The following is a 72,089-nucleotide window of genomic DNA, read 5'->3' on the forward strand; positions in this document are numbered from 1 at the left end:
CACCTTTTAAATCAATCTTGGTTTGGGCTCTGTTTGGGATCCTGAAATTGGAGGCTGTTGCGGTTTCCCCAGTGCTCTCATGCTCTCTGGCTATTTGGGAGTAGCCGTGTTGCGAAAACACTTGATTGATAATGAAGTTGAAAAGCCCCAATAACACATTGCAGTACCATTATTCATTAACAAGAAAATGTTGCTGGCAAAACCATACTAACACAGAAATGGTGTTCCCATCTCAATTAAGGGTGTCAAAGGATTGGGTTTGGTTTGGTTTGGTTTGGACTCAAGTGAAACCAGACCCAAACCTGACTTGAGATGTAGTATCGAGTTCGGACCCAAGTCTAATTGGACCCATCATAAGAAAAACTATACTCGGATCCTATAATGATTACATGAACCAAACCCAAATCATACCCAGTAAAATAATATTTTATTATTATTTTTACATTGAAATTTTGTGGATCTTAAGACTCGTGTCAGGCCCGGGTCTGGTGTGAAATTTCACAAACCATACCCGGCTCTATATATTAATCAGACCCTTCGGATGAGCCCAGATTCTAATGAGGCCGTCTTATTTATCACCAAACCCGGGCCCTATGGGGTTTGGTACTGGTTGGGTCTGGGTCAAACCTGACCCATTGATACCCCTAATCCCAATGCAAGGCTCCAAATAGATTAATAGATCATAAGTTGTTAAATTTACACTGTCACCTTCGTAAAAGTGTATCTATGTTTTTCTTCTTCTTTACACTCAACGTACTTCATTTTTTTTACCTTTATAACATATTGAGTTTCGTCATTGGATGAATGTCCAAGATTAATATATCATATGAAAGTTTTTATTTCATTGTTTGAGATTAAAATGTTAAAAAATAATTGAGCTTTAGTTAGTTTTGTAAAGGTAAATTGATCATTTAATAATTGAAAAATGGGAAAAAAACTTGGTGGATCTGGATGTAAATGAGCCGAATTGGGTTCGAGGCCTAATTGGATTCGGACTGGTATTCAAATTTTGATGAAAGAATCCATTACCAAATCCTAATATAGTAAGCGATATAATTAATTGGATATGCATTTTGTATGTATTCGCATTTAGATGTGATCCGAATTCAAGTTTGAACTTGGATTGTGATTAATGGATTCCAATTATAAACCATTGACATCCTTATTAGGGCCGAAAGTTTGGTTGGTCATTTGAAATCTATTTTTCTACAAAAGGAGAAAAGGAATTAAAAAAGATGAAACCAAATTGAACTCTGGCCTTGTGCCTAGTAGCTAGGGGTGGGCAACTGGCCGGGCAGCCCGATGGGCCAAGCCAACCCGACACACCATAGGCCAGGTTTGTGTCAAGGTTTTAGGCTCAGGTTCGGTAGCTATCAGGCCAAAACCCAGCCCGCTATATATGTGGGCCGGGCCCGGGTCAGCTCAGTGGGCCTGAGTTATCTATTAATTTTTTAATAATATAAAAAATAAAAATTAACTAATTTCATAGTAACTAGGTAAGCATTACCATTTACCCAACTAGTTACATTAATTTTATAGAAACTAAAAAAATAAATAGTTGGGTACATGACAACTTGTTAATTACTACTTAACTAATTAGCTTCACTAATTTTATAAGAATTAATTTACTAATTTTATTAAAAATAACCTACAAATGGGTTTGAGCGGGGCCAGGCCAAACCCGGAGCTTTTCACATTGGCTCATTGGGTCAATAGGCCGGGTCATGGGCTGCTCTTCAAACCCGAGCCCGTTAAGAATCGGGCCAAAACCCGGCCCATTAGCAAATGTGAAGGGCCATCTCCAGGTTGGGCCGCACTTCCTGAGCTTTAAACGGGCCTGGGCTGGGCCGGCCTGACCCGATGCCCACCCCTACTAGTGACAAAAAGTTTTAAACTGCAAATATCTGCAACCAAAATCTAGTGAGAAATTGAAAATTTTCCAGTTCTCACATTTTCTTGGCAATATATTGGCAAAAAAAACTTAAAAAAATAACTTTCATAAAAGGAAACATTAAAATGAAGTTTCGAAAATAAAAGAATATAATTAGGGAATCTCATCCAATATTTGACCGAATTTGATTTTGTTTAATTGCATTTGGTAAGCCCAAATCATATCAGACTATAATCAGATGCAGATATGGTTGTGATTTTTTACTACCAAATCCTACAAATATCTGAATTTGTTGGACATCCGAATCCATTTGCATGTAAAAAAGTGGACATGATAATGAGTTGTTCACCATCTGAATCTGAATTCCAATCTGTGTAGCCAACATCCTATTAGGCCAATATGGTATTGGCCACATACGATCTGGATCCGAACCATTTACATCCCTAAATATAATTTCTCAGGACGTTTACGTTTTGTAAATGCATTATTTTTTAATATAAAATCAGGATAACCCTGGCCCCAGCGTTCTTGTTTAAAAAAAAAAAGTGGCAGACAGATGCTAAAAAGGCTGGAAAAAATCTGACGGTTGGGATGCATGGAGGTAACCATGATCCAACAATGAATCCAAAATTCAGAGTGGGTCTATTCTGAATCCTGACCCTAGGCTAAACCCAATACTAACCCAGATCCGCAAGTATTTATTCTAAATTCAACCCGTATCCAAATATGTTTCATAACACCTGCATCCCATAATATGGGTCGGAGCTTCTGCCGATCTGCATCCAACTAATGGTTGCATATGCGACCCATCTAAGTCCACTTGGTATGATGCACTAAACAACATCCGATTAATAACTGGATTCATATCAGTATAAAGTTTATAGCAAATCTTGATCCAAATCCAAATCTGACAGAGATAATGAAATTCTGCTGAAGTATAAAAGGTATACTTGAGGAGCTGTTCAAGCTAGTAGGATCCGGATTCAATATTAGCTTTTCTCATCCGAATCCAAATCAGACTCTGTATCCAGTTAGATTGCACTCGGTAATGCTCGCATTCAAATGGAATCTGCCCCATTTACATCTCTAGCTGAAAACGGGTCGGGTTAGTATCTATAACAAAAAGATTCTCACTTCTCTAAAATGGATATTGATATGGACATGATACCGGTTTGGATCATATATCCCATTGAACCTTATAATTTTTGCATGAAGTGGCAATCTCAAGACCAAACTTGAACTTACATTTTTGTGGACAAACAATGACATTATATTCAAGTATAAAGGTTAAATACATATTCCAAATTGATTGGCAAGTTAGGTCAATTATTATATCACAAGACACTAGCCAAGACTCGATACAAGAGTTAAAAGTCATAAATTCTATGAAAAATAAGACACAAGGACATGAATTTTTAAATTAACGATTTATACATTTCAACATATAAAAATATATTTATTATTAAAACACAATTAAAAACTACTGAAAATTATTAACAGATTATATTAGAGTCCATTTGTTTCATGTAGGGCATGTTTGCTACAATCTCAGGCTGTCACAAAGACGTGAACACGAGGAAGCTTGACGTAGGTTCGACTAGCAAGTTTGAATAATTTTTGGAAAAAATAGGACACGAGGATATGATTTTTTTTTAATCAGTAAAAAAACTAAAATTTGAAAATTTAATGTTAAAAGTGTATTTTTATTGAAATAAAACATTAAAACATTAAAAAAAAATAATATTAAAATATTACATGTATGTGTGAGTGTTTGTGTCTGAGCATGTCAGTTAGTGTCACCGAGGACATGTGACACATGTCACAGGTGCAAAAGTAAAAGCAGAGAAAGTAGTTGTGATTGTGAATCACAACCTTGTGATCGAATCAAGGAAAAAACAATCATAACGGGCAAACACAATCACAACTTTTACTCTTTTTTTCATGTTTGACTAACCTTGAGAAAGTATGGCGATTGTGATTTACAATCAAAGAATCTAAGAATCGCAGCATTGCAAACATGCCGTTAGTTTTTATAGGAAATTGCTGAATTGTCATTTCTTTTCCTCCTTTTCAGTTGTGGATAAAATAAACATCCAAACAGCATGGTGAAAAATGCCATGTTGGCACATGGAGCTCCAACTTTTCCCACTACCTTCTTTTCGTAAGTAAATCCCTTGCCCCTCCATATGAAAAACTTTAATGAGAAGGCTAAGCAGCTATAACTTTTTAGAAATCTATGTCCTTTCTCGTGAAAGACCTTTTCCTTTCATAGGAATGAAACAAACAGGCCTGTAGGATCGTCAGGTGCCACATGTTGTGTTCCCTTATACATAGAATCACGTGTTCCTTGGACATATGCCATTTTTTTTTAAAGGCAAGCTAGGTTAGGCAGACCCCACCAGTTACTATTCAACCTATCACTGGGTTTTGAGCCAGCAACGTCCCACCACAAGGAGACGTGCACTGACAGCTCCTACCAACCCCGCGGCGTTGGTGACATATGTCAATTATTGTATTGTGTATTCATTACTTGATCCTTTTGGGCATATGTCAATTTCTAATTTGCATACTACCGAATACTTATAAGTTGGGATGCAAATGGGTCGGGTCCAGGATGAAGGTTTTGCAATTTTTGGCCATTCCAAATCTGATTCTGATCCAAATCTCCATGTATTCAGCTGTTCCTGATTTGAACGATTTGCGTCCCTAATTATAAGTCAATGCATCTATCATGTGTTTGAACAATTTTCATATTTAACAAATAGATTAAGCGATTAATCCCTCAAATAAGAGGAACCAAGCTGGTTGTTAAAGAGGCATGAGGAGAAGTGGACCCTTGGGGTTCCAAGTACTAATCAAGGTAGGTCCGATATGCTGATTGGATTGGAGCGACCAGATCCATGCAATATATGAAACCCAGTCTGATTTGGAAGTTTATTAATCGGACCAAGCCTAACCCAATATTCAATTAAGATCCATAAATGTTTACATGTAAACATTAAAAAATGGAGATTGTTAACGATTATTAGAGCCCGAGAATACTAAGGTAGGTCCGATTTACTAATTGAGTCAGACCCATGAATCCAAGTAGTGTGTGAATCCCTATCTGATTTGGAAGTTTATAAAATCAGATCCAAGTCTGACCTGAGACCAAATCAAGATCCAGAATTTTGACATATTGATGTTTAAAAACAAGATTTTAGAACTAGGCTCATAGGTTGTAGCATCTAGCGTGACTTTGACTAGTGCAAACAAGCTGATTCCATCAAAAGGACCCATGGTCTGGTCTGCATCAACTCATTGGAATCACTGGAAGCTTCTAAAGTATCAAGAGATTAAGAAAGCGATGCCTATAATTTGGGGGGCTAAACAACAAGCTCAGTTTGGGCCCAATTGATTTGGAGCAATCACTTAATTCACAGCATGCATTTAGATAAATGTTGTCCGGATCGGTATGGGCCCTGAATTGATTTTCACAAAATAATACTAAAATAATATTCCGTTTCTGAACTGAATTTAATTGAATCGGCCAACTTTTAACCAGAAAATGACACGTGTCACAAAATAGTAAAAAAATACTAAAAATATTTTAAATTTTTTTAAATATTAAAAAGTAAACCGAATCGGCTTAATTTTGTATGGATTTCTGACCGATATGATAAGAATATGCCGATAGCAACGATGCTGACAACATTGATCCAGATGTCCAAACTAACTTGTAGGGACATGAGCATTGAAAGGGGACCGACATCTTTTCTTTTGTCTGCTCACAGGTTTGGTGCTAAATGAGCGTGCTAAATGGGTTTTCAATATTTTTTTTCAATTATTTATAAATGATTTTATAGGGATTAACCCTCAAAGTGTTTGATTCCGACACATGGGTGATTTTTTATAAGGTTAGAAAAATCAACGGTCTAAAATCTTTGTAAATTTTCGAAGCTCCAAATATCATTTTTTTCATTGAAAATACGTGATCCAAGTATGGATTCCTCGTAAATCGACCATGCCCAACACATTTATGGGGTCAGAACTGCAAAAAAATATGAGAAGGGCAGAAAAACCTATATATATATATATATATATATATATGTCAGAGTGGAACACCCGTGAGCGTTCATCGCACAATTGATGGACGCTCAGCACTTTCCCCCAAAAAAGCTGAAAACAGCATCAATTTGTGCAAAAAGGACCCTTTAGCGCAGTTCTCGACCACCAATATGCTCCTTTTTTAAAAAAAAGTCGGTCGCATCCCTAAGGGCTTTATCGCGGTTTTAACTGTCGCTAAAGCCCCAAAAAGTGAAAAACAGCATTTTGGTGAATTTTTTGGGCCATTTCATGTGTGTTAATGGACGGTCATCCTAGTTCCACCCGTAGCTGCGCACCTAAGGGTTAGACAGCGACCATTTTTCTATATATATTAAGGTAAATTGGCATATATGCCTCCAACGTATGGCAATTTTCTATTTAGCGACTGAGGTTCTAACTATTTGAAGAAATTGCTTACAGGATTGCTTGAGGCATTTTTTATTCCCATAAACCTAGTTAATTCTTAAAAGTGTCAGGTTTAACCTTTTCTTTGGGCAAATAAGTTGATGGGTTTTGAGAAAATGAAGATGGGGGTTCTTTCGGTTTTCTGAGAAATTGGTACAAGAAGTTGGGATAGTTTGTTAATACTGACGGTAGTCTGGTACCATTAATCATGGAAAGTCCCTTGATTTTGCACCAAATTATACATGCATTTTTTTTGGGGAAAAATTATACATGCAATTAAATAAGAGGAGACCAAGGATGCAGGAAATGTGTGACCCATCATTAAAAACTTCATTTACGATGCTGTTCCCCTATGATTTGCTGGTTAAGGTTCTGCAAAGGGAAACATGTTTTTCCTTTTGAAAAGTTAATCAATAAATAGCTATAACCCATAGTGACAAAAGTTTAAAAAGACAAAATATCGATGACCAAAAAACTCACAAGAAATAGTTTTTTTTTGAAAAAAGTTCATGTTTTTGGCAAAATGTTGGCAATAATAAACAAATAAAAAATTTAAGAACATTTTTATGAAGAAAAAATATTTAAATTTAAAATTCAAACAATTTTTTTCATGATAAATAGCTGTTGAAAACATAAATATCGTGTTTAAAATGCAATATTTATGTTTATACAAAAACATTTCTGATATTTTGAAAATAATACTAGAAATTACCGTTTAAAACGTTTAGGTAATTTCTCACGATATTTCCGTGATCATTTAAAAAATATCACGTATTTGTCACACTGCTATAGCCAACCTCTAATCCATTCTGGTCCTGTAAGGATGGGTGCTGATCCTTAATGCCTGACCCAGCGATTTGAAGCCCAGCCCGAATATTGTCAGGTTCAGGCCGGGCTCCATCAATACTTTATTTTGGCCATGCCTGTGCCTGGGCCATTTACCAGTTGGGCTTGGTCGGGCCAGGCTCCCCATTGATAATTTATGTTGGCCCTACCAGCCCGTCACGTTTACTAGTTGGTCTGGGTTAGGGGCCGGTTCTTGTGGGGATTGAACTGCACATGGCAGCCCAAACCCAGCCTGTTGCAGGCCCTGTAGCCGACAGCCCATCGGTACTAGGACCGTTGGCCACCATTAGGTCTAGATAATTATAATAATTATAAGGGAAATGTTATTAATGCTCCTTGCAAGACTTTAAAGCTATATAAATTTTAAACACTTTAAAAAGGGCCGTTGGCATCTCTCTCTCTCAAATTCATTGGTCAAGATTAGGTAACTTCATAAAGATAGGAACGGTACAGATTCAGTACCCCTAATCAAGGTACCAAAACAGACATCACCAGTGTTTTTTTTTGGGTCAGGGCTTGAAGACCTGGTCGTGCTGGCTCAGCCTGCTTGAAGACCTGGTCATGCTGGCTCAGCCTGCTATACCTACCATAGTAGTCAGTCCAGAGGCTTAAAACTCCGAGGTTAGGACCCTCACCTCCAGCGCCTATGCTGGACGTCAGGTCGCGCAAGAGAGGACACTCCAGGAATCTAAACTCGACCGCCCATCTGACGGCCTAGGACCCACCACACTACGCCAACCCCCCCTCGGGGTGACATCAGTGATTGTTGGGCATCATATACCAAATACAGATTGCGGGTTGGGCCTCACAGTCACAGATACCAAATACAGATTGCCATTTTCAAGGGTCCAATAGGAAGTGGACACCAAAATATGGCAGCCCTACCATCCATTAGGAGGTAAGGAGCCCTACGACCATAAGCTACAGCCTCATTTGACTGCCAACTAGGATTCGGGAAGTCGAAGTTTATAGACACAGGATCTCAAGCTTAGTCTATAGATGGTAAATTAAAAACGAGCTGCTTGTAACTACGCCCAGCAATGATCTTGTTTGAGCTTGCAAGTCGACAATCATAATTTCCCTTGTATTTGGTCCACATACATATGCGTGTTGAGAGAGAGAGAGAGAGAGAGAGAGAGAGAGAGAGAGAGAGAGAGAGAGAGACTTTTTATAGAGACCAGACAGCCAGCTTGCTTTGCACAAAATTGAGCTTGAGCTCACGTTGCTCCACAACCAAGCTAAGCACCTTCAGCTTGTTACCAGCCTTCTACGTAACTCAACTTTTTACCTAATTTCACATGCTCACTCTTCAGTTTGGATGTACACCATTCACTGAATATTATCAGAACAGCTAATGCTACAAGGTACTCACCCGATTTATTAAAAAAGGAGGAGAAAAGAAAAGCACGTGTACGACTCAGAAGTTGGAACAGAAAAATGAGTATCAAATTTCTAACCCAAGCTTTATTAACCAAGTCCTAGATGTTAATAGCTTCCCTGAGGATAACAAAAATGAGTATCAAATTTCTAACCCAAGCTTAGTTCTTACAATCGGCGGAGTGGTCAAAATAAAGATTAACTAGAAAACCGACAAGTACAAAAATTTACTATAACAATAATAATTAAAAAAACAAAAAAAAAAACAATCAGCTTGGGGAAAAATGAGACATTACTCATCCTAATTAATTGGCTGGACCGAAGGGGCTGTACAGTCGATAGTTGCTAGATGCCTAGTGAGATTTCCCTATAACAGCACAACAAATGAAAATTAGCTGCTCAAGGGTGCCTGGGAATCTGAACAGAGTAGAACACTCACAGAAGCCTAATTTATAACTGAGGTAAATCAGCAAGACTAGACGCAAGGTCATCGCGTGATTGATTTCTAGAGGTAGGCTCCATCTGCGTCATGCGTAAAAGGGCCTGAACAATCTCAGACATTGGTGGCCTAAACTCTGGCTCAGGCTGCAAAAGCAAATCCATCTGATCACTAACACGCTGCACCAAAAGCTGGAAGAAGATCTATTGCCTTATCAACAGAAATATAGAGCATCCAAAATTTAAGTGATTTACAGATCCATTCATAACAAATTAACAACTATAATCACAGCTCAGAGAGAGAGAGAGAGATATAGACCTTGTAAAGATGGGGGGCCCGGTTGACTCACCCAGGTTTACCTCATAGGTGACCAGGCTCATTAAAAATAAATTAATATGAATCAGATTGAGGTTTGGAGTCTAGGTTTCATCACATTACCCCACTTTGATATATCGTGTAAGTTAGCCTATGAGTTATTCTAAGGCTCTTAAGCACGTGGTGGAAAAAAAAGGAATTTCTAAGACCATGGATGCTTCCAAAATTTTCACAATTCTCAAGAGAGAGAGAGAGAGACAACAAGAATCCAAAATTTCACCTATACATCTTTATGGAAAAGGAAAAAGAGCTTAGAAAGGTGGGAGCTGCAAAAAACCACCACTCACCTGAAGACATAATGAGATGATGTCTGCAAATCGCGACAATGACTTGACTGAGTAAACCCCTTCAAGAGCAGGGTCAACCATACTTGATAGCGCATCAATATCATGAAGCTGAGGAGTTGCCCATCTCACTAAGGATTGCTCTGCTCGAGGGCGTGTCCTAGTCATACATACACCAATAAGATCAACCAAAATGGCATGGATTATTGACATGATGAAATAATAAAGATACTTTTTTTTTCTAGCTGCCCATTGTACTTTTGATTGCAGGATGTGTCATCCAAGATCTTCTGGTTGAGATAGAGCTCCAGATCATATTTACCAACAGACATGGCATGGCCTTAAAGCCCGTACTAGCAATATTTATATATTACTTATGTGCATGTGTGGCATTTGTATGTATGTAAAACTAACCTGTCCAATGGCCTTCGTACTGTAAGAAGTTCCAACATCACCACTCCAAAACTATAAACATCACTCTGAACATTATAGACACCAGACAGGGTGTATTCTGGTGCTCCATAACTAAATGATCCTAACATGTGTGATGAAACCTGTAACAAACGAAGAACATGAGACTCTTCCTTCTAGAAATCATCAATTGACAACTCATATATTATGAAGTTTGTTACCTGGCTTGCACAAGAAGCTGAAAATAAGGAAGCCAACCCACAATCAGAAAGGCGTGCACAAAAATCATCATCAAGAAGAACATTAGCAGACTTGAGATTCCTATGAACCACTGGTGGTTGACAAACTTCGTGCAGATACCTTCATCACAAAAACAAGTTTATTCAATGACTGGAGATGATGCCACTTATTATTAAAAACAAACAAATTACCAACTGTAAAGGCAGCAAGTAACATCTACTGATAATGCTACATGCATATAAGAGAGAGAGTATACTTTAGAGCTTGAGCAACACCAAGAGCCAGCTTTATTCGAGAATTCCATGATAATATTTTATCGTTTCTGCCTCTTAAATGGAGGGCATCACACAGGGTCCCATTACTGCAGTACTCATAAACCATAATTCGTTGCCCATGCTCCACAGAGTATCCAACAAGATTGGTGATACTTGCATGATGTAGTTTAGAGACAGTAGACACCAGCTTTAGAAATGTGTCATCCATATGCAACAAGGTAGATGATGTGTTCAACTTCTTAACAGCTAACAGCTGGATAACACATTAACATGTAATGAAAACAAAAATCAACAAAAATATGATATGAGTGAGTGAGAGAGAGAGAGAAGCAACAAATCGAACTTTCAAGTTTTCAAGAGAATATGCAATCCATGCCCCAGAAAGGACAAATTTAAGCAATGATAATACAACTTGATTGCGAGAATCAGAATGGAAACAGCAATTTCCAAACTAACAATGACAACCTTTTCAAGTGTTAAGATTTCCTTGTTGGTCGTATTTCTGTTCTTGGAAGTTCCTTTTTTTCTCTTATTGCTTTTTGGGTCGTTGCCTATTTTGTGGTTGTCCACCCTTGTTGTCATCTTGTGCTTTTTCATTCCTTATTGTTGAGATCTCTCATCATCTATATAAGAACGAGAGTCTCCCAGCATTGTATTCGTTCAACAGATGAAAAGGAAGTATACCGTGCCTTCTCGCCGTGGATGTAGGTCAACTAAGGACCGAACCACGTAACCCTTTTTTGTTCTTTATTTCTTGTTTTCACATGGTATCAGAGCCAAGGGATCATTCTTGAGCCTCACTTGTCTTCATGGCAACGAGACAAGAAGCAGGCAATAGCGCATCAACGAAGATGGCATCCCAAGATCAGAATCCGACCTTGAAGATCACCACATCTTCACTAAACGGATCAAATTATTTGATGTGGTCTAAGGCTGCGTCCTTGTTCCTTAGTGGCAAGGGGAAGATTGGCCATATCACCGGGAAGATTGCTGCCCCGGCCAAAGGAACCACGGCCTACGATGAGTGGGAATCGACCGGCCATCTCATCATGAGTTGGCTCCTTAACTTCATGGAGCCTAGCATAGCCGAAAGCTTCTTGTTTCTCGACAGTGCTAAGGAACTTTGGGACTCCCTCAAAGAAGCTTATGGCCAGCAAAATAATTTGGCTAGAATCTACCAGCTGCAACAATTGCAAGTTTACAAAAAAACTGATGATTCGTTCCATGTCTATCTAGGCACCCTCCGTAGCATGTGGGATGAACTCCAACAGTATCGGCCGATCACATCAGATACAAATATCATAAAACAACGTATGGAGGAAGACAAGATCTTCAAAATTCTAGTCGGCCTTGGGCAAGAATATGAATCCATAAGAGGTCAGATTATTATGTCTCAAACTCCCTTATGTTTGAATGTCGTTTGTTCTATCATTCAGCAAGAAGAAACCAGGCATGTTGTTATGAAAGTCGATGCTAAGGGCCAGAATGAAAACGTTGCATACAACGCCCAACAAGAAGCGGGGGTCGTCAAAGAAAGTGAAAACCATAGGAACCGAACCAGACTGAGATGCACTCACTGCAAGAAATTGGGACACCTAAAGGAAAAGTGTTTGGAATTGCATGGGAGACCCAACAGGGACAGACGACTAAAGAATGGAGGTAAAGGAGTCTTTGGGGGTGTAGAAGAACTTGCAAAATTACTTCAGCAACTCAACAAATCTCACCTGGCCGTAACTCAAGAACAAGACACCAACAATATCTTTGATTCAGGTAAATTTATGGCCCTTAACGCTGGTTCTTTAAAAAACAAATGGATTCTTAACTCAGGGGCCATCGACCATATGACTGGGCAGGAAGGATGGCTTAATAACATTGAGAAACAGCCAATGAAGCCGGTTTGCATTGCAAACAGGACCCTCGTTCCAGTGAGAGGGACTGGGCATGTTAAATTTTTAAAAACAAGCCGCCATCTAGAGTCTTGCACTTACCCGGTTTTCTTGCAAATTTAATATCCATTAGCAAGATAACTAAGGCCAATGATTGTGTTGCCATATTCTCTTCTGAGTCTCTGACTATGTGATCCTTCAGGACCCAAGATCGATGAAAGTGACTGGTAAGGGCCAAGAATGTGACGGTCTCTACATCCTTGATGATGATAGTAAAGTGCTTCTCACTCGACAAAATACTAGCCTAAGTAAGTTACGACATATTAGACTTGGACACCCCTGAGATCGTGTTTTGAAAAAGGTTTTCCCTGACTTTGTTCCTAGTGATGAATCATGTGATGCATGTCAGTATTCCAAGCAAACTAGACTGCCCTTTAATTTGTTTGAAGAAAGAAGTAATAAAGCCTTCCAACTCGTTCACTCGGACGTTTGGGGGCCGGCCCCTGTCCATTCACAAAATGGTTTTAAGTACTTTGTGACCTTTATAGATGATTACTCTCGTGCTACTTGGATTTATTTCTTGAAAAAGAAAGGAGAAGTGCTTGGGGTCTTTAAAACCTTTTGTACAATGGTTCACACGCAATTTGATGTTCATGTGAAAAGCCTTCGATCTAATAATGGGGGAGAGTATGGGAGCGACAATTTTAAAGCCTATATGAATGAAAGAGGCATTGTTCCTCAAAACACTTGTGCCGGCACTCCACAACAAAATGGAGTTGCAGAGCGCAAAAATAGGCACTTGTTGAATGTAGCATGTGCCTTAATGATACAAATGAATGTTCCTAAAGAAGCCATATCCACCGTCGTTTACATTATCAATCGTCTACGCAGTCAAAGCATAAATTTTCAAACTCCTACGAAACTTCTAAGGGGGAGAGATTTATCTCTTAATCATCTCAAGGTTTTTGTGGATGCAAATGCTATGTCCATCTTCAAAGCAATTTTTGTGATAAGCTGGACTGTAGAGCCGTCAAATGCATGTTTTGGGGATATTCTACTGCTAAAAAAGGATTTATATGTTTTGATCCTAAAACCAATAAGCAATACATATCCCATGATGTTGAATTTTTTGAGAATGAACCCTACTTTATTGAACAAATCATTGACTTATGGGATTATGATCAGGGTGGAAAGGAAGTTGCTCTTCCCCTAGTCGATACTGGAGAGGTTAGTGAATTTGAAAGGCCCATCCAACCTCAAAATTCAAGTGCTCTAGAACTTGACCAACATGAGGCTCTCGAACAAAATACTCAAATCCAAACCGAATACGACAGGGGTCTTAGAAGAAGCACACGGATTAGCCCCCCCCCCCCCCCCCCCGAAAACTTCAGGACTTCTATACTTATTATGTTAGAGGTCTCAACCCATATTCCATTGAAAACTATTTAGACTTTGATAAACTTGCTCCAAATCACTATTCCTTTCTCAACAAAGTTTATTCCAAGAGAGAACCCACCAGCTATGAGGAAACTTGCACCATTCCCGAATGGAGAGCCACCATGAGAGAAGAGCTGGATGCCCTAAATAAAAATGAAACTTGGGAAATCGTGCAACTTCCTGCAGGAAAGCAAGCAGTTGGGTCCAAATGGTGTACAAAATCAAACATAATAGTGATGGTTTTGTGGAAAGGCTGAAAGCTCGATTAGTAGCCAAATTACGCAGACTGAGGGCATTGATTTCAATGAGACTTTTGCCCCAGTAGCCAAAATGAATTCTACAAGAATTCTTCTTTCTATTGCCTCTAACAAATATTGGCCCCTTTACCAACTTGATGTGAAGAATGCTTTTCTTCATGGGGATTTGGAAGAAGAAGTTTACATGGAGATTCCCCAATGACTCAAAACCATGGGAACTAATGTCGCTTGCAGACTTAAGAAGACCCTCTATGGTTTAAAACAGGCTTCACGAGCATGGTTTGAAAAGCTAAGTAAGACCTTAATTGTTTTTGGTTTCAAAAGAAGATTGGCAGATTATTCTATGTTTGTTGCCAAAAGGGAAACCGACATTACCATTCTTCTCATATACGTTAACGACATTATTGTTACCGAGGATGATAAAGTATTCATTAAGAAGCTAAAAGAACATCTCTATAAAGAATTTGAAATTAAAGGCTTAGGCCATCTCAAGTATTTTTTGGGAATTGAAATAGCTCAATCCGAAAAAGGGGTCTTCATGTGTCAAAGGAAATATACTCTCGACCTCTTGAAAGACACAGGTATGCTTGGATGCAAGCATGCCGAGACTCCTTTGGAGGTAAATCATCAAGCCAACACAAACGAAGGTGATACCATAGAAGAAGTTAATGCTTTTCAAAGGCTGATAGGTCGGCTCATATACTTGACCATCTCCAGACCAGACATTACTAAGGCTGTGAATCTCCTCAGTCAAAATATTCATGATCCAAAAATCGTGCACCTCGAGGCAACTCAAAGAATACTGAGGTACTTGAAAAAAACTCCTGGATGAGGCATCCTCATGAAAAGAATGGGTTCTACTCAGATAGAGGGATATACCGACGCAGATTGGGCAGGCCATGCTAGTGATAGAAGATCCACAACGGGTTTATGCACGTTTGTTGGTGGGAACTTAGTTACATGGAAGAGTAAGAAACAAAAGGTTGTAGCACCATCCAGTGCAGAGGCCGAATATCGTGCCATGGCTTCAGCTACCTGCGAACTTGTTTGGATCAAACAATTTTTGAAGGACATTGACATAACAAGCGAAGAAGCCAATCCTCTCAAGTGCGACAATCAAGCAACTATACATATTGGAGCTAACCCAGTTTTTCATGAACACACAAAACACATAGAGGTAGATTGTCATTTTGTGAGAGAAAAAATTCAGTCCAAGATCATATGTACACCTCATGTCAGATCCGAAGAGGTCAGATCCGAAGATCAGCTAGTTAACGTCTTCACCAAAGCACTCGACCATGAAAAATTTGAGGAAATCATTGGCAAGTTGGGCATGATAGACATTTGTGCGCCAACTTGAGGGGGAGTGTTAAGATTTCCTTGTTGGTCGTATTTCGGTTCTTGGAAGTTCCTTTTTTTCTCTTATTGCTTTTTGGGTCGTTGCCCATTTTGTGGTTGTCTACCCTTGTTGTCATCTTGTGCTTTTTCATTCCTTATTGTTGAGATCTCTCATCATCTATATAAGAACGAGAGACTCCCAACATTGTATTCATTCAACAGATGAAGAGGAAGTATACCGTGCCTTCTTGCCGTGGATGTAGGTCAACTAATGACCGAACCACGTAACCCTTTTTTGTTCTTTGTTTATTGTTTTCACATCAAGATCATATATTGGTTGATCGCACACAATCAAACCAAATATGCATCCTCACTAGCTCTTTCTAAATAATTCTTCATATTGCTTCTTACTTGCTTCCTGCTTTCCAAACCCTCTAAAATTGAAATCATTACTTTCTTATTCTTATTCTTGTACTGCTTCCACTCTAGCAACCATGAATGCAAGACACATGCAATCTATTCGAATATATCACATGAAATCTATTTCACATTTATTTTGACAACAACAACTACGCCTTCATCCCAAAACAATTGTGGTCGGCGATATGAACCAACAAAGAAAATCATTCTGGGTCTTCCACATGAATCCTTCTCCTCCAATCATTTCTATCCAATGCCATGTCCTCGGTGAGGTTCAAAACATTCATATCCTTTCCTATCATCTCCATTCAAGTCTTCATAGGCCTACCCCGACCTCTTTTAACTAATATATTTTCCCATTTCTCCATCCTTCTAACTAGAGCACCATTAGGCCTTCGCCGAATATGTCCAAACCACCGTAAACGATTCTCTCTCATCTTATTTTCAATGGGTGCAACGCCTACCTTCTTACGTATCTCCTCGTTCTGAATCTTATCTTTTATTGTATTTCCACACATCCATAGAAGCATACGCATCTCAGCTACTCAATTTTGAATATGATGTCTCTTGGCAGCCCAACATTCCGTAGCATATAGTAAAGCGGGCCTAATAGTCGTCCTATAAAACTTTTCCTTCAACCGCAATGGCATTCTACGATCGCACAACACTCCAGTTGCACTTTTTCATTTCATCCACCCAACCTTTTGTAATGAGATATTGCGGAAATATAAAGAGTGCATACAAGCACATGCAACAATGAAAAAGAGACAATATCACAAGTCCACGAAGGGACAATACAAGCACAAGCCTTTAAGAAGGCAACAATATACAAAGCCTCTTATTGAAAAGAGAGAGAAGCTCTCAAGAATGAAAAATATACAAGGGGATCACCCCTATTTATACAAAAGGAAGAGGAGAGAGGAGGAGGCAAAATGCCTCAAAAGGGGAGCCAAAAAGGGGGCTCCCATGGAGTCGTTGGGAGCCCCCAACGACTCTATGTTGGAGCCCCTTTTTGATATTTAAAAAATACAAAAATAAAAGGAAAAAAAATAAAAAAGAAAAATACATTTAAAAGAAAACTGAAAATAGTTGTTTTCTAAAACAACTATTGTGAAATTACAAAACTACCCCTATCGGGTATTTTGTAATATACAGAATATATATATATATATATATATATATATATATATATTATATATATATATTATATATATATATATATATTAGATACATTTTAACACCCCCCCTCAAACTTTACGGGGAGATGACGGAAAGTTTGCCAAGAAGAAACATGAAGCGAGGAGCCGGAAGAGCTTTAGTGAAGAAGTCTGCCAACTGATATTCTGAAGTGACATACGGAAGAGAAATAGTTCCTCGCAAGAATTCGTCACGGACATAGTGGCAATCCATTTCGATATGTTTTGTACGCTCATGAAAAGTATGATTGCTCGCAATATAGATGGCACTCTTGTTGTCGCAACAAAGCTTTGAGGCTTCGGTGATATCAACTCTCATGTCTTTAAGCAAACTGCGAAGCCATACAAGTTCCATTGTCGTGGTTGTCATAACCCTGTACTCAGCTTCAGTGGATGATAGTGAAACTTTCTGCTGCTTCTTGCATCGCCAGGCAATCAAAGAGTCTCCTAAAAAAACACAAAAACCAGTAGTTGAGACTCGATCATTGGGATTACCTCCCCAATCAGCATCAGTATAAGCAAGAAGATTCAAGGAAGAAGAGGAGGATAGAAATAGCCCTTTATTGATGGTATTCCGAATGTAGCGGATGATTCGGAGAACAGCACTCATATGCACAGTTGTAGGAGCATGCTGAAATTGGCCAACAGAGTGAACCGCATGAGTGATATCTGGTCTGGTGATAGTTAAATAGGTAAGAGACCCAATGAGTTGTCTGTAAGGTGTAGGATCTTCCAGAAGAACCCCATCTTCCAACCGCAATTTGACATTAATAACCTCGGGAGTCTCTACTGTCTTTTCATCGGAAATCCCAGACTTAGAACATATATCTGCAGCAAGCTTCATCTGTGACAAAATATATCCTCTAGGAGAATATGCAACTTCAATTCCAAGAAAATATCTAAGAAAACCTAAGTCAGACATATCAAAATTATTTTTTAACATATTTTTAACATTAATAATACTATTTTGATCATTCCCAGTGATAATCATATCATCAACATAAAGCAACAAAATTACGATACTAGAACCTGCATGTTTGACAAAAAGAGCAGTGTCAGTATAACAAGAGTGAAATCCTAACTTTATCATGATATCACTGAAACAATCATACCAAGCCTTAGGAGCTTGTTTAAGGCCATATAGTGCCTTTAAAAGCCGAAGAGTTTGACCTTGCTTAAGATTTATTCCGGGTGGCGGATCCATATAAACTTCTTCACTTAAACTTCCATTTAAAAAGGCATTTTTTACATCAAGTTGATAAATGAGTCATTTTTTGGTTGATGCAACAACTATTAAAGTCCTAACACTGGTCATTCGAGCTACAGGAGCGAATGTTTCTTCGTAATCAATGCCATATTCTTGGGAGTATCCCTTAGCAACTAATCTAGCTTTATATCGTTCTAAAGAACCATCGCTTTTAGTTTTAACTTTGAAGACCCAGCGACAACCAATAGGTTTTTTGTGTGAGGGTAGATTAACTATTTCCCAAGTATTGGCCTTTTTTAGCGCATTAAGTTCAACTTGCATTGCTTCAACCCAATGAGGTATAGATTTAGCTTGATTATAATGTGCTGGTTCAAAATAAGAGTGTAAGGTTATTAAACATGCCCGATAGTTGGGAGTTAAGGAATCATAGGATACAAACCTATTTGGAGGTATTGATATTCTAGAAGAATGCCTAACTTGTGGTTCCTTAGTAGATTCAGAAATTTGAGAGTATTTTTCGAGGGCACTAATAGGATTTTCTTGATTTCTTCTTGAGTAAACATTTATATTGGTATCGCTATCATGAGCATTTATATTAGAATCACTATCATTTGAGGGTGTTATGTCAAGAGGGGATACCTCACGAGAATCATCAATGTTTTCAAGAAAATCTTCTTGTATGTCATCAATAAGATCATTTAAGAATATATAGTCAATTTCATTTGTTTCTTCTAGTTTATCAAAACCGTTTTCTTCTTCTAGAAATGTTACATCTTTTGAAATATATAATTTATCATTCTTAAAATCATAACATCTATACCCTTTTTGATTTTCACCATATCCTAGAAATACACATTCAATTGCTTTTGGAGATAACTTATCTCTTTTGTGTGATAGGACAAAACATTTGCAACCAAAAATACGAAGACGATTGAAGTCGGGTGAAAATTTAAAGAGTTTTTCATATGGAGAAGCATTTTTTAACTTAGAAGAGGGCATTCTATTGATTAAATAGATTGAGGTTAAGACGGCTTCGGCCCAAAACTTTTTTGGAATATTCTTAGAAATAAGTAATGTTCTAGCGGTTTCAATAATATGCCTATGTTTCCTTTCCGCTAGGCCATTTTGTTGGGGAGTCCTAGGACATGACTTTTGATGGCAAATGCCATTTAGGGTTCAATAGTTTTGGAATTCGTGAGATAAGTATTCGCCACCGGAATCAGATCTTAAAATAGATATGTTACTTTGAAATTGATTTTGAACTTTTTTTTGAAAATCTTTAAAGAAAGTAAATACTTCCGATTTATGACTAAGGAAATAAATCCAAACATACCGAGTAAAATCATCAATAAACGTGACATAATATGAATAACCCCCTTTAGACATAACCGGAGAAGGCCCCCAAACATCCGAATGCACCAATTCAAAAGGCCTTGATGAAAGAAAAGTTCTAGTTGGAAATGGAATAGACTTCATTTTTCCAAAAATGCAATCTTTGCTTTGATACCATGTAATGAGATATTGCGGAAATATAAAGAGTGCATACAAGCACATGCAACAATGAAAAAGAGACAATATCATAAGTCCACGAAGGGACAATACAAGCACAAGCCTTTAAGAAGGCAACAATATACAAAGCCTCTTATTGAAAAGCGAGAGAAGCTCTCAAGAATGAAAAATATACAAGGGGATCACCCCTATTTATACAAAAGGAAGAGGAGAGAGGAGGAGGCAAAATGCCTCAAAAGGGGAGCCAAAAAGGGGGCTCCCATGGAGTCGTTGGGAGCCCCCAACGGTCACATTTGTGACCGTTGGGGGCTCCAACGACTCTATGTTGGAGCCCCTTTTTGATATTTAAAAAATACAAAAATAAAAGAAAAAAAAATAAAAAAGAAAAATACATTTAAAAGAAAACTGAAAATAGTTGTTTTCTAAAACAACTATTGTGAAATTACAAAACTACCCCTATCGGGTATTTTGTAATATACAGAATATATATATATATATATTATATATATATATATATATATTAGATACATTTTAACACCTTTATCCTATGATTTACATCTCCATCAATTTCTCCATACTTTTGAATGATAGATCCCAAATATTTGAAACACTCATCCACCGGTATTTCTTGCTCACCAAGCTTCACTACACTCCCATCACTACTTCGTTGCTTACTAAACCAACATTCCATATATTTTGTCTTACTCTTACTCAACTTAAAACCTCTTACTTCCAATGTCTGTCTCCATAATTCTAACTTAGCATTAACCCCAGCTTTAGACTCATCAATCAAAACAATATCATCAGCAAACAACATACACCACGACACATTTTCTTGAATTGATCTCGTAAGCTCATCCATCACTATAGCAAATAGGAAAGGGCTTAAAGGAGATCCTTGATGTAACCCAACCGTTATAGGAAAATTGGTTGTAACCCCTCCACAAGTGCGGACATTGGTTACTACTCCTTCATACATATCCTTAATTATATTAATGTACTTGAGAGAAACACCTTTCTTCATCATTGTCCACCAGAGAACGTCCCTAGGTACTCTATCGTATGCCTTCTCCAAATCAATAAAAACCATATGCAAATCTTTGTTCCTCTCTCTATTTCTCTCAATAAGTTGTCTAAGAAGATGTATAGCTTTCATAGTTGATCTTCTAGGTATAAAACCAAATTGATTCTCCAATATCATGACAACCTTCCTCAACCTAGACTCAATCACCCTCTCCCAAAGTTTCATAGTATGACTCGTGAGTTTTATACCACGATAGTTTGTGCAATCTTATATATCACCCTTATTCTTATATAGAGGCACCAAAGTATTATTCCTCCACTCATTAGGCATCTTATTTGTCCGCCAAATTTTGTTAAAAAAATTGTCAATCATTCTAAACCTTTCTCTCCCAAGCATTTCCAAGCCTCGATAGGTATACCATCTGAGCCAACTGCCCTACGTGATTTCATTTTCTTCAAAACCTCTGCAATTTCTTTCTTTTGAATCTTACGCATGAAGTCACAATTCATCTCATGAAAAGGAATGGACAAGTCTCCAAGATCCTGGGCATGACTTCCATTAAATAGCTTATCAAAATAATCTTTCTATCTCTCCTTAATCTCCTCATCTTTGACTAAAACCCTTTGTGTTTCATCTTTGATACATCTAATCATACCCAGATCCCTCGATTTCTTATCTTTCATCTTTGCAAGCCTATAAATTTCACATTTATTTTGACACATAACGAAAATTAGAAATTCGTTGTTTAAATTATCATAATGCCATTGAAGGGAACTGACGAAATATAATGGATATGACACCTCATCTCCCTTAAACATAAAGTAGAAACAACTATTGTCTTTGCGAGAAAAGACGTTCTTAATCCATTATTGCAATCTAGCATAATAGAGCAAACGAAGAAAAACACATCACTATTGATCAACACTTCATGTGATGAGATAAAGCAAAAAAAAGTCCCAGTCATGATTCAAAGACAGTAAGAATCAAATTATGCAAAAAGAACCTTACAGGTAGGAGGTATTGTTACTTGGCAGGAAAACCGTAAATTTTCTTAAGGGGATAGTACAATATCAATGGTTCTTGATATAGAGGAGAGTTACGTAACTGGTCATTTATTGTCATTTTGCCGTCATGTGGCATTACTCAACAGCCTAATGATTGCACATAATAATTCATAATGAATTAATTCCTTGGAATTCAGGATTTCCCATGCTACACTTGCTTCTTGCAGTAGATCATACCTACAATGCACTAATTATTACTCATTACTAGATAGGCCCAGATAGCTCCATCATCAACAGCACTAGATCACATTTGTTCTACTTCTCCTTTGTCTCAAGGGACCTATGGGAATCAATTTAGAAACCCGTGACATTTATGCAGCATGGTGGATATTGCTTGGAATCTATGTCACAGGGATTCAGCCAGCAGGGTGCCGCACCCACGTCGACGCGACATGACTTGGGTGCGGTCAAGACGACAAACCCTAGGTGCGTTGAAAATTAGTGTTACTGTTGTTAACTGTTAATATATATATATATATATATATACCCTCCCACACTCCCGCACCTAAGTTTTTTTAAAGTGCCGCATCACCGCACCCGCACCTATGTGACATAGCTTGGAATTTCATGGGTCTCAATAGGTAATTTTACATAAACATTAATCTTGTTGTTGATTCATTGGTGTTTACAGGGTGGCTGGAATTTCTGCTCAAGTCTCCACTTCAAAGGCACTTGTTTCAGGACAATGTAGCCAGCTTGGACAATGTAGCCAGCTTTTGACGCTTCCCCTTATCAACATGCAGGCATAGCTCAATGAGATCTCCTAACTGTTAAATTATGTAAATGCATATACACATATTGTATACATACATTATATATATTTACATAATTTAACACTAACCTCTTCAATCTACTTGTTCCCTCCAATTGTTGTACAATTTATACATTAAATCTTTGACAAAATTCAAATTTTCCTAACTGAAAATTGGAAACAAAAAGCAGTTAGTCCATGACAAATGACAAATACACTACTGCATATTTTACTGAAGATGGATGCACTATCTAATTGCTTGGAGCATACCAAGTGATTACTAACCTATAAGAACCTTATACTATCTCATACGGATTAATATCTCTTGCAGTGTTTAGTAAACCCAAGGCAATGGAAGAGGAGGTTTGCACCACAACAATTCTGATCTCGCACCTAGCTATGCCTCTTTCTAGAGCACTGCAAAGCAAAAACGTTCTTTTATTTAATAATCATGACAAGATCCAACTATATATCAAAAAGATCAAACAAGCACCAATAGGTTAGTATACGGAGTCCTCGTTGTTTGTCTTCTCAACAAATCAGACTGGAGACTTCTGCGTCAAGACTCAAGACACACAATTGCAAAGTACTCTTATCATACAAAATTTGGATGATCACATGGGCATAATTGATGCCTATTTCACATAACCTGTATTTGTTTATATTCCTAACTTATCCTGAGCGAATGCTCATCTATACTATACTAAAGTTATGAGTAGTAGTAGAATCATTTAAACAATTGCATATATGAAAAAAAAAAACAGCATACCATTCCCACTCAAGAGGAGCTCAACTTTCTTTTCAACTGATAGATTGGATGATCTTCGCAGCCCTAATCCCCTAAGCCACTGGGATCTATTTTTTTTCAATTTCCAGATAGCTGGCCCCGGAAACCTCCCAACTAAAAAATCATTCACCAAACTAGAACATCATATTCTGTCTCCCAAATCTATGGAATAGTCAGAGATGCACCCAGTCAAGCAGCCAAATCTCCTTGGATAAAGGACACTCAGTCTTGAAAAGGCATTTAGGAAAAGAAAATGATACATACCTCTCCATCAGGGAGTTCTGCCAAATAAACACTTCCTAAAGAACCTTGTCCAATTAAATTTTCCTGCCCAAAGCTTTTCGTAAATTGTTGAAGGTTTGAAATCGTATAGCATACGACATCAGAAACTGGAAGATGTGATTTCTGTGGTTTTGGCTTTGTAAACTGTTGGGAGCCCACATCAGTAGAAGAAGCAACAGATGAAACATGAGAATATCGTCCTTCAGATTCAAGGCTCCATGTAGGTTTCCCTTCAATACTAGGGGCTATTGCTTTTTCAGCGGGGGGTGGCTTCACATTCACATCTATTTTGGTCATATCAATCACATGCTTCGCCTTTCCCATTGCAACTGCATCATTTGGAACTGCCAAAACAATCAACATAAAAGCATAATGATTCAAGGTATTGGGGCAAAACTGCCATATCCAGCACACAGAGGGAGCATGTGGAGGGAAAGGGAGTGTTGATTAATAGCAAAATCAGACACTTGAAAAAGTGAGTGGTGATCTACCTTTCTTAATGTCACTACTTGGTCGCCTCAAAGTTTCATTCTTCTGATGCTTCTTTTCAGGTTCACCATAAGCAACCACCTCATTTCTTTTATCGACTTTAGTTACAACCACATGTCTCCCTCTGAACCATGAGGCACACATACAAATAACCAAGATTACTATACCGATTGCCATAAGTACTGCAAAAACCAGCCCAACTATCCTACGGCTGGTAAAGAATCTGTTAGCACTAGAACTGGTGGAGTTGTTAGCACTAGAACTGTTGGAGTTGATATTCTGTGATGGCGCTACTGCTTGATTACTTGGAGTAACTTGATAAGTTGGTGGTTGAAAGAAAGGAGCTGGGAGACTTGGTGGTGATGCCATTGGAGTTACATTAAAAGGGTTTCCGTCCTTTCTGCATGACAAGATTAGTAGGCAGAGATAGTTGGTAAATGGAGTTTCTCAATAAATGTTTCAGAAATTTGATGATTTTTTAGCAACCAAGGCAGGAGCACCAAACCTGAAATTCTGGATATTGCTTAGCATCTGCGGAGGCACTGGTCCAGAGAACAGGTTGTTCTCTATGTTCCTGTTGTAACAGAAGGACGTATCATCCATGAACACTCATTCAAAAAACATATCACCATAAGAACAATATTCTGGTGGAGCAACTACTATTCCACAATAAAGAAGCAGAAGATACTCAAATCAAGATCAAGTTATAACAAACATACAAATCTTGCAGTTTCAGATCTTCTAAGACATTGAGGATTCCAGATAACTGATTATTCTGCAAATGCCTGCAAGATAAAGTAGTTCATTCAATGAATAGGTTGCAAGGTGTATGGGTATATGAATCAACCAAATGACAGAAAGATCCTCACAGAGTAGCCAAAGATGACAAATCCCCAAAAGCGACTGGTAGCTGACCAGTCAAATTGTTAGATGATAGATCCCTGCATTTTCTAGAAGTATGAGCATGTGTTCCAAAAATGTCAGGACAAGGGACTAGGTGTTTCACTTCCAACCTTATGAGCATCCTAATATTGCTAAACCTCTCTTACAGCAGGATTCCTTTATGGAAAATGCCGAAATCAGGATGGAGGTGTCCATTAACATTCCTTGCAAGGTTTCATCCTACAGCAAAACCAGAACCAACTCGAAATGCTTTTGGATTCCAAACAACAAGGGATAAAAGTTCTCACTAAGAAGATTATGGGGCACACAAAGTTCAAACACATTTGGATGGTCTTGCATCATTTTGCAATGAAACTTGGCATGTGAAATGCATATGTGTATTTGTGTGTGTTTGAGGGTGCAACACTCCAGGAAGAGAGAATAACTCACAAGTTTATTAGTCCAACAAGGTTCTGAAAGACATCAGGAATCTGTCCTGTTAGAAGATTGACGTTGAGTGACCTTAGAAAATGAAAACAAACAGTTTCAAACAAACATCTTGGATTTAATATACAGGCCTGATCGTTAAAGGAGAACTAGATGCCCACGTACATATCTGTCAGAAGACTTAGTTCTCCTAAGGTATTTGGGATGCTTCCAGTAAACTGATTTGCACAAAGAAAACTGCAATAGCAAGGTAGAATTTTAGCAGTAGGTTCAGAAAATCCAGATGGTACCAATAACTGAAATTCGGGTACTGCCATGAACTTGGGGAACAGTTTAATGCAATCACAACATACAGGTGCTGCAAATTAGGAGGCAGATTGTCTGGAATGCTCTCCCCAATTTGGTTGTTGCACAGGTCCCTGTCACAAAATTCATGTCATTACAGAACCATCAGAAAGGACACATGAACTACATGCCAAGTCATACATGTTTTAGTTACATGAAAGTCACTATGACAAAATTCACAAGGACAAATTCCTCCAGTGCAGGGAAAATATCCAAAATATTAACTGAAGGGAAGCATGTTAAGAGTAATTGTTAAGTAAATGCTAAACAACATAAGAGTACAAATTTAACAGAATGAAAACAACACCCGGAATTGACAAGAACACCTACATTGTTGTTAAAGTAGTAAAATTCTCCAATGCATCACCGAGCTGTCCTCCCAAATTTGCAGCATTAAGAATTCTATCAAGTTTAACCATGACAGTTAGAAACAAAACAATTTTATGCTTTATCAACTACACGGTGCATGCCTCAGAATAAGAAAAGCATTTGAACGCCTGCCATACATTCCGGTTATGTTAGGACCAGAACATTGCACACCCTGCCAATTCTCACCACAGGGGTCTCCACCAGAAGAAACCCATCCAGGAACCGGAGGTGATCCTAGAGCCACATGTAAACTATTGATTGCATAAACTGCATAGCAAAAGAACAAAATAACGGAAAAGTTAGTTGGTTGATAACATCATGAGATCGATTAATTGCAAATAGTATCCAATATACTGAGTAATGAAAGTTGAGCAAAATTACAGAAAAAGAATGAGATGCAATTCTTAATCTAATTCCTATGAAACTTAACGGGCGAAATTACTAAATCTCACCATGTTGGACATCAGTGACGCCACTCGTAATTGGCAGCACAAAAGAAAATGCCAAACCGACAAATACCGGCCAACATGCTTTGAAGTAAGCATTTTCCATCAATCAACGTACTATTCGCACATCAAACTCTTCAAATTTCCAGAAATTTCTGAAATAGAACAAACAAAACACACGCACACACACAAAAACACAAATCAAGATACATTTTTGAACAAAACAAACAAATACTGCAAAGCAGCACAATCAGCAACTTAACAAGCAAGCAGACCACAATTTCTACGCTTCCGTAAAACATTTCTGCTAAAGCCCCAAAGCATAATCTCAGAATTCAAAATAAAACCTTATAAATCTTTCAACTCAACTCCATCCTACTGTCAAAATACGAAGTTAAAGCTTACAGTCAGCGATCAAGAACCACAAAAGCCGCTTTCCCACAAAAAATTTAACAAGCAGAAGAAAATCCCTCGTCGCGATCTCAAACAGATCTAGAAAACCACACAAGACCAAGATCTTACGAAGCGAACCCCTCCGAACAAGCAAAAACCAGCATTTTTTCATCAAATCCACAGACAAGCAAGAGAAAGGACCAAATTGAAGATCTCAGACTTATGAAGCTCATCGCACACCGGCATTGCTTTAAAACCCTACAAATTCTAAGAATTTATGCAACAAATTGCGATTTTCTCGTCAAATCTAGAAGAATTCCTACAGAAACCAGCAGGATTCGATCGCGTTGAAGAAAATCAAGAAGAAAACGCAGCGAAACAAAAGGAGAAAAAGGAAACGAATAAAAGGGGAAGCGAGACGCGAAAAAAATCCTAAGACTAACCGCTTGAGAAGAAGAGAGAAACGATTCTCGCGCTTCCTCTTTTCGTCTCTTCACAGAGAACTCAGCGAAAGGCTCCGAATACTAAGCGGACAGAATCACTTCGTAGTGCGCTTTTATACTCCCCAAGTATTTAAAAAAAAATCCATTTTTTGTCCAACTACGAAATTGCCCCTGTTTTTGGAAATTATTAAGTTATTGGGTCCCCGACGAGGGTCTTCATTTTTCAGTTCAACCTAAGTCACGGAAACGGAGTGTCCCCGCGAGGCGCTTCACGTGGGAGCTTGTGATGGTATTTATGTTAATTTTGTGCTTTATAGGGTCATAATTAGGACATTCCACGTTATTTTGGGGATTTCGTGGTTTTTTGCTGCGAAGCTTTCGTAGGCCTGTCAGTGAATCGGGTATGACCCGAACCAGACTTGAAGCGGATCTGATGGAACCCGAGTTCGGGCATAATGGAACGGGTTTGGTTGGATATTTGGTTTGGACCCAAGTATGATTTGTAAAATTTCACGAGAGTCTGGTCAGACCGAGTTTTGGATAAGATCCAGTACTGTTTAATATAAGAGATATAAAATTAAAATATGGGCAATTATAAATGGTACGGTAAGTCCCAAAATAAGTAGTTGTCCAATTTGACCCACTTCAATTTTATTGAAGTTGAGAGTAATCACAAACACCAAAAGCAAACCTTTTAAGCACAAAAACACTCTTGAATAATAAGACATAAGACAATAACACTAAAAACACCTCTCTCTCTCTCTCTCTCTCTCAAATAATGATATAGGATTAGCCATCTCACTTCAATTAAGTGGTTGCTTTAAACAACCACTTTTTTGGGACTTTAACAGCCGTTGGATAATAAAAGATTCAATGGCTATGAGATTGGTACTACTGTATTATGGTGATACCATACCACCCTATAATTGCCCATTAAATATTCACTAAAGGTGGTTTACACTATCTATATATGGAGTACAGATTTAAATGGATTGGACTTAAGTGAAATATAATTGGATCTAATGTAATCAGATTTGGAGTTGCGTCTGAATTCAATATAGTTTTTCTCTTTTAATTAAGAACTTACAGATGTGATTTATGTAATTGATTTTTTAAGAATCAGCTCAGGGAGAGTTCAGATTCTGCCACATGGGTGAGATTTATAATGTTCAAAAAATCAGTCATCTAATTTTTTTTATTTTTTTGAGTCTCTAAATATCTTTTTTTTCATTGAAAACACATGATCCGGTGCCGTTACCTACTAAATTGACCATGCCGAACACATTTATGGGGTCTGAATTGTAAAAACAACACTTAGAAAACTTAAAATCCCATTTAGCTTGTTTCATTGTAGCATATTTCTTCTCTCTATACTCTATCAAGTATAGATCCAATTAAGGTTTGGATAAACATTCACATATTTATTTGTCAGATTTTGTCAAACTTTGAGTCCGAGTCAAGTTTGGATTCTATGTAAAAAATGCAAAATTCCAATCCGAGAATGATTAGTAATATCGGTTTTGGTTCTCTTTGTGGAATTTAACTATAAGGACTCCAATTCGGATGGATATCCAACCCAAATCACCTTCATGTTTTTAATCTGGACCGGGTTCTGATTCTGCCTATGTTAGACCCAATAGGATCAAACCCAGACTTCGTATCAGCAGATCCTCAGCACCTGAAAGTCCGATAAGTCTTTGGATCCACACAAGTCCAATGTGAGTCCAACCCGTTTTAGGCCTGCTTTTCAGTTTTCACCAGCTTTCGTTGCAACCTTTTCCACAGAAACAACTAAAAGGGCTGGGTACTCTTCACCCTTTGTTTTTTTTCCAACGTACTGGTCGTCTAATCTGGTAAAAAAAAAAGGTTAATATTGGCTACTAGTGAAGGTACAAAATTAATGAGATAGAAATCATAGGTGAAAGTTGTATCGACTCAATCTAACCACATACACGTGTTCGACATGGGTTTTTTTTCTAAAGATCAAGTCTTCGATCATGCTTTTTGATGTAAAAATATAATTTTTTAAGTTATGAAATTTTGGCACATTGTGGGTAGTTGATCTTTTCACACTTTTTAAAACTTAATCACTTGTCATAATCACATGATTCAAAACAAGTTTCTTACTGAACAAACCATGTAGGTCACGTCCATAACTTTAGGTCTGTAAAGATATAATTTTTTTTTAAGATTACCTTTAAAGGTAAAAAAAAAATTATCAATTACAGCACGTATAAATAAATTGGAGACCTTGACAATATACTATAAGACTTAACAATACTAATGTCACCAACTATATTAGAAAAAATCAACATCAATTAGTGGGGGAGAAGATGTTCCTTTGATGGACTTGGCTGCAAGTTTTGCCGGTGACCTACCCAAGAAACAAGTGAATATAATAAGGGAGCACCTTGATGCATTTGTGTCCCATTTCAATAATTTGGAATGAAGGCGTGGGCCTACCTATCCAACTGAAAGATACATTTGATTGTCAGCATCAAGTTAGCCCATGTTCTTAAGATGTATTTAGTACCAATAGTTTACAATCACGGCAGGTTAGCTACATTGAGAAAGTGTTTGAATCACAGGATGCACCGTAAGGGAGACTGACCTGTCCCTGCCAGGGTGCCACCCTGTGTTTGATACACAGGGACATTGGTTCCCGCCCATTTGTAATTAACAACAGGAGAAGGAATCAGTCACGTGTCCAGGTGGTGTTTGTTTAAGTAATACATGAAGAAAACCCTTGCTGCTAGCCGTTTCTCTCTCTCTCTCTCTCTCTCTCTCTCTCTCTCTCTCTCTCTCTCTCTCTCTTTCTTTATTCAGATGAACCGGTTGTACCATGTTTCCCATGTAAGTGAAGCTTTCTCGTGGTCCAATCGACGATCTAGACCGTGCTTCCATCTGCTAGACAAAGTACTCGTTTCGTCAGATCTGCTGAGTTCTATTAATGACATCTTTTGTTGTCTTCTTCCATCATCTGTCTCAGACCATAGTCAGATTGTCATCCGATGGGGTCAAGGCTTCACCGGCGACAAATCTTTTAGATTTGAGCAATAGTGGCTTAAGGAGGCAGGTTTCGAGTCGTTAGTCCATCAATCTTGGAATAGACCTTGCTTTGCGGCCCGAGCGGCTACTAGATGCATGGTTAAGCTTTTTCGACTAACCTGCGATATCAAATATTGGCTTATCTTCAATAGAATAAGCAAATTCCAAAATGTGGGGGATTAGGAGCGAGAGTTGTCTTCTATCAATCAGTCTCTCTTGGATACGACCTTTATGAATGTATCAGATATTGAAAGTCTCAATGCTAGATCGGTTGAGCTGACCCTTCTAGTGCAATCTTGACGTCTAAAAGATGAGATTTGTTGGAAGCAGCGGTCAAGGGTGACTTGGCTTAAAGCGGGTGACGGGAATACAAGATTCTTTCATTCTTTAGCGTCTCACAGGCATCGAAGACATGCGATTCACACTCTGTATATCAATGGTGTCTCCTTTTCGGGCGATCAGGTAATCAATGTTGTCTCCAACTATTTTTTTAACCTGTATTTCTGTAACCAAGCTGTAGGTGGCAAGGGTACAACTTTATTTTTGTCCATGGATCGAGTGCTATCCAACTCGATTCAGGGGTTGTTCACCGAAGAAGAAATCGTCTCGACGGTGCAGGATTCGTCTGGGTGGAAAGCTTCAGGATTTGATGGGTATCCAGTGGATTTCTTTCGCATATTCTGGCAATGTGTTAAGAGTGACATTCTTAGTGTCTTCGCCGAGTTTCATCGCAATGGCCGATTGCTGGTTCATTCTCACCTAGCAATTGTGTCGCTTATTCCTAAGGAGGAAGCCGCATCAGATATCTCGCGGTTTAGACCTATATCAGTGTTAGAGAGTTTATATCGCATTATCACCAAGGTCTTGACTAACAGGATGTGGTCAATTGCTCATAGGATTTTTTCGAAGGCTCAGTTCGCCTTCATTCCTAACAGAAGACTTCAATATTCCTTCATTTTGGCCACAGAAGTGTTGCACTCTCTCAAGATCAGCGGGGGGGCCTTCTTCACTCTTAAGCTTGACTTTCATAAACCCTATGACTCGGTTCATTGGCCGTTTCTCTTCAACATGTTGGCAAACTTGAGCTTCGATAGGCGTTTCTCTAGCTGGGTGCATGAGCTGGTAACCAATGCCCAGTCACAATTTCAGATCAATGGGGTCAAGGGAAAACAGTTCAAACTTGGTCGTGGTCTTCGACAAGGATGTCCTTTGTCTCTGTTACTCTTTAACGTCGTCTCTGAAGGCCTGGTGGTTTTAGTTAAGAGGGCAGTGGAGGGTGGTCTAATTGAGTCTCTCGGTATTCAAGAGTGTCGTAGTCAGATCCTGACCTACGCTGATGACATAATTATCTTCGGAAGGGCTTCCATCTAACAAATGTTAAGATTCAAGCTTGTCCTTCATTTTTTCCTATCGATGTCAAGTCTATCCTTGAACTACGATAAGTGTTGTCTATCCATGCGGATATTCGGATGCTCGGTATCAGAAAACTCTTTTTCTTATCTTGGTCTGCCGCTTCAAATCAATCGTGTATCAACGGCAGCCTGGAGCTCCACTATCCAAAGGGTTCAGAATAAAATATCGGGTTGGCAAGCGTCCTACCTTTCTATCGCGGGTAGACTGACTCTCATCAAGCACGTTCTATCTGTTATGCCAGAATTTTTTATGTTTATGTTCCCGATGCCTATGGGGGTTAATAAGAAGATAGCTCAGGTAGTGACACACTTCTTGTGGTCTGGGTGAGGTCCCAACAACAAGCGCCACCTAATAGGGTGGGACACACTCCGACTACCCCCAAATAGGGGGGGTTTGGGAATCAAGGATCCCTGGCTGAGAAGTATGATTCTTGTCGTGAAGCAGAGCTGGCTTGCACACCAACCTGGGTCTCCGTGTGCAAGCATGCTTCTAGCTAAATACGGTGGTGTGAAATCGTTGGTAGGGGCCACAAGCATGCGTCAGCGATCAATGTCAAAGCTTCGTCGATCATGGATCCAAGCATGGTCTGCAGTTCTGTCTCATAATGGAAATGTTGACTCGCAGTTTCAGTTCTTGGAACGCCAACTTTGCTCTGAACGGTTCTTTTCGCTCAAAAGAAGGCTACCTTGCTTTACTTTCGTCGAGGGTGGACCGGTTCCCGATGAGCCTAATCTGGGGCAAGGGTCCCACTCCGAGATCATGTTTTCTGGCTTGGCTAATCTTACACGATCGGGTGCAGACTGACAACTTCCTCAAATCCATCGGATTTCATCTGCCGAGTAAATGTGTGTTACGCGAGGCAACTGAAGAATCTGTGTTTCACCTTTTTTGGGAGTGCTCTATTTTTCAAAACATCTTTAAGGTGACTTGGAATAAGCCAGGGGGTCAGCGTGCACCAGGAATCATTCGCCAACGATTTGCTGTGGGGTCCTCAGCCAGTTCGTCATTGCACCAAATGGCGAATTATTTGGCGAACTTGGCTTCTCTCGTCATGGTGGGCCGTATGGATGACTCGTAACAATGCTATTTTTCGGCATATTTCGGCAGTGTTCAACAAAATGGTGAACCTTATTTTGGCAGACGTTTACGCCATTCTCCGCATCAATATCCCTCATCTGCAACACCATCTGCCTCCAGGGACCATTCATGATCCAGGGTGATGCTCGTCGCCTATCAGTATTTGTTTCTTGTTTCTTTTGTTCTTTTCCCCTTTCATCTCTCCTTTTCTTTTTTCCTTATTTTTGGGGCTCCTTGGCATGTCTTGGGCTCGTGTTTGGTTATCTGGTAGGTTCAATATTGGTTGAACCTGTTTTCGTATCGTAATGTTGATGGTTATAGTTCGTCTCTCTCTCTCTCTCTCTCTCTATATATATATATATATATATATATATATATATATATATATATATATATATATATATATATCATAGTGACAAATATCACGAGATTTACGAAAATATCACGATAATATCTTGAGAAATTGTCTGAAAGTTTAAAACGACAATTACTTGCGAGATTTTCAAAATATTGGGAGATTTATGAAAAACATAAATACCATTATTTAAATGTGATATTTACATTTTCAATGTCTATTTATCATGAAAAAATCACGTATTTTTACTTTTAAAACATTTTTATTAATATTTTCTTATAAAAAAATATTTTTTATATTTTTCAATTTATTTTTTATTACTAAGATTTTGTTAAAAATTGCAAGATTTATGAATTTTTTTTAATTTCTTACGAGTTTTTGAAAAATGAGATTTTGCCGATAAAAACGTTTGTCACTATGATATATTTATAGGATCTGAACATATTAGTCCCATCTTTCTCATTCTCCACTGTGTATCCTGCCCGGCCCGTTCTTCCCAACTGTCACAACTAGTTTCCCAGAGCCACCCACATTGGTTTCGGATCTTGAAACTCTCATACCATCATCGTCACCTCTCATATCCTTGTGTTTTAGTGGCCTCTCACCGCCTTTGGAACTGACATCTCCTGCAACTTACAACCGTACCGACGCATCTGCCCCACAACCTGCCACCCATACCCATCCAATGGTAACCCGTTCCATGACATGATCCAAAAGCCTGTTCCTACTGAAGAAAACCTATACATAACATTTATGGTGTTAGATGTGAGAAAAAATATAAAAAATTATGATTTTTTAAAAGGCGAAACGAGCGCATTAATATACATATAACGTGTTCACAAATATGCACACACACACACGAAAAGGTACTATAAATTGGATCAACTGTTATTTAAACCTTAAAGTAACTAAAGCCAAAAGAAAATAGAAGTAGAATGGGCATAAGGCTGTCAATGAATTGGTCCAATTGGATATCCAACAGAGTTGGGTGCATCCGAATCCGATCCGCTGACATATAGTTAGCTTTAGGTATATCTGGTGGAAAAGAACGAGTCTAAATTTTAACCACATGGCATAAATAGGATTCAGAATATGTTGTTTATTTAAAATTATATATGCAAGATGCTTGGGTACGTAGGGTCTAGTCCTATATACTACAAAAAACATTCATGGCCCGGCCTGACCCAAATAATATTAAGAACGGATCCACTTTGATTCGAATGCGTGAAAGTATTGAGGTAAGTTGCATCAGATTCCTTGACTAAATAGGAATGACAATGCTTCATAACTGTATACTTTGACCCTCTTTTTTTTTGCGTTTTTAACCTGATACTAGAGAATGACCACACTCACATACACATACACTCACTCTTTAACTTGAAAATTATCTATAGCTTAACTGATTTTTTTAATTAATAATTGATATATTTTACCTCTCTCTCTATTTTTTGATAATTTAATATCTACATATAGATTTCTAAACTACCTAAATCTCTCTCATATATCCATATAAGATCCTCCTATTTGGGGTGGCAAAACCTGACACGACCCGCCAACCCGACCCACCTCTTAGACGGGTTCGGGTTGGGCTTAAGCCAACCCGTTTAATAAACGGGTCGACCCGCCTAACCCGTTTATTAAACGGGTTGAGTTCGGGTTGGGGGTATGCCAACCCGCAAACCTGGCTGACCCGTTTAATAAACGTGTTAGGCGGGCGGGTCAACCCGCCAACCCGACCCGTCAACCCGCCCCGTCAACCCGTCGACCCGCCAACCTGACCCGTCAACACGACCCGCCAACGTGACCCGCAAACCTGAGAACCCGTTTACCCGACCCAACCCATTTATTAAATGGGTTGGCAAGTCGTGTCGGGTTACCCGTTTATTAAACGGGCCGGGTTCGTGTTTGCTACAGCCGACCCGTTTAATAAACGGGTCGGGTTCAGGTTGAGGTATGCTGACCCGCCAACCTGTCGGGTCGACCCGTCAACCCGACACGATTGCCACCCCTACTCCTATAAGCGTCTCTCTCTCTCTCTCATCTTTTCCTCAATAAAAAAGTCTAAAACAAAATTGTAAATGACATGTATACCACAATATATTGCATGTCATTAAAAAAGATATAACTGTGTCAATATTTTGTACAATGATGTCCTCCCTCAATCTTTAAGAAGTATTAAGATTAAGATATTAAGATTAAGAATAAAAAGTAATGCGAACTTATTTTATTAAAAACGCATGGAAATAAGTCAAATTTTAAATAAATGCATGTTTCCATCTTGATCTAAATAAAGGGGAAAAAAGGGATGAACAGGTTAATGAAAAAAAATATTAGAAGGGCTATTGGTTTAAAATCCTACAGCGTTATCCCTAGGGTTGACTATAGAAAAAAAACACAGTAAAAGTCGCCTATAAGTGAAGCCACAAATCCAATTAAAAGGAAAATAAAAGCCAAATAGTAAATAGTTTTTTTCTTATTTAAGTTTGACATTATGTGATGACTCCCTGGGGTCGAGGGGTAAGCCCTCAGAGTTTAAGGCTGAGATGGACTGAGAACGTAAGTACGACAGTCTGAGCCAGTGTGTTTAGGTCACTGCACCTGAATTGGTTTATCCGAGTAAAAAAAAAAGTTTGACATTGTGAATTTAAATTTAAATGTAAAAGTTTCTCCTTAGGAGAAAGCTTGACAAGAAGACATATAGCCATAGGTACTTGTAGAAAAAAAGAAGGAAAGGAACATTGGAAGAGAGCCACAAACACAGTCAGAGTTGGGAAAGATTCAGGCTTGGACCCAGACCTAATCAAATTAGGTCAAGTCTCAGTCTAACTTTTAGACCCGATTCAAAAACAGGTCTGATAAGACCCAACCAAACACACCCAGTTGTGCCCATAAGTGTGGTTTGAACCATGGTGGTACACAATACTCTTGATTGTACGTAGATTTAGCTACCAAATGCCAGATCTAACTGTCCTAAATGTATTTACCATGCTTTTTTTACTATTTTAGTAAGTTTGAGTCATCTCATGTCCAACACACTGTAAAAATCATCTTTCAAGATGATGAAAAATTTACCAGTTTAGAACCCTTGAAGATGAGTTTAAAAATTCACTAGGGTTTTATGTAGGAGTCAACTTTAACACATGAAAACAGTGTAGGCAGAACATGCTATACACGACCCAAGGGTCCATTTTTGCTTTGGGGATTAGATCTATGTAAACAAAGAGTGAATCACAATAAGTTATGGTGGTTCAGCACCATAACACACACACTTAAATGAGTTTTTGCTTTTGCTTTCTGGATTAGATCTATGTAACAGTGGTACAAACATGCTAAATGAGCTTTTTAATCTTTTTTTTGTTTTTTATTTTTTGACTACATACTTGATTTTATAGGCATCAGTCTTGCAGTAGGGTGAAGAATGTTTTCTACCTGAAAATAAATCCATATTTTTCACGATAAGTTGGCAGGAGTCAGCCCCTGTAAGGTGGGGGTTTGGGGACATTAGCCCACAAAGAGATTTTTTTGGAAGGTAGTTCTATAATTTTACCCTAGACTCTTTGTTATATCCAACAATACTAGTATTGTTGGTTTGGGTGCCGGGTTCACCCATGATGGGAGAGATCCGGACCCGGCCCACGTTAAAAAAGGGGGCAGTTTGAAAACCACCCATTTCCCCACTACTAGGGCAATGTTTTCTGTTGGGTGTACAGTGGAGGGAATGAACACCGGAGAAGAACGAGAAACAGAAAAATACAGAGCATTGGGTGTTTGAGAGAGAAGAGAGTCTCTGTGAGACATAGAAGATACAAAAGGTTGGACCTTTGTGTGTTTAAGAAAAGAGGAAATACTGTGTACGCTGGTACACAGTGGATGGCATTATATTGTGTCTTTAAAAGAGAGATCTCAATAAGGAGATCTGTGCACAGAGAAAAGAAACAGCAAGAAGAAGAAGAAGAGTGCATTTTGTGGTGAATCAACGTGATTAGCATTTGGACTCGTGGAATCATCGTTCTCTCTAAGTGAGAGCACGCATCTGTTGAGCAAAAACGAGCATCATTAATCCGCTATTTTTCCGTTTCCGCAACAACGAAAAAGGTATGTTTTCCTACTCTTCAAGTATACTATGTAAAATTAGTACTCTTATTTAAAGATGCATCATCTTCGGTATTGTGTATCCCAATTAATAAAGAAGTTCTTGCTGAATCCTTGTTTTCGTGTGTGGCTATTTTTTTTGCTTTTATTTTTAGTGCTTGTTTCTTCAATCCATCAGTCGTTCCGTAACCATCAGCTTTTAGAGCATTTGATTATGGTGCATAGGCTGGTTTTATAAGGTTTGAAAAATCAAAGAACCAAAATTTTTGTAAACTTTTGAGGCTCCAAAAATCATTTTTTTATTGAAAACACCCAACACATCTTTGAGGTCAGAATTGCAAAAGAAACATAAAAAAGCCTGAAAAACTTATTTAGAATATTTCATTTAGCATGTTTCATCACTCCATATGAGAGAGATTGAAAAATCATGCATTTTTGCTGTCCAAAGAGCAAGCTACGGCTTATACGATACAACATATGCATTAAGCTTAAGCATGCAATGCAACAGTAACACACGAAAAAAACACTCACATTACATTAGAACTCAAAAAGCAAGTCTATTGTTGCCCCGTCTTCAATTTCCACTCATCCCCAACGTAACACTTTCTCGCCCTGGGATTTCATGCAAGTTGCGTTGATTAAATCCCACTCCATAATATTGATTCAACATGATCATTTGTTAGAGATTGACCCTTGTATCATGTTCTTTTATGCATTTTTACAGTTATTATTTTTAAATCTTTAGAAAACCCTAGGTATAATTAAATCTGGTGATTCAAATGCTGATCTTCACTAAACATACCTTGCAGATCACATCTAAGAGGTCAAACATGGTGTAATTTGATCAAAACAACTTGCAACAATGAGATCCCAAGCATAGTGACAAAAGTTAAAAACCGCGAGTCAAAAACTCAGGAGATTTTGAAATTTTTCATAAATTTCGCATTTTTTTGGCAAAATCTTAGCAATAAAAAATAAATAAAAAAGTATAAATTTTTTTATAAGAAAATATAAACAAAACACATTTAAAAATAAAAATCTTGGGGGTTTTCAAATAAATATCTGCTAAAACCATAAATATTGCGATATTTGTCACAATTTGAAAATCTCGCGAGAAATTGCCGTCTTAAACTTTCAGGCAATTTTTCATGATATTATCGCGAGATTTTTATAAATCTCATGATATTTGTCACAGAGATCCCAAGGTGCTATAGAGATGTTCACGTGTCATGTTTAGCTTCTTAAATGGGTACTAAAAATGTACCTTCAATTTTAGATCCCTGGTATTGTTACTGGAGCGAGGATCACTACAAGAAACCTGTGGATTAGCGACGACCTAAATTCGTCGCTAAACTGTTTAGCGACGGATTAACGTCGGATTAGCGACAAAAAACTTTCATCGCGAATTTTTCGCCGCTAAGTAGTGCCAGAACTTATCCGTCGCTAATTTGCGACGGATTAGCGACAGATATGATCCATCGCGAGTCTTTCGCTATTTTAAATTAGCGATGGATAATATCCGTCGTTAAATTTTTAAAAAAAATTGCTCGCTGCCGGCGCGTTCTCCGGCAAGGAGCAATTTTTTTGCACAGAACCGACGCGTTTCGGCAGGCTGCGACTCCGCGCGGATCCGGGGGGAGCTCCTCTTCAAGTTCCAGGTCTGCCACGAGAACCAACCGAAGAGCTTCACGACGGGGGTGCGTTCTGGGGGGAGATCCTCTTCAAGTTCCACAGATCTGCCATGAGAACGAGCCGAAGAGCTTCACGGCGGGGGCGCTCAGCTTCAGCTGCGACTCCGCGCAGATCTTCGCGAGCTGCAGGGGGAGGAGCAACGAGTACGACATCTTCGCGACTCCGGTAGGCTCTTCGCGACTCTGGCAGGCTCTTCGCGACTCTGCACGGATCTTCGCGACTCCGGCAGGCTCCAGTGGCTCTCCAACAACAGCCTCCTCTTTGTCACCACTCTCTTCGACTCCGGCAGGCTCCAGTGGCTCTCCAACAACAGCCTCCTCATCATCGCCCCCTTGACGTCTTGGCTCTGGCGAAGCCACAGCGGCTCCATTGACTTCTCCATAGGTGGGGATTGACTCTTTGTGCGCATCGTCAACGGGGCTTCTGGCGTCCTGAGAAGCACCTCAAGTGGGGATGGTTTAAATCGAACGGGAGGGAAAAACAAATGGAGAAAAAATTTTGAACGGAGGGAGGGAAAATTTCGCGCCTCAGGTGGGACGAAAATTAGCGACAGAATTAGCGAGAGAATTTTTTCGTCCCTAATTCGTCGCTAATTAGCGACGGATTAGGGACAGAAAAATTCCCTCGCTAATTCCGTCGCTAATTAGCATTTTTTGTAATGTTTTTGGAGACGAAAAAATGTTGTCGCTAATCCCTCGCTAATTAGCGACGGAGATATTTTTGTCGCTAATTTTGCAAATATTTCAAACGTTAGCGACAAATAGTTTTCGCTCGCTAATCCGTCGCAAATTGGCGACGGAAAAAATTCGTCGCCAATTTCTGTAGCTAAGTAGCATTTTTCTTGTAGTGGATGGGATCATTGTTGGATCTAAGGTGAGGATCCAATTAGATCTTTGAGGGTAAGTCTTGAGTTTTGTTGCGCATAGGTTTGATTAAGATCTGACCAGAAAACACTCAAACATGGTGAAGATTCAATTCTGACTTGAGCACTCGGAGCTCGATTGGTTAATAAGCCTATCGACCGAGGCCAAGTGTCCTCTTGTGGGGCTTGGCTTCGGATTGGACCAATGGATAGTCATCATGTTGGAGACCATTATACTGGGTTGGAGTTAAATGATGGTTGGAACCTACGGCTAAGCTGCAACAACGCCTCCATGAAATTACTTGTGTAATATCTGACCCAGTTTCAGCCCGAACTTCAACCTGTGGTTTGATTTTTCTCTGACCGTGTCTGAATCAAGCATATGTGAGCCAGAACTGACTTGGGTCCAATTCTTTTTCATGCATCCCTACAATGAAGGCCAGATCCTAAAGGGCATGTTTGAATGATTGGATATCAAAAACCGGATTTGAGATCCAAGCACTAGACATTCATACGTAGGTCGTCGTGTGTATCCAGCTACCATTTTGGTTGGGATCCAAGATCAATGTTTGTGTAACATGGATCTTGGCATAAGCCCATGTCAGATCCAATAATCTGAGATCAGTGGCATTCAAACACACCTAAACAGTTTCTTGGATCAATTTTGGTTTTGCTCGCTCATCAAGTAAGAAGCTCAAGTGTCTTGGAGTTGGACCTAGTTAATTAAGTCTCCATATAGCTAGAACATGATTGACTTGGTTTCAAACCGAGTTTGGACTAGAGAAGGTCTGGCGAAGTTTGCCTTGATTCAGCTGAACACAGGTTTGTGAAGATTGGCTTCTTCCTGTTGGGACTTCCCGATAAGAGGATTGAAACCGCGCTTGCTAGTTGTCATAGCATAGTTATAAGGGTATGGAATGAATATGAGTAGGGGTGTCAACGGGTCCGGTTTACCTGGACCCGACCCATACTAAACCCTATAGGGTCTGGGCATTGTAATAAATAAGAAGACCTGATTAAGACTTGGGTCCGGACTCAAATGTCTGATTAATACATAGAGCCTGGTATAGTTTGTGAAATTTTATACCAAACCCGGGCCTGACCCGAGTTCCGATTAAGACCCACAATTTTCAATGTAAAAATGATAAAAAATAGTATTTTACCGGGTATGTCCCGGGTCTGGTTCATGTAGTTCTTATCGGGTCCGGGTATGATTTCTCTTATGGTGGGTCCGATTAGATCCGAGTCTAAATCCGATACCATACCCGAATATTGAGACCAGGTTTGGTTCCACCTTGTTCTGAACCAAACACGACCCGTTGACACCCCTAGAAGTGAGGAAGTGAGTTTTAAAAAGTAGTATGAAGAGTGATGTCATTCGTTTTGGAAGCAATTATGGAAGCGTATGAAAAGTGAAAAAGAAAACATTTAGGAATCATGAGAGAAGCGAAAAAACAATAAATATTAATATAAAAAACATACAAAACAGAGAGAAAACGAGGGAGAAGCGACCTGAATTAATCAAGTGGAAAACAGAGGAAAGGCGAGAGAGAACTGATTTGAGAAGCAAATGGGAAAAGAGTTTTTCCACTGAAGAGATCAAAAACACTGAAGAAGAGACACACGGTTTACGTGGTTCGGCCAGTGTAGTCTACATCCACGGAGGAAGATCATGCATCTTTTATTCTCTCTTACTTTTGAGTACAACAGGAAGAGGTATTTATAATAACAGTCCCACAGAGATAGGGAAAGTAAGTAAAGGGATAAACATGCCAGAAAGCAAATAAGAGAAATAAGGAAAGTGAAACCGCCAGATCTTCCATGATAGGATATTGATTTTCACTCCCCCTTAAGTGGAGCATGTATGTCATGACATCCCCACTTACTCATTGCTTGGTGTAGATCAGACTTTGATATACCTTTGGTTAGTCCATCAGCAACTTGCTCATTGCCTTCAATGAAGAGAGTTCTGATTTCTCCAGCAACAACTTTGTTCCTCACATAGTGACAATCAATTTCTATGTGTTTAGTTCTTTCATGATAGACAGGGTTAGCAGCGATATGTATAGCAGCTTTATTGTCACATAACATATCGATAGGTTCTTTTGTGGAAAACCCCATTTCTTTGAGAAGATTCTTTGTCCAAGAGAGTTCACAGGCTCCATCTGCCATATCACGGTATTCAGCCTCAGCACTGGACCTGGCTATAACCTTCTGCTTCTTGCTCTTCCAAGTGACTAAGTTTCCTCCGACGAACACACAGTACCCTGTAGTGGACTTCCTATCCAGGATGTCACCCGCCCAATCAGCATCTGTGAATACTGTGATGTCAGCATTATTGTTCTTTTTATACCAAAGCCCTTGTCTAGGTGATCTTTTTATGTAGCGAAGAATTCGATCAACAACATTCATATGAGTCACCCGGGGGTCATGCATAAATCTGCTAACATAGCTAACAACATAACATATATCAAGACGAGTTACAGTAAGGTATATTAATCGTCCAACAAGACGTTGAAACCTTTCCTTGTCAACCTGTGGTTCATCCTATTGAGCACTAATTTTATAATTAGAATCCATAGGAGTATCAACTGGTCGAGCACCAATCTTCCCTGTTTCTCGAAGGATGTCAAGAGCATATTTGCGCTGAGATAAGAACAACCCTTTGTTGGAGTGAGCTATCTCAATACCAAGAAAATATTTGATTCTTCCTAGATCCTTGATATCAAAAGTGACTTGAAGATATTCCTTTAAGTCTTTTATTTCTTTTGCATCGTTACCAGTTAGAATGATGTCATCGACATATATGAGAATGTATGTAGTACTAACTTTGTTCTTCTTCATGAACAAAGTGTTATCGGTATGACATTTGGAATATCCAATTTTCTCAAGAGCTTTGCTGAGCTTAAGATACCAAGCTCTGGGAGATTGTTTTAAACCATATAGGGCTTTATTAAGCTTGCTGATAGAATCAATACCTTCTTGAGGATGACCAGGCGGCAGTGTCATATAAATTTCTTCATCTAGCTCTCCTTGAAGGAATGCATTCTTGACATCAAGTTGATGAAGAGTCCAATCAAAGTTACATGCAATAGAAAGTACAATGCGCAGAGTATTCATTTTAGCAACAGGAGCGAAGGTCTCTTCGTAATCAATACCTTGAGTTTGGGTGTAGCCTTTGGCTACGAGACGAGCTTTGTATCGGTCAAGGGTTCCATCACTCTTGAATTTTAATCGATAATGCCATTTGCATCCCACAGCCTTGAACCCTTGAGGGAGTTTCACAAGATCCCATGTATGATTTTTCTCTAAAGCTTCAAGCTCCTCTTCCATGGCTTTGCTCCAGTTCTTGTCGTCTTTAGCTTCGAGGTAAGTTTCTGGTTCTTTTTTGCTATCAAGCTCTTTGATGAACACGACATAGCCTTTTGAGATCTGGTTATAACCAATGTGATTTTCTATGGGGCAGGCAGTAGAGCAGTAAGTCTCATAGTCAGCTAAATACCTTTGAGTACTCCGAACGCGTTCAGATCTTCTGAGTTGAGAGGAGCTTTCAGTCGATTCTCTTGGATCAACATTCATAGGAGAATTCGTTTGATTAACAGACTGATCGCTCTCTAAGATAGTCTCAATCGTCCAAAGGAGATTGTCATAGTCCTCCATTGTCTGAGTAGTGTTCTCCCCCTGACTTTTATCCTGAGAAACATCATTTAAGACAAAGAAAGGAACATCTTCATTGAAGCATACATCTCGTGACACATGTAGCTTACCACTTTCTGGATCATAGCATTTGTACCCCTTTGAGCTGGAGCTATATCCAACGAACACACACTTCTTAGTTCGGGGACTAAGCTTGTCTCTTTTATGAGGCGAAATCCATACATGAAGAGTACACCCGAAAGTGCGAAAATAATGGATGTTGGTCTTGGACCCAGTCAGAAGTTCAATAGGACTCTTGTAACCTAATAGTCTACTAGGCGTTCGGTTAATTATGTGACAGGCCGTGGCAACAACAAAGTTCCATAACTGTTTTGGAACCTTGCTTTGAAACATAAGACTTCTTGCAACTTCAAGTAAGTGACGATTTTTTCTTTCAGAGACCCCATTTTGTTGGGGGTGTCAACACAAGAGGTCTGATGAATAATGCCCTGATCTTTGATGAATTCCTCAAACCAATGATTTATGTATTCTGTTCCATTGTCAGTACGAAGCATTTTAATCTTGTGAGCATATTGAGTTTCAACCATTTTGTAAAATGCCTTAAAGTGATTGAAAACTTCAGACTTGCTTTTCATCAAATAGATCCAAGTAACTTTGGAGTAGTCGTCAATAAATAGTACAAAGTACCGGAATCCAAGAATGGATTCAATAGGAGCTGGTCCCCATACGTCTGAATGAATCAGATCAAAAACATTTTTACTAACACTTTCAGAAGTGGAGAAAATAGGTCTGGTCATTTTTGCATGCTGACAAATGTCACAGAGACTATTATTGAATTGAACATTGGGAAACAAAAAATTTAGAACACGAGAGGAAGGGTGACCCATCCTTCTATGCCACTTATTTCCTTCATTATTTCCTGCAAAGAGAGCTCTGTCAATCATATTTAAACGATAAAGTCCATTAGTAAGACTTCCTTCACCAATCATTTTTTGAGTCGTCTTGTCCTGAAATACCACATTTGAGTCAGAAAAAATGGCATAACAATTTAGATCTTTTGTAATTTTGGCTACTGATAGAAGATTTTCTGAAATGTTGGGCATGTATAGAGCATCCAAGTTATGATCAAGCAGCTGAATAGTGCCTTTTCCTTCGATCGGTATATGAGAACCATTGGCGGCAATAACCGGATTGCTGTTTTTGGATAAAACGAGATTATCACAGATATTGCCATGGTTCGTCATATGATGAGTGGCTCCCGAGTCCACAACCAATTGAATATTACAAAAACAATCAGACTTTTGAATCATACATGCATTAGCAAATGTCGGCTCTGTTGTTTCAACAGCCATTCCAGCCGACTTCTGAGCTTGAAGACATTTAATCATCTCAGCCAATTTTTCCAATGTAACTTGGCTATCTTCAGCATAGACCTGATTCGCCTTCCCTTTGTAGTCATTTCGATCAAAGTTCCTTTTGTGAGTATAACCACCATTCTTTCCAGGACGACCTATAATGAACCAGCAGTTTTCTTTTGTATGCCCCACCTTACGGCAGTGAGAGCACCGTGGCTTTCGGTCCATTAGTTGAAACTTATTTTCAGTTTCATTAGCATTTGTTTGTGAACTAATAAAAGCCGATTTGTCTATTTTTTCAGCATCATCAGTCAAAATGATTTCATGATGAGTTCCCATTGCTCGACGTCTAGATTCTTCACGCATGAGAGTAGAACAGACAACACTTAAAGAAGGAAGATCTTGGGTCATGAGAATCTGACTCCTGAGTTGTTCATACTCATTTCCAAGACCAGCAAGAATTTGAAAAATTCTTTATTGTTCCTTTATTTTTTTGATCTGCAAGGGATCTGTGGTGGAAGGAATGTAGGAGTCCAGTTCGTCCCACTTTCCTTTCAACGTGCCCAAATACTCGCTTAAAGGAGTAGTTCCCTTTTTTTGATTTCGGATCTCTTGAGTAAGTTCATACATGCGAGCAATGTTGTATTGCTCGCTGTATAGTTCACGGGCAGCATTCCATATGGCTTCAGCAGTCTCAAGAAATAAGAAACCATCCGCTATCTTTTGCTCCATAGAATTTAGGAGCCATGACATTACAAGATGATTGCTGGACTCCCAATCATCATACTTAGGATCATTCAAAGGAGGTCTAGGGTTTCTTCCATTGATCAGACCAAGTTTGGATTTTCCACTCAAGAAGAGAGTAGCAGCTTTAGACCAAGCAAGATAATTAAATCCATTTAAAAGAGTATTGGTGATCTTGAGACTCGGATTACCTTGTTCGTGAACCACGACTTTGGTGGTAGATCCTTCACCATGAGATATCCGTCCAGCGTTTTCACCAATGGAGTGATCGTGGTGATCCGTCATGATTTTCAGCACCCGAGACGATCAGCCTTGCTTAGGAAATGAACCTGGCTTTGATACCATGAATAGATCAAAAACACTGAAGAAGAGACACACGGTTTACGTGGTTCGACCAGTGTAGCCTACATCCACGGAGGAAGATCATGCATCTTTTATTCTCTCTTACTTTTGAGTACAACAGGAAGAGGTATTTATAATAACAGTCCCACAGAGATAGGGAAAGTAAGTAAAGGGATAAACATGCCAGAAAGCAAATAAGAGAAATAAGGAAAGTGAAACCGCCATATCTTCCATGATAGGATATTGATCTTCACCCATGCTTCCCTCTCTTCGGTGGAAGCGTGGCAGTTCCTGCTTCATATGCACACTTTCTCACCTAAGAGGGAGCTGCTGATAATTATGGGACATAGGACTGAGCAATCTTTGATAAGCGGACTCGAACTACTGACATCTCTCATTGGGTTATCTGCTATCTTTCAAGCCTCCCAGACTGACTCTATAGTAGAGGTGTAGTCATACCATTGGGATTCTAACTTGCAACGTCCCAACACAAGGTGACGTGCACTAGCTGCTCCTACTAGACAAGCGGAGCCCCTGTTGGTGAGGGTTGGCTTTCATTGAACCTGGTTTTATATCAGATATGAGAATTCAGCCAAATCTGAACTGGTACGAATCAGGTTTCCCTTGTGCATTTTATGTCAAACCATATGTCTAGTCAGGTTGGTTCATATAGGGTCAGGTAGGGTGCAGTTTGTAGGTAAAGCGGGTTGAGTCTGTATAGATGTCTGGTCGGAATGTCCATTTGCAGCAATAGATGAAAAATAGCCAAGTATCATGATCTATTAGTGCAATGAAATGCAAGGATAAATGGAGCATTTTATTATATAGAAAATTGAGAGCCTAATACAACTTATGAACTGTCACTTTGATGATTCAGAGATTTTTTGCAATTTTAGTCAATTGCCTGAGTTTCTCTTGAGGAATTGATCTAGCATGGGACTTTTAGTTGATTGTATCCCAATTGCAAGATGAAATCAAGAGATAAAATACTGTTGTTATAATATGGGGATCAAGTTATATCTTGAGCACAAAAAGACAGATAATGGATGCTAATGAATTTGTGGAAGCGTCTCTTATAAAAAAAAACTTTCTTGTTTCTATACCAAGATGCATGTAGCATCTTGAGTTTTGCCTCATCTTTAGTTACTAACCTACTGATAGAGAGAAATATTAAAGGGAATGTTTTTGAAAGTTTATAATTTGAGAAGTATTCTTATGTGATCATTTCCTTGATCTATGTGAATTGGTGTCGATGCAATAGGTAAATCATAAGGTGCATCTGAACAAACAATGCTGTAACAATATACTCTACTTTCTTTCACCTATTCTTTTTAGTGTATGTTTGTGTCTACCTTAGTTTAGATTCTTGGCTCCACTCTTGATTGTGACTTGCTGTTTTAGGACGCTTTTAAAATATTTTGTATAGCTTAGGGGTGTCCATGGGTCGGCTTTACTCGGACTTTACCTGAACCAAACCTTATAGGGTCCGGGTATGGTGATAAATAAGAAGATCCGATTAAGACCCGGGTCCAGATTAGAAGGTCCGATTGATACATAGACCCGCATATAGTTTGTGAAAATTTATACCAGACTCGGACCCGACCCTAGTTCCGATTAAGACCCACAAATTTTCAATGTAAAAATGATATAAAATATGGTTTTATCGGGTATGGTTCGGGTATGGTTCATGTAGTTCTTATCGGGTTCAAGTATGGCTGTTTTATAGTGGACCCGATTAGGCTCAGGTGCGAACCCGATACCATACCTAAAAATTGGGTCAAAGTCTGGTTCTACCTGGGTCTGAACCAAACCCAATCCGTTGACACCCCTAGTATACCTACATGCATTTATGGATGATGAGTTTGAGTTTGTTTGTACATGGCTTCTTGGCCGTTTGCAAACTATGGGTACACAAGCACATGGTTGTGGCACACACTAGGGTTTACTTTCAGTGAGTTTTAGGTTCAAGCCTTTCTCTAGGCCTGTGGTTTTAACCATTGATGTGTTTGTCTTACACCAGTAGTCAAAATGCTTGCGCAGCAGAGCCACATGCTCCACCCATGAACCTGCTTTTCATGTATTTTAGAATATAGAGCGTCCACTAGTTGATATTTTAAAAGTTTCTCCATTTTGCTCTTTTAAATAATTAACTAGTCTCAGCACTCTAGGCTTGTGTGTGGTTGTTTTTTTTCTTTAAGCTAAACAATTGACTGTGAAGTCAATATATATATATATATATATATTTATTTATATTTATATTTATATATTTATTTATTTATGATGAGGAACCCTTGCCAAAGCGAAGAAAATCCCGAGAACCACCTCGCGAAGAGCCCCTAATTATCTGGCTTTACGTGACCTACTTCTAAAAGCTATGGACACACTCGTGCGCTGTCGAGTTTGATCTAGTGCCTTAATCTCAGCACCCTCACAACCACCTCGCTGGTCATGCGGGCGAACCCGAGGTGGTATACAAATGAATTACTTAGATCAGCCTCTTCGTTACTGTTTTTTTATTGAAAGGCAAGCTAGGGTTTGGCAGACCCCACCCAGATAAGTCTTAAGCCCCATGTGGCAGAGGGATTCGAACCAGGTCCTTCAGCTTGGCACAGTACCCCGCTTACCACATGGAATACCACCTCGGTGGTCTCTTCGTCACCTTGATTGTAAGTATGGGAAATAGTTCATCTTAAACTAATATAGAGTAATTACAAACAAGCACCCCATTTGTCAGTTGTTTACATAAAAACCGCACAACTTATCCATTTTTTTCGTTTGACGACATTCTTCCTGTGAATACGTTTCAAATATCTGCCTAAAATCTAAAATTGATTTTTCTCTCGGTTGTTGAGAAAATGATTGGCACATTCCAATGTCCAAACATAAAAAAGTTGAGAATTATAAAAAAGAAAAATTATTGAGGGTATTTTACTTATTGATGGGGATGTAAAAAATCAGGATTGGGATTTTTTTATATTTACATGGTGAAACCCTCCCCAGGAACAGAAACCTAACCGCCATGGCTGTCACTGTACTAGCAGTGTAAAACTCCATGAGCTTACCCCTTGCCTCCAGGGTGTGACCATGCTTCGGCTTGTACAAGGGTTGACACCCATGAGATTTGAACCTAGACTGCCTGACTAAGGGTCTAGGCCCCATCCTACTAGGATGAGGTCACTACCAGATTGGACTAGTTGGATGTTCCGTAAACGGATTCGGGTTTGGATGGTGAAAACTCATACCAAATGTGTTTTTGTTTACATGTAATGGGATTCAGATATCCATCAAATGCGCATATATGCCGGATTCAGTAATGAAAAAAACAAAACCATATCCGCATCCTACTGTAATCAGATATCGTTTGGGTCTGGCTAAACTAAGTTTGGATTTGGCTTGATATCCAATAATGTCCGATTCATTGATATCCCTACTTATTTAATTTGACTGGACAGTGGCCGGTAATAATGAAAAAGTTGGGTGTTTATCTGTAAATAGTTGGCCGGTAATAATGCAACAGCAATACACCAAAAAGACACTCACATTACATTAGAACTCAAAAAGCAAGTCTATTGTTGCCCCGTCTTCAATTTCCACTCATCCCCAACGTAACACTTTCTCACCCTGCAAGTTGCGTTGATTAAATCCCACTCCATAATATTGATTCAACATGATCATTTGTTAGAGATTGACCCTTGGATCATGTTCTTTTATGCATTTTTACAGTTATTATTTTTAAATCTTTAGAAAACCCTACTTATAATTAAATCAAGTTCTGGTGATTCAAATGCTGATCTTCACTAAACCGACCATGCAGATCACATCTAAGAGGTCAAACATGGTGTAATTTGATCAAAACAACTTGCAACAATGAGATCCCAAGCATAGTGACAAAAGTTAAAAACCGCAAAATCTCGGGAGTCAATTAAAAACTCAGGAGATTTTGAAAATTTTCATAAATTTTTCATTTTTTGTCAAAATATTGGCAATAAAAAATAAATTAAAAAAATAATTTTTTTAGAAGAAAATATAAAAAAAAAACACATTTGAAAATAAAAATCTTGGGGGTTTTCAAATAAATATCTGCTAAAACCATAAATATTGCAATATTTGTCACAGTTTGAAAATCTCGTGAGAAATTGCCATCTTAAACTTTCAGGCAATTTTTCACGATATTATCGCAAGGTTTTTATAAATCTCATGATATTTGTCACAGACTTCCCAAGGTCCTATAGAGATGCTCACTTCTCATGTTTAGCTTCTTAAATGGGTACTGAAAATGTACCTTCAATTTTAGATCCCTGGTATTGTTACTGGAGCGAGGATGGGATCATTGTTGGATCCAAGGTGGGGATCCAATTAGATCTTAGAGGGTAAGTCTTGAGTTTTGTTGCGCCTAGGTTTGATTAAGACCTGACCAGAAAACACCCAAACATGGTGAATATTCAATTCTGACTTGAGCACTCCGAGCTCGATTGGTTAATAAGCCTATCGACCGAGGCCAAGTGTTCTCTTGTGGGGCTTGGCTTCGGATCGAACCAATGGATAGTCATCATGTTGGAGACCATTATACTGGGTTGGAGTTACATGATGGCTGGAACCTACGGCTAAGCTGCAACAACTTCTCCATGAAACTTGTGTGTAATATCTGACCCAGTTTCAGTCCGAACTTCAACGTGTGGAATTTGATTTTTCTTTGACCTTGTCTGAATCAAGCATATGTGAGCCAGGTCTGACTTGGGTCCAATTCTTTTTCATGCATCACTACAATGAAGGCTAGATCCTAAAGGGCATGTTTGAATGATTGGATATCAAAAACCGGATTTGAGATCCAAGCACTAGACATTCATACGTAGGTCGTCGTGTCTCGTATCCGGCTGCCATTTTGGTTGGGATCCAAGATCAGTGTTTGTGTAACTTGGATCTTGGCATAAGCCCATGCCAGATTCAATAATCTGAGACCAGTGGCATTCAAACACACCTAAACAGTTTCTTGAATCAATTTTGGTTTTGCTTGCTCATCAAGTAAGATGCTCAAGTGGCTTGGAGTTGGACCTAGCTAGTTAATTAAGTCTCCATATAGCTAGAACATGATTGACTTGGTTTCAAACCGAGTTTGGACTAGAGAAGGTCTGGTGAAGTTTGTCTTGATTCAGCTGAACACAGGTTTGTGAAGCTTGGCTTCTTCCTGATAAGAGGATTAGTGGTCATAGTGAAATGGCTCGCCTTGACAAGTCGCTAATTCGAGAAGAAACCGCACTTGCTAGTGGTGATAGCATAGTTATAAGGGTATGGAATGGTTATGGGAAGCAATTTGTGAAGTGGAAGTGAGTAGGGGTGTCAACGGATCCGGTTTACTCGGACCCAAATGTCCGATTAATACATGGAGCAGGGTATAGTTTGTGAAATTTTATACCAAACCTGTGCCCAACACGAGTTCCGATTAAGACCCACAATTTTTCAATGTAAAAATGATAAAAAATAGTATTTTACCAGGTATGGCTCGGGTTTGGTTCATGTAGTTCTTATCGGGTCTGGGTATGATTTCTCTTATGGTGGGTCCCATTAGATTCGAGTCTGGACCCAATACCATACCAAATAAATTGAGGCCAGGTTTGGTTCCACCTGGGTCTGAACCAAACCTGACCCGTTGACACCCCAAGAAGAAGTGTGTTAAAAAGTAGTATGAAGCGTAATGCACGATTAGTTTTCGAAGCGATTATGAAAGCATATGAAAAGCAAAAACAAAACATATAGAAATCACGGGAGAAGAGAAAAAACAATAAATATTAATATCAAAAATATAAAAAACAGGGTGAAAACGAGGGAGAAGCGATAGGAATTAATCAAGTGGAAAACAAAGGGAATGCAAGAGAGAAATGATTTGAGAAGCAAATGGGAAAAGAGTTTTCCCACGCTTCCCTCTCTTCAGAGGAAGCGTGGCACTTCCTGCTTCAGATGCACACTTTCTCACCTAAGAGGGCGCTGCTGATAATTATGGGTCATAGGACTGAGCAATCTTTGATAAGCGGACTCGAACTACTGACATCTCTCATTGGGTTATCTGCTATCTTTCAAGCCTCCCAGACTGACTCTATAGTAGAGGCGTAGTCATACCATTGGGATTCGAACTTGCAACGTCCCAACACAAGGTGACGTGCACTAGCTGCTCCTACCAGACAAGCGGAGCCCCTGTTGGTCAGGGTTGGCTTTCATTGAACCTGGTTTTATATCAGATATGAGAATTCAGCCAAATCTGAACTGGTACGAATCAGGTTTCCCTTGTGCATTTTATGTCAAACCATATGTCTAGTCAGGTTGGTTCATATAGGGCCAGGTAGGGTGCAGTTTGTAGGTAAAGCGGGTTGGGTCTGTAGGTGTCTGGTCGGAATGTCTATTTGCAGCACTAGATGAAAAATAGCCAAGTATCATGATCTATTAGTGCAATGAAATGCAAGAATAAATGGAGTATTTATTATATAGAAAATTGAGAGCCTAATACAACTTAGGAACTGTCACTTTGATGATTCAGAGATTTTTTGCAATTTTAGTCAATTTTCTGAGCTTCTCTTGTGTATAACTGTTTAGTTATACACCGCCGGTCCCAAGCCCAGATAAAGGAGGAGGGTTGCAGTAGGCCTGTGACAGCCAGCATAAAAACTTTGTCATACCCTATGAAAATGAACCAATATGAGAATTTCGTTGGGGGCGTTCCCTACTGAGCGACGCGTTGTACTCTCTAGGCCCGGAGGCAGTGATAAATGGGCAAGGGTTGCTAGGTCGTCGCCCAGAAGCGACGCGTCACACCGACGCCCGGGTGTGGTGTCAAATAGGCAAGGGTTCTCTCACTTTGTTGGACGGGTGGGGGTAAAGAAGTTAGTCCAAGACCATAAAATTAGGTTAGCCACTTGGAACATAGGGTCTTTAACTGGTAAGTTGGTAGAGTTAGTAGATGTTATGTGCAGGAGAAAGATTCATATTTTATGTCTTCAAGAGACCAAATGGGTAGGTGAGAAAGCAAAAGTGATAGAACCTTGGGGATATAAGATTTGGTATACAGGAATAAATAGGAATAGGAATGGAGTAAGGATTGTTATGAGTCGTCAGTTTATAGATAATGTAGTTGAGGTCCGTAGGAAGGGTGATAGAATTTTACTTATTAAATTAGTATTAGGTACGGATATTATTAATATTATTAGTGTTTATGCACCTCAAGTAGGTTTAGATGATTCCATTAAGCATCAATTTTGCGAAGATTTAGATGGAGTAGTACAAGGGATATCTTATGGAGAAAAGCTTTTCATCGGCGGTGACCTTAATGGACATGTAGGCATTAGTAGGGATGAATTTGAGAGTATCCATGGAGGCTATAGTATAGGAGAAAGAAATGAAAGTGGAGAAAGGATTTTAGATTTTTGTTTGTCCTATGATATGATCTTAGCAAACACTTGGTTTAGGAAGAGGGAGTCTCATCTAGTAACATTTAAAAGTGGGGTTAATACGAGTCAGATAGATTTTTTCCTACTTAGAAAGAGAGAAAGGGGTTGTTGCATCGATTGTAAGGTTATACCAGGAGGGAGTGTAGCTACACAACATAGAGTCTTAATTTTAGATCTTAGAATTAGACAATGTCGCAAAAGGGATAGACATAGGATAGATCCTAGAATTAAGTGGTGGGCACTGAAAGGAGCTAAACAAGGAATGTTTGTAGAGCAGGTAGTTAAGGAAGCTGATTGGTGTCTCGAGGAGGATTCAGAATCAATGTGGAATAAGATAGCGGGTGGCATGAGAAAAGTGACTAAGGAGGTATTGGGTGAGTCTAAAGGCGGTGCACCACTAGGTAAGGATACATCATGGTGGAACGAGGATGTCAAATTAGCTATTAAGGTTAAAAGAGAGTGTTATAGAAATCTAAGTAAGAGTCGTGATAATGAGAATTTGGAGAAGTATATGATAGCAAAGAAGAAAGCTAAAAAAGTTGTTCGAAACGCAAGGGCTAAGGTATATAAGGAGGTTTATGACAAGTTGGATACCAAAGAAGGCGAGAAGGATATTTATAGGCTTGCAAAGATGAGAGATAGGAAATCGAAGGATTTGGGTATGGTTAGATGTATCAAAGATGAAACGCAAAGGGTTTTAGTCAAAGATGAGGAGATTAAGGAGAGATGGAAAGATTATTTTGATAAGCTATTTAATGATAGTCATACTCAAGATCTTGGAGACTTCTCTGTTCCTTTTCATGAGATAAATCGTGACTTCATGCGCAAGATTCAAAAGAAAGAAATTGCAGAGGCTTTGAAGAAAATAAAATCAAGAAGGGCAGTTGGCCCAGATGGTATACCTATCGAGGCTTGGAAATGCTTGGGAGAGAAAGGTTTAGAATGGTTGACAAATCTTTTTAATTTGATTTGGCGAACAAATAAGATGCCTAATGAGTGGAGGAAGAGTACTTTGGTGCCTTTATATAAGAATAAGGGTGATATACAAGATTGCACAAACTATCGGGGTATAAAACTCATGAGTCATACTATGAAACTTTGGGAGAGGGTGATTGAGTCTAGGTTGAGGAAGGTTGTCACGATATCGGAGAATCAATTTGGTTTTATGCCTAGAAGATCAACTATGGAAGCTATACATCTTCTTAGACAACTTATTGAAAGATATAGAGAGAGGAACAAAGATTTGCATATGGTTTTTATTGATTTAGAGAAGGCATACGATAGAGTACCTACGGACGTTCTCTGGTGGACAATGATGAAGAAAGGTGTTTCTCTCAAGTACATTAGTATAATTAAAGATATGTATGAAGGAGTAGTAACCAATGTCCGCATTTGTGGAGGGGTGACAACCAATTTTCCTATAACGGTTGGGTTACATCAAGGATCTGCTTTAAGCCCTTTCCTATTTGCGATAGTGATGGATGAGCTTACGAGATCAATTCAAGAAAATGTACCGTGGTGTATGTTGTTTGCTGATGATATTGTTTTGATTGATGAGTCTAGTGCTGGGGTTAATGCTAAGTTAGAATTATGGAGACAGACATTGGAAGGTAGAGGTTTTAAGTTGAGTAAGAGTAAGACTGAATATATGGATTGTCGGTTTAGTAAACAACGAAGTAGTGATGGGAGTGTAGTGAAGCTTGGTGAGCAAGAAATACCGGTGAATGATTATTTCAAATATTTGGGATCCATTATTCAAAAGTATGGAGAAATTGATGGAGATGTAAATCATAGGATAAAGGTTGGGTGGATGAAATGGAAAAGTGCAACTGAGTGTTGTGCGATTGTAGAATGCCATTGCGGTTGAAGGGAAAGTTTTATAGGACGACTATTAGACCCGCTTTACTATATGGTACGGAATGTTGGGCTGCCAAGAGACATCATATTCAAAAAATGAGTGTAGCTGAGATGCGGATGCTTAGATGGATGTGTGGAAATACAATAAAAGATAAGATTCAGAACGAGGAGATACGTAAGAAGGTAGGTGTTGCATCCATTGAAAATAAGATGTGAGAGAATCGTTTACGGTGGTTTGGACATATTCGGCGAAGGCCTAATGATGCTTCAGTTAGAAGGTTGGAGAAATGGGAAAATATATTAGTTAAAAGAGGTCGGGGTAGGCCTAGGAAGACTTGGATGGAGATGATAGGAAAGGATATGAATGCTTTGAACCTCACCGAGGACATGGCATTGGATAGAAATGATTGGAGGAAAATGATTCATGTGGAAGACCCAAAATGAATTTCTTTTTTGGTTCATATCGCTGACCCCAATTGTTTTGGGATGAAGGCGTAGTTGTTGTTGTTGTTGTTTTCTGAGCTTCTCTTGAGGAATTGATCTAGCATGGGAGTTTTAGTTGATTGTATCCCAATTGCAGGAGGAAATCAAGAGAAAAAATACTGTTATAATATGGGGATCAAGTTATATCTTGAGCATAAAAAGACAGATAATGGATGCTAATGAATTTGTGGAAGTGTCTCTTATAAAAAAAACTTTCTTGTTTCTATACCAAGATGGATGTAGCATCTTGAGTTTTGCCTCCTCTTTTAGTTACTGACCTGTTGATAGAGAGAAATATTGAAGGGAATATTTTCAAAAGTTTATAATTTGAGAAGTATTCGTATGTGATCATTTCCTTGATCTATGTGAATTGGTGTCGATGCAATATGTAAATCATAAGTTGCATATGAACAAACAATGATGTAACAATATACTCTACTTTCTTTCGCTTATTCTTTTTAGTGTATGTTTGTGCCTACCCTAGTTTAGATTCTTTGGCTCCACTCTTGATTGTGACTTGCTGTTTTAGTGAAATTTTAAAATATTGTGCATAGCTTAGGGGTGTCCATGGGTCGGCTTTACCCGGGCTCGACCTGAACCAAACCTTAGAGGGTCCGGGTATGGTGATAAATAAGAAGACCCGCTTATGACCCGGGTCCAGATATGAAGGTCCGATTGATACATAGACCCACATAAAGTTTGTAAAAATTTTCACCAGACTCGGACTCGACCTTAGCTTCGATTAAGACCCACAAATTTTCAATGTAAAAATAAAATATGGTTTTATCAGGTCTGGTTCATGTAGTTCATTGGGTTCGGATATGACTGTTTTATAGTGGACCCAATTATGCTCAGGTACGAACCCGATACCATACCTAAAAATTGGGTCAAAGTCTGGTTCTACCTGGTCTGAACCAAACCCGATCCGTTGACACCCCTAGTATACCTACATGCATTTATGGATGATGAGTTTGAGTTTGTTTGTACATGGCTTCTTGGCCGTTTGCAAACTATGGGTACACAAGCACATGGTTGTGGCACACACTAGGGTTTACTTTCAGTGAGTTTTAGGTTCAATCCTTTCTCTAGGCCTGTGGTTTCAACCATTGATGTGTTTGTCTTACACCAGTAGTCAAAATGCTTGCGCAGCAGAGCCACATGCTCCACCCATGAACCTGCTTTTCATGTATTTTAGAATATAGAGAGTCCACCAGTTGATATTTTAAAAGTTTCTCCATTTTTCTCTTTTAAATAATTAATTAGCCTCAGCACTCTAGGCTTGTGTGTGGTTGTTTTTTTCTTTTACTGTGGAGTTTGATCCAGTGCCTTAATCTCAGCACCCTCACAACCACCTCGCTGGTCATGCGGACGAACCCGAGGTGGTATACAAATGAATTACTTAGATCAGCCTCTTCGTTACTTTTTTTTTAAAGGCAAGCTAGGGTTAGGCAGACCCCTACCAGATAACTCTTAAGGCCCATGTGACAGAGGGATTCGAACCCGGGCCTTCAGCTTGGCACACTACCCCGCTTACCACATGAAATACCGCCTCGGTGGTCTCTTCGTCACCTTGATTGTAAGTGTCGGAAATAGTTCTTCTTAAACTAATATAGAGTAATTACAAACAAGCACCCCATTTGTCAGTTATTTACATAAAACTACACAACTTATTCGTTTTTTTTTGTTTGACGCCATTCTTCCTGCGAATGCGTTTCAAATATCTGCCTAGAGTATAAAATTGAATTTTCTCTCCGTTGTTGAGAAAATGATTGACACATTCCAATGTCCAAACATAAAAAAAGATGAGAATTATAAAAAAGAAAAACTATTGAGGGTATTTTACTTATTGATAAGGATGTAAAAATCTGGATTGAGATTTTTTTATATTTACATGAAGAAACCCTCCCCAGGAACAGAAACCTAACTGCCATGGCTGTCACTGTACTAGCAGTGTAAAACTCCATGAGCTTACCCCTTGCCTCCAGGGTGTGACCATGCTTCGGCTTGTACAAGAGATGACACCCATGAGATTTGAACCTAAACTGCTTGACTAAGGGTCTAGGCCCCATCCCACTGGGATGAGGTCACTATTAGATTGGACTAGTTGGATGTTCAGTAAACGGATTCGGGTTTGAATGGTGAAAACTCATACCAATGTGCTTTTGTTTACATGTAATGGGATTCAGATATCCATCAAATGCGCATATATGCCGGATTCAGTAATGAAAAAAACAAAACCATATCCGCATCCTACTGTAATCAGATATCGTTTGGGTCTGGCTAAACTAAGTTTGGATTTGGCTTGATATCCAATAATGTCCGATTCATTGATATCCCTACTTATTTAATTTGACTGGACAGTGGCCGGTAATAATGAAAAAGTTGGGTGTTTATCTGTAAATAGTTGACAAGTATTTTTTTTTTTTGCAAATTACTCAATAAGTATATGAATTTGACAAAATAACGTCCACCATGAATTAAAGATTTTACTGGTACCCAAAAATAAGGTTGGAGTTCATGCGTGTGTGTCAGTCAAAATTAGGTCGTTAGGGGCCTAGAGTCCACATCATGATTTGACCCTAGATCCATATCCATAAATATGGGCCATACTTGAAAATGAATTGGGCCTGACACATGGTGGCTACTGGCCTTATAATATGCTCACAAAAAAAACAGATTTGGATGTGCATTGATTTCAGGCCCACATCTTGTTAAGATCTGGATTGCATAAATCAAGTATGAGAATGTGAGTGAGGCTATGAGCTATCCTGTGATCCATATGATAGGATCCGATCTGGTTTCCGCATCCTACTGTGTTTGCATGGGTGGTTTGTGATGGCACATTGGACCAAAATGGACCTGACCTGATCCAGTTGGGCTGAACCATGACTCATATAGTACGAAACATGGATCCGATTTGGTGTAACACGTGCTCAATTGGGACTGGATATGGATCAAAGTGAGTACTTGTTGGAAATGGATGAATTGTAAACACAGACCTACCTGGGTCCATCCAACACAAAAGTTAGGCCTTTAAAGTTGGTTACTTAACCAATTTATATTGTTTGAGATTGAAAGCCCCCAAATTATTATATATCAAATGGGTTTGGTCGCAGTCCAGTGATACTGTGGTCCATATTTTCGCATAAATATTTAGTTTACTTAAGTCACAAAAACTAATAGGCTAATTGACTAGCATTATAAAATTGTATATGTTGTCGACGTCTCCCTTTAATATGAAAGTTGATGTCTTTGTAGGCATTCAATGCATTGGATCTGGATCAAATTGGCTGGATCCAATCCCTGACCAATGATGCTTAAACCAGATTCAATCTACAATGCTGTGCATTCAATGCATTGGATCTGGATTGAATTGGCCAGATCCAATCCCTGATCAATGATGCTTAAACCAGATTCAACCCACAATCCTGATCATATATATATATAGTTGTTTTTACATGTGATCTAAGTAGAAAACACCATTTTTCCAACTTTCTTTTGCATTTTTTTGGTGTGGATCCAAACCTGACAGATGTGATTGAAATAGTTGTTTAGTAGAAAGTTGGTTTAGGTTCATGTATTTGCAACATAAAATTATGTTTTTCAAGGTTTTCAAAAATCAACAGCCTAGCTAAAATTTCAATATATATATATATATATATATATATATATATATATATATATATATATATATATATATATATATATATATATATATATATATATATATATATATATAAAATGCAAAAATAAAGATCGAAAGTTTTTGTTCTTAACAAATAAAATATGTTGAACAACATCAGTGAGGCTAGATTGTGTAGATACAACTTGCACCTATGATTTTCCAAATAAATTGTACATAAGGTCGATGGTAGCTTAAAATTACTATAATATTTTAGATAATATTAAAATGTAAAAATCGGCTCTTAGGGAATCGATGTTAGATCGATTTGATACAAATCAACTTTGATATTAACCAGGGGCTGCTCAAGAGAAGTTGAGACCCTAGGCAAAGCCTCCGAATGAGGCCCTAATTTTTTTTCATTGTACATAAAATTTTTATTATTTATTAAAGGGATTGCACCTTTTTTTTTTAAATTCTTAATATTCTCCATATTTACTAATTAGGTATATATATATACTCAACATGCAAGCTAGTTCCCTCTACCCTTTACAGTAAGCATTGCACATGCCTTATGTAGATGATTCTCTGCAAAATAATATGACAACAATTAAATGACGATAACATTATTTGCATTTGAAAAACAAACACGTACACTAGATGCTAAAAATATCTTCAGATCAACAAATAAGAGAAACTGGACATAACGTATGAAAGAAGACATCTGATGCCACATTATCATTGTCATGCTCCAATTACTGGTTTCCCTACTTTGGCAGTTGTTCATGATCCATGACCCACTACCCTACACTACCAATGTATCAAGGTCCTTTTGGATTAATAATCCTCTTCTAAGATTTGGGCACTTCACAAACCACTGTGACCCTGTTGACAATGCTACCAAATTATTCTGCTAGCTACAAAGGAAACAGAACACTTTGTAATCAATTTCTATCTTCTGCACTAAAGAGCTTAAGAAACATTTTACATTGAATAACATTTCACAGCCACATTCTTCTACAATTTCATAATTCTGCCTGTAACAATATTTGACACTAAAAAAAATGAAACAAACTCTTAAAACTTGGATTAGAGGAAAGCTAACTTAGCTACATGAGCTCATTATACATAGTCTGTCCACTTAAGCTGGTTAAGAAGTCTTGCTTTAATAAAAAGATAACTCAAGGTAAGTTCCTTGCCATCAAGGCTTATATGATAGCTCACAAGCACTCAAGCTCGTGGAGTCTTAATTAACACAAAGGATAAACAAAATTAAACTATGGAGATCAGTCCAATAATACTATGAATATACTTTATAGCTTTCACATGAACCTCCTGCTAGATAATTCTAATCCTGCCCAACTCTTTGGCTAGCACTACATTGCAGAAATGAAATGAGCTTGTACAGACTGGTGTTATCAAGGCATTAGGTACGCATAGAACAGATTATGGAGGTGCATTTTCTGATGTCTTAGGTGAGGTTACATCGCCAACACAACATACTTAAGACAACAACCCTACTTTGAGATTTGAGGCCCCTCCAAAATAGGAGGCCCTAGGCGATGGGCTCACATCTTAAAGAGGTTAGCCCACCGACACGGACTCCGATGTTGATATCTACATGTTTATATTTAAAAATTAATAAATATTTTTTGCATAGAAAATATATATCTTTTAAATAATTATGTAGACATTGTTTTTTTAACAAGCAAGCTGGGGTTAGGCAGATCCACACCAGTTATGCAACCATACCAATGGGATTTGTACTTGTAATGCCCCATGACAAAGTGAGCAGCACTGACTGCTAAGAAACTACAGTCCCTAATAATTATCCTGAACGCAGTCCATCGGGTCAGATTGATCAGACAAAGATTGGATCTATTGCTACCGTGTGGTACAATCCAATGCACCAAAGCTAATTTGGTATGGATTGTTCAAACTATCAACAGTGTTGCTCTACTTTACAGCCAAACCCACAGATTTGAACTTTATATGATTAGTCTAACCCTCTTTCATCAATATTAGGGGTGTCATTAGGTCGGGTTTGAACCCAGACCTTACCCTATCAAACCCTATAGGGTCATGGTTTGGTGATAAATAAGAAGGTTTGATTACAGGTTGAACCCAAAGGGTTTGATTAATATATGGTGCATATTTTGAATAAGGTTTGTGAAATTTCATACCAAACCGCGCTGTAACCTGAGTTTCGACTAAGATCTGTAATTTTTCAATGTAAAAAAGGATAAAAAATATTATTTTATCAGGTATGATCAGGGTCTGGTTCATGTAATTCTTATAGGATTCTGGTATGGTTTCTCTTATAATAGGTTTGATTGGATCTCGGTCTAGAACTGATACCAATATCTCAAATCAGGTCTGAATCCGGTTTCACCTGAGTCCAAATCAAACTCGACACCCCTAATAAAAATGTGTTCTCTCAGGAAAAAGAAGGTATATTGAACGAAAATGAGAGGATTGTTTACGAGAGAAAACTAATATGGATTTGCATTCATATACATAAGAATTACACAAGAACGAGAATGATCTTTGATTTTTCTATGAAAAAATGGAAATGAATTTCTTTGGAATAATAAGGCTATTCCAATTAAGATGCTCTTGCAGAAAAGTCATCGCAACCATGGACTCTGGACCGCCATGGTCCATTTATGGAGCCGAGAACGCAGGCCAGTGGGACCCACTAGCTTTTTCACCGTTCTAATTTGAAAACTCGAGTATTCTGACGCGGAAAGTCGCTCGTTTGTCACGTAATGACGATGCTGCCCTCGAAGTTCACTTGATCTCCCAGACGGCGACCACTCGGATTGGCCTTCGCATACAATAAATGGCCACTCAGAGCCTCAACCACGACAAGGGAAATTACAGTGAATTTGAATTTTCGACAAGTGTGGGACCCCGTGAAAGCTACGTGTGGGGCCACGGTAACTCTCTCAGTATTTTGTCTGGTAGGAGCAGCTAGTGCGTGTCACCTTGTGTTGTGACGTTGCAGGTTCAAAAACCAATGGTATTGTTGTATAAATGGTAAGATTAGGTATCTGCCTAACCCCAGCTTGCCTTTAAAAAAAAAGCAGTTCAGCTTGTCTGTTAGAAGCTAGTGCACTTCACATTGTGTTGAGACGTTGCAAGTTCAATACCCAATGGTATAGTTGTATAACTGGTAGAGGTCTGCCTAACACCAGTTTGGCTTAAAAAAAAAAAAAACAATAGGTTCTTCATCTCAAATCCCTATTGCTTACAGCTTTGAAAAAATGCATTTATTTTGTAACGAGCCAGTTTGAGTTTAGCTCAATGAGTTCAAAGATCAAATTCTATATTTTAATATTTTAATACTAAAATAATGTTTTTTTATCGAAATAAAATTAAGAGAAAACATAAAATAATATTGAAACGCTCCCCATACGTGTCATTGTCGGTGTCTACTTGTCTAATCGTATCCGCTCGTGTCACTTGGACAGTCTCTGTACGTAGTGCACCAGCTAGGGCCCGCGGAGGGCTACAGCCGTACGCCGCGACTAATTTTCATCGCGTGTCCATGTATAAGCGGAGGGAGGACTCGTTTTCCGCCTCCCGAGCCCTCTCTCGTGGTTCCGGTGGGAGACTTGTCCACTGAAAAGATCGGTGTTGGACGATCCCCTCGGTACAACGATAAAAAAACCCAAAACATTTCCCCAATCTCTCTCTCTCTCTCAACTGTAAGAAGGCGAACAATTAATTCCGATTGGGTAGCGCAATCCCGCGATTTCCGGAGTTTTTTCAACGTCTTACGTGGGTAGATCATCAATCGCGGGTGAGAATCCGGAGAATCGCGATCTCGGGAGTTTTTTTTTTTTTTTCCCATCCCGGTTTTTCCATAGGGCGTCGCTTTCCTGCGGCGATTTACCTCCCGTTCGGTAGTGGGCGGAGTAGAGAAAATCGCGAAATCGGGTGGTAAGTTGCTTGCTTTCTTCGCCGATTTTCCGTTTTTCCCTCGTTTTCTGAGCGTCGTTTTCGTTTGGCTTTACTCTGCCGCAATCTTGCGGTCTACGTTGTGTTTTGGGGCTACAAGTGCGCTCCAAGGAGTGTCGGCGCTTCGGTTTCTCTTCTATGAAGTTCTTCTGTGGTGGAGTGGCTGATAGATCTCGGGACTTGGAGAGGAACTCTCTGGTTGTGGGATTCTGGACGGTGAGAGTTCACGATTTCGGTCACTCTTTATGCACTAAAGCTGTACAGATCGAGGAGTTATCTGCTTTTGGAGATCTCGACGGTGAGAGTTCCGGATTTCCTGCGAGTTTTTGCGCTCGAACTACTTTGAATTTCGAGATCTCCACGAGACTTAATCGGTATAGTAACTCTTCTGATCGTTGATCGAACTTCTTTTCTTTTTTCTCGACGGTGAGAAATTTGGAGTTCAGCGGGTCTCTTGTTCGCCTCTCGTGCTTGAGGCCGGTAGATCGGGAGTTCTCCGACTTTGGAGTTCCTGATTCCGAGAATTCTCGATCTTGTTTTGCTTTTGGAGTGAGATTTCTGGATTTCCTTCGCTTATGCTACATTGTATACATAGGATTTCTCTGCTTTTGGAGATGCCTTCGGTGAGAATTCGCGATCTCGGTAGCTGTTTTGCTTGTTTCCGTACTCTAACACTATAGATCTGACCAGAAAATATCGCCATTTTAAAGTAGTTTTTCTTCGCTTTCACCTTTGGCATCATCTTGTCTGCAAGCCTCTGTCCTTACGTAGGTCCACCGTTCAATTCTGGCTCGATCTGCTAGTTGGAACTTGAAATCTCGGCCGTCCATTTCCATCTCTCTTCTTCTCTAGCCGCCTTTATCCCTCCCGTCTGCAAAAGCTGCATCTTTTCCCCGATCCGATCGCAGATACAGAAGTCAGATTTACGCGGATTCGCGTCTCTCTCTCTCTCTCTCTCTCTCTCTCTCTCTCTCTCTCTCTCTCTCTCTCTCTTATAAGTCCCTTCAAATTCTAGCTCTCGGTGAAGTTTTTTAGAGTTTATAGATCGGCCTCTCTTGGACGATCTCCTCTTTTTCCCCTGCATTTTCATGCCGCCTCCATGATCCTCTGTTAAAGGGGTGTTCCTTTTCCATTTATGCTCCCTCTTTATTCGTTTGCCTTTTTTAAAGAGTCGACACTCTTGAGCAAGAATCCGTTTCTTCTTTCCGATCACGAAAATCTTATAAATTTCCGAGACGTTTCCATAATTCCGTCCGATAGCCACCCCAAAAAGTCACACTGATTCTCTCTCTGACTGGAGGGTTTTGGGGGTAAGGGAAGAGAGGAAGAAAGAGAACAATCCTCTTTGTAAATTCGTTGTGCAGGGTTTTGAGGATTAAGGAGGAGGAGGAGGAAAAAGAAAGAGATGGGAAAGACGGGGAGGGATTGGATGCAGCTATACTCCATCTACGGGATGGAGGAATGGCAATCCCTCATCTTCCTCTTCCTCCAAGCCTGCTTCTTCACCCTCCTGGCCGTCCTTCTCCTGGCCTACTTCGATGCCCTCTGCCTCTCCCTCCACAACTGGTTTCCTTTCCTCCCCGCCGGGGCGCCCCGGTTCATCGCCGGATTCTCCGGCTGCGTCACGGCCCTCCTCGCCGTCTGCCTCTTCGTGGCCTCCGCCAACATCTGGTACTCCGGGGTGGCGCTCCACTGGGAGGTGGCGCAGAGGATGGTGGCGATTGTCGGCGACTGGTCCGGCGTCAAGCACGCCCTCGACGTCGGGTGCGGCCGGGGGATCCTCCTCAACGCGGTGGCGCTCCAGCTGAAGAAGGCGGGCAGCTCGGGGCGGGTGGTGGGGCTCGACCGCTGGAAGAGTACGGTGTCGGCGACGCTGCGCACGGCGGCAGTGGAGGGCGTGCAGGAATACGTGACCTGCCGGAGGGGGGACGCCCGGTGCCTGCCGTTCGCGGACAACTACTTCGACGTGGTGGTGTCGGCGGTGTTCCTGCACACGGTGGGGAAGGAGCACGGCCGGAGGTCTTCGTCGTCGGAGGCGGCGGAGCGTAGCAAGACTATACAGGAGGTAGTGAGAGTGCTGAAGCCCGGCGGGACGGCCGTGCTGTGGGACCTCGCCCACGTGCCGGAGTACGCGCAGCGGCTATACGAGCTGAGGATGGAGGACGTGAGGGTGTCGGAGTGCGTCACCGCCTTCATGATGAACAGCCACATTGTGTCCTTCCGGAAGCCCTTCCACCATCTTTGGTGCCAGGTCGACCAAGCGTAAGCTATACTTCCTCTTCCTCTTTCTTTTTTTTTTTTCTTTTTTCTTTCTTTGGTTTGTTGGTTTTAGAGTATGTGATGAAATCATGAAAATGAAATGAGAGCTCTCCGGAGAGAGGAATGCTATCCGGGGCTGGTATTTAAGTATTTATAGTTTTAAAATATGTGATGAAAGATGAAAGAAAGCAGAGGGCTCTCCGGAGAGAGGAATGCTGTCCGGAGATTGTATTTAGTGTTAAGGTGTAAAAATGTGGTGTTTTGTATGAAAGGAAATATAATGATTTTTAGTTGGGTGATGATGTGAAAGTGTTTGTTTTGAAAGTTTTTTTTTTTATGTTTTGTGTTGGAACTTGGAAGGACTTCTCTCGGAGGCGTTGGGATGCACCTCATTGTCAGGGATTATTTTTCTGTTTGTATAGGAATATTGATTCATATGCATATAAAAACGAAAAGGAATATGGGATTTTAGTTGGATTATGGAATGGAATGCAGGTTAAATCAGAGATGTTTTGCAAGGGAATGGTGGGGGGGTTGAGGACTGACTTAAAATGTATCAGCGCGACTGAATCAAGGAAATGGGGTGTTTGGTTTCACCCCTTTATCTAGAGAAAAGAAATGGGATAAGTTGCTGCATCCGGATGTACCATGAATATAAACCATGTCTGAAAATGAGAACTCAGCAAAAATACTGAAATTGAAAATAGCACCAAAGCCAAACTGATCTTTAATTTGATCCAATTTGTTCTTGAAGTCTAACTGTATTTATGTTTTTCCAAAGAGAAAGCATTTGGTTTGTGACATGAAATGTTGATTTGGGCAATCTGTGTATTTGGGATTATGGAATGGAAGAGTTTGGGGTAGGGAGCTAACAACTAACAAACAAGTGAGGGAGAGCACACACATACACTAGGAAATGGTTTAACGTGGTTGGCTGGTCAGGCCTATGTCCACGACTCCACGATAGGGATGGCAGTGGATCGGGGCAGGGGGTGAGGGACAAGGTCTCCACCCTCACCCGGTCTCAAAATCCTGCCTTCCATCCCCGGTCCAAATGCAGTGGGGTGGCCCGGTCCAAATGGAGTGGGGTGGGGTGGGCTCCATTTCCTCTTGATCCACTGCCATCCTTAAAGAAGGATCGGGGACGGGACAGGGCAGGGCAAGGCGGAAATTTGAGACGGGAATGGGGCAGGGCGGGAAAAAATGTAAGTCCATTCTCACCTCCATCCTTGCACGGGTTTTGATTTTAACCTCCATCCCCGTTTCATGTCATCCATCCTGGGTCCAAACGGGGCAAGGCAGTGCAGGACTCGTTTTCCCCTGGTCCACTGCCATCCCTCTCCACGGTTTCAATTCTCTCTCTCTCTCTCTTATGTTCAGAGAGGAGATGTTACTTTCCTTTATAACACATACTTTTCAAGATTACATTCAACAACATTTCTTTTATCTTTTAGGGATGAACGCCTTAACATTTTGGAGTCCTAAATTGGGATTCTGCATTGCTATTTTGTGTTGATCCTCTGTTGTACGTTGGAGCTGCTTTCCATTTGGATCAACCTGATCGCGATCTCCTCTTGAGCTTGCTTAACGACTGGAGGATCGAGATCTTTGGAGGGGCTCACATCTAGATTGGGGCCCACATCTGAATTATCCTTATCAAGAGTTTGTCTGTTTGCATCTAATGCATGGGCATCAACTATAATGTAATTAGGCATTACGGTGGGTGGTGTGTGCTTATATGCTCAGAATAAACTGTTGATCTTAGCCTCTTTCAACGTAGCCATTAACTCAATGTTTGGTCGACAAGAAGAAACTAATTAAGCTAAATACAAAAACAAATGTGCATCATCATGTACGCAAGTAATGTTGCAAAGTGAACAGAATAAGCACAGAGTCTAGTCATGCAAATGGGTCCTATCCAGGATAGAGGTTTTGCAAGCCTTGGCTGTTCACGATCCGACTGCCCCATGTATTTAGCTGTTCCAGATCCAAACCGTTTGCATTCCTAAGTCTGACCTAACTTGGACAGGCAAGAAACACTACCAAATTATGCTTTTTCGGATAAGTCAGGTGAAAAAAGGCGAGGCTCTGCACCTTATGTCCAAACAGTTATTTTATCGTTCGTTTCATAATGCCTAAACTGGGTCCACATGGGCCTGGTGGATCCGAAAATGGGTGCAGTCGGAACATCTTCCTAGCTTTGTGGTGTGGGGTCTGGATCCACCACCAACCACTATCCAGAAGAGTGTACAATTTTAGAGGCCATCTCAGTCTTTTCCCTTTCACTGTTCTAGTCTAAAGATGAAACTTGCAATTTGCAAAGATAAAGGAAGGTAATCATGAAAGCATTGGGTTAATTACTCTTTAATTACTTTAGCAGCTTCTGTTCAGAAAACAAGAAGTTGGACGAGTACTGACTGCATCTTTTCACGTGGACGTGATCAATGAGTTGAACATGTATTAAAGCATAAGAAGGCCACTTATATTTACCGGGTCAAATTGAAAAGGTTGCGGATCTCCATAAGTTTTCACCAATGTCGTTAAAATCGTTTCAGTAGGTGAATCGGTTTCTTAAAAAAAACAAAAAACTCGAATCGAATTGAGCTGAATCGATTATCAGATGACACGTGCCAATATATATATATATATATATATAAGTTTAACCCCCTTGAAAATATTTAGAAAAATGAATTTAATCGGTCCCTTTTGAATAGTTTTTGGGCCGAATCGATCCGAATCTGCCGATTCAGGCCGAATTTAAGAACATTGGTTTTCACTTTTCACCCTTTAGCCCTCCTCTATGTGAAACCACTCGCCTTAGGGTTAGGGGAAGCGGATTAGATATGGACCGTGACATATTGTTGTGAGGATCTGAATACGAATTTTAAGCAGCAGGGCTGAATCCAAATCTGGATCTGAATGACATTCCTGATCTGAAATTTATATGGTAATACTGAATCTGGTTAAAGAGGCAAGAAACCAGGGCAGTCACAGGAAAACTCCTAAACCTTCCACTTTGGATCTCTTTCAGATCATGAAATGCTTGTCTCCTTGTGCTCTGCTCGCTAATTGAACGAGGAAAATTCAATAGAAAGATTAAATAGGTTTGAATCTGTTTGGATCATGGCCTTATTTTATTTCAAGATCCACATCCAAGAAAAAAGTGCTGGATTTGGATAAGGTCTGGTTAAACACAACCCTTTGACATCCATACTTGTTAGATCAAACTACTAACTTTTCCGAATCAAAAACGGATTCGGGGCCTGATTTTACAGTGGGTCTGATTATTGATCTAATTGTATCTGCTTGGGTTCTGACTCATATTTGGATAAAATCAAGTTCTGGTCAAATGGTTACTCTTGGATTTGTGTCATAATCAAGTAGTGAAGCTATCCTGAATCATAGGTTGTGGATCCTAGAGAGAGAGATTCATTTTATGACAATCGAGGAGAAAATTTGAGATCTTACGAAAGTTGCATTGAACTATTGCACCAAGTTGGCTCCTGATCATGTGTGTAAGAAGGACAATATCTTTCATCTTTTTCCAGTTGCATAACCATAGTTCACAAGCATTATTGATACCATATTTGATTGAAAATGAAGTTATCCGTACAAATAATATTATGCTAAAGCAAAAGATGTCTTTGCTTAAATATGTTATTGCTTTTCATTTTTCTTTGATATATATATTTATCAAGAGGAAACCCTAGTTTCCCATGGGCTTGTGCAAAGCCAAGCATGGCGACTCACTAAGGAATAAAGGGTAAGCCCACGAAGTTTTATGCTGCCAAAACAGTGGTCGTAAGTACGGCAGTCAGAGCTAGCGTGGTTAGGTCTCTATCCTGGGGGCGGTTTATCTGTGTAAATATATATAAAAAAAGAGAGGAAACCCTGGTTCAGGTGAGCCCACCCCCAAGCGTTTAAAACCGCTCGGCTGCCCCTCTTGCCAACCAAGGAATCTGCTACTTCAGGCCTTGAAGCAAGGGATGTGCGAGTATCGAACTTTCGACATCCTTCAACTGGAAGGCCTTAAGCAGATCTACATATCTAGGTGTGCAAAAGAACCCATGTGGGTGCATTTCAAAACTGTTGAATGACCATCTTCTACATGTTTTGACCTTTTCAAATGAAAAAAGAGTGGATTTTTTTGCACCCAGGCAAGCTGGGTTTGCTGGGCCACATGCAACTCTGAATCAAACTTGATTTGGAGTCATACAAATCACAAACACAAGAGGCCTCTTGTGATTCTAAATCTTATGTAAATGAGAAAACAACTGTCATTTGCCTTTGCAAATTAAGGGTTTTCACCGCTCATTTTTTGATGTTTGGTTAGCCAATGCGATTCATCCTCTCTTGCATGAGTATGAATCTCATGAGACTTTACCAAACATGAAGAGTATTCCTTCATCAAATACATTTCCCTATAGACATCTTTGTGTTTAGTATGATTAATATATTATTGCTTCCGACTCAGTTGATTCATTCGTTGGGTAATGATGTTTTGATTAAGGAGGTGTTTGTCATACTCTCACCCAAGGAAAGTTACTTTCTCTTAATTAAAAATGCGAGTTCATTTTGATATAAAAGCTGTTTTTTTTGTGTTTATCATGTAGGTCCAATTACGCATTTTCACAAGACAATTCTTCTAGTTCTCTTAGGGCACGTTTGAAAGCGAAAAAGATGTAGGAAAAATGAAAAATCTGTAACGATTTTAGGAACCTTCCAAACAAGCGACTTTTGCTGAGAGTTTTTTTCTAAAAAGTACATTTTTTTATAGGAAAAGTTCCTCCATGGGAAAGGTGGAGGAATGTTTCCTACCAAGATAATTTACTCTTACACTCCCCACCACCCATCTCACCACATCTCACCACCACCCTCCATCTCACCATCACCACCACCATCCATCTAACCATCACCCTCTTCCTCCTCTCTCAATATTTTTTTCACATTTTCTAACTTTTTTTTCTCATGCGATACAAACAAGCGAAAAACTTTCTTTTGAAAAACTTTTCATACAACAAACTTTCATAGGCCAAACTATTTTTTCCTATGAAAGTTTTTCTCTCTTTCCAACGTGCCCTTAAGAAAGAGGCCATATTTCCCATGAAAGAGAGTAAGTTTAATAGGAAACATGATGAGACAAACACCCCCTAAGAGATGCCAGCATTGTCATCATTTTGTTCACTTTATGATATCATCGTTTGCAATCGTTAGTATAATGAAATTGGGGTTTGTCTTTCGGCTCGAAGAAGTAACCAATAATTCTTATCTTCAATGTAGGGTCCATACCAAACTTTTGGTTAAGGCTGTAAACGACCCTAACAAGCAGAACAGGGCATGATTGGGCGTGGCTCATTTATCAGTGGGACAAGCTCATCGCTCAACTTAAGCTTGTGTTTAGCCGAGCCGAGCTCTTGCCTTGAATGACATGAGCTGAACTAGTGATTCTTGTGAAAAAAAATCATGCTTTTTACACATGAAATATATATTTTCTATATATTATATTGAAATTTTATATTTTATATATTAAATTTAATGGTTCATATTTTTGCATGTATGTTTTTTCTCTCTCGAGCTCGGCTTATTTAAGCTAAACATGCTGCTCATGGCTTGGCTAACCAGCTATAAAATATACAAGCCAAACATGAATGAGTTTATGACCAGCCTAACCGATCTGAGTCATAAGTTGTTTGGTTCATTTACTAGTCCTATTTCTGGTGATGCAGTTACTGCAACATTGTCTTTAAGATTTCTTTCGAGAAACCAAAAAAAAAAGCTATTGTGTCTAACTTTGGTCGGTTGGATCTTGTCGAACTTGGGTTAATTCAAATCCAGACCTTGATTTAAAAATGCTAAAACGAGTCCGCGTTCAATTATCACTTGGATACGGTTTTGCTTATGGAATTAGAATAAAGTGATTTGGATTTGATCAGATACTGGAGAATCTTAAATTCATGTCAGTGCACCTATTTTAGGTATCCGATCCATTTGGGGATTGGTTTGAGATAAGGGTTTTTTTTCAACCAAATAATAATAATAATAATAATAATAACGGTTCGGTGGGCCTGTCAAAGAACGGAGGAGAAGACTTAAGGGTTGCTGTGGTCGTGATTGGGAAAGGGAGAAGAGAAGGGGGCGTTTGTTTCATGTCTTTTCCTAGGCTTCTTTCCTTTTTTTGACACTGAGAAACCGCCCTCAGGATTAGAGACCTCACGCGCGCTGGCTCAGCCT

At 39.3% G+C, this 72,089-nt stretch overlaps 2 protein-coding genes across 2 annotated transcripts; one reads left to right on the forward strand and one right to left on the reverse strand.

Annotated features, from left to right (window-relative positions):
* Positions 1–8,666: 8,666 nt before the first annotated feature.
* LOC149844572 (protein STRUBBELIG-RECEPTOR FAMILY 3-like) lies at positions 8,667–27,404 on the reverse strand. The gene is made up of 17 exons (XM_089998305.1): positions 27,344–27,404; positions 27,171–27,257; positions 26,457–26,586; positions 26,281–26,352; positions 25,959–26,024; positions 25,771–25,842; positions 25,609–25,680; positions 25,146–25,217; positions 24,996–25,061; positions 24,782–24,850; positions 24,279–24,676; positions 23,770–24,131; positions 10,611–10,882; positions 10,336–10,474; positions 10,118–10,257; positions 9,707–9,863; positions 8,667–9,190 (listed from the first exon to the last, which is right to left on the reverse strand). Exons 1-17 carry the CDS (start codon positions 27,402–27,404, stop codon positions 9,056–9,058), a joined length of 2,370 nt encoding a protein of 789 aa, XP_089854431.1. The 3' UTR covers positions 8,667–9,055.
* Positions 27,405–63,731: 36,327 nt separating this feature from the next.
* On the forward strand, positions 63,732–66,158 carry LOC149844573 (uncharacterized). The gene has a single exon (XM_089997252.1). It carries the CDS (start codon positions 65,005–65,007, stop codon positions 65,863–65,865), a length of 861 nt encoding a protein of 286 aa, XP_089853378.1. The 5' UTR covers positions 63,732–65,004; the 3' UTR covers positions 65,866–66,158.
* The last annotated feature ends 5,931 nt before the right edge of the window (positions 66,159–72,089 follow it).

The sequence above is a fragment of the Nuphar pumila genome, chromosome 2, assembly GCF_984573655.1.
Source record: "Nuphar pumila chromosome 2, dmNupPumi1.hap1.1, whole genome shotgun sequence".
Lineage (NCBI taxonomy): Eukaryota > Viridiplantae > Streptophyta > Magnoliopsida > Nymphaeales > Nymphaeaceae > Nuphar > Nuphar pumila.

Excerpts from the sequence above, each read along its gene's own strand:
- LOC149844573 (XM_089997252.1), top strand. The coding sequence starts at position 65,005 with ATGGGAAAGACGGGGAGGGATTGGATGCAGCTATACTCCATCTACGGG.
- LOC149844572 (XM_089998305.1), bottom strand. The coding sequence starts at position 27,404 with ATGCCGGTGTGCGATGAGCTTCATAAGTCTGAGATCTTCAATTTGGTC. Across the intron at positions 24,851-24,995 it reads GATCTGAAACTGCAAGATTT|GAACATAGAGAACAACCTGT; the intron begins GTATGTTTGTTA and ends CTGTTACAACAG. Across the intron at positions 9,191-9,706 it reads TCATCTCATTATGTCTTCAG|CCTGAGCCAGAGTTTAGGCC; the intron begins GTGAGTGGTGGT and ends TTGCTTTTGCAG.